This window comes from Ptychodera flava, chromosome 5 (assembly GCF_041260155.1).
Source record: "Ptychodera flava strain L36383 chromosome 5, AS_Pfla_20210202, whole genome shotgun sequence".
Classification (NCBI taxonomy): Eukaryota; Metazoa; Hemichordata; class Enteropneusta; family Ptychoderidae; genus Ptychodera; species Ptychodera flava.
Genome location: NC_091932.1, coordinates 46,866,107 through 46,926,518, shown reverse-complemented (window position 1 = coordinate 46,926,518; position 60,412 = coordinate 46,866,107). Strand labels below are relative to the sequence as shown.

General features: G+C 36.2%; 3 protein-coding genes across 4 annotated transcripts; all 3 read right to left on the bottom strand.

The window, feature by feature from the left end:
• Nucleotides 1-11,603: 11,603 nt before the first annotated feature.
• On the bottom strand, nucleotides 11,604-19,463 carry LOC139133776 (uncharacterized). The gene is made up of 3 exons (XM_070700543.1): nucleotides 19,408-19,463; nucleotides 16,166-16,721; nucleotides 11,604-13,026 (listed from the first exon to the last, which is right to left on the bottom strand). The coding sequence occupies exons 1-3, from the start codon at nucleotides 19,461-19,463 to the stop codon at nucleotides 12,811-12,813; spliced, it is 828 nt and encodes a 275-aa protein (XP_070556644.1). The 3' UTR covers nucleotides 11,604-12,810.
• Nucleotides 19,464-36,558: 17,095 nt separating this feature from the next.
• LOC139133775 (chloride intracellular channel protein 6-like) lies at nucleotides 36,559-37,892 on the bottom strand. The gene is made up of 2 exons (XM_070700542.1): nucleotides 37,866-37,892; nucleotides 36,559-37,032 (listed from the first exon to the last, which is right to left on the bottom strand). The coding sequence occupies exons 1-2, from the start codon at nucleotides 37,890-37,892 to the stop codon at nucleotides 36,559-36,561; spliced, it is 501 nt and encodes a 166-aa protein (XP_070556643.1).
• Nucleotides 37,893-48,521: 10,629 nt separating this feature from the next.
• On the bottom strand, nucleotides 48,522-58,258 carry LOC139134127 (uncharacterized). 2 transcript variants are annotated; one of them, XR_011552734.1, is made up of 6 exons: nucleotides 57,304-58,258; nucleotides 56,139-56,507; nucleotides 52,570-52,702; nucleotides 52,207-52,338; nucleotides 50,009-50,184; nucleotides 48,522-49,311 (listed from the first exon to the last, which is right to left on the bottom strand). XR_011552734.1 is itself a non-coding variant. In XM_070701045.1 (6 exons), exons 1-6 carry the CDS (start codon nucleotides 58,216-58,218, stop codon nucleotides 49,251-49,253), a joined length of 1,797 nt encoding a protein of 598 aa, XP_070557146.1. In that variant the 5' UTR covers nucleotides 58,219-58,258; the 3' UTR covers nucleotides 48,522-49,250. The 2 variants fall into 2 exon arrangements, 1 of the variants encoding a protein (XP_070557146.1); XM_070701045.1 differs by having other exon boundaries at nucleotides 52,196-52,338.
• Nucleotides 58,259-60,412: the final 2,154 nt, after the last annotated feature.

Here is a 60,412-nt window from a genome sequence, read left to right as displayed (position 1 = left end):
CTTGGCAGCATGATTTGACCGGACGAGGTCTGGGCATGGTCCAGGATGTTAGGATATCATGCTTGGCAGCATGATTTGACCGGACGAGGTCTGGGCATGGTCCAGGATGTATGGATTCTCACGTTTAAGAAGAAGATTATTGAATTCGCGTTATCGGAATACCATTTGACTTCCCGTAGGAAACGTGCAGATCTTCATTTAGCTGCAGCAGATTGGTTTCAGAGCTGTGACAGCTCAAACCAGCTTTAATGCAGATCTGCAGAGAGCATTTGGAGCTGTCATTTGTCTGCTGCAGATTCGAGTGTCTCTGGAAGACGAAATGCATACTTGTGCAGCTCTTGGCCGATCGGTCAACAGCCGTTATGCAGCTCAAAATCGTTCGAAGTAAAACTTTGTTGACACTACAATTGTCACAGCTCGAAACAGCTCACTGGCAGCAAAACATGAGCCAGTCAAGGTATATATAGGCACCACCGTAGTTGAGTTTTCGTTTCTCGTAGAGTGAAGTTATAAGGACGGTCAGGTATTTAATGAGTTCAGTCCATTTTCTAATTAAAATTTGCGTGCGTCCGTTTTGCGATCTCGGCTCAGAAAATTGATCGAGTACGCGTGTGTATGTGTACCGGTACATGTAGTCTATCAGCGTAATCCTATGGGCATATGTATGCACACATATAAAAACGCCGGGACAGCCCTGTGCATCAATGAGAAGTTGCCTTATAATTATCAACGTGTCTTCCTCAGAATCATTGTTCATTCGATGTTAAGCTGTGCTCCGTTTTACCTTTGATATTTGTAGATGTTAAGCTGTGCTCCCTTTTACCTTTGATATTTGTAGGTCCGAGCACCGCTACTTTTGCTACTCCCACAGGTCCGAACATCAAATCATAGACCCTTGAGAAAAACGTGTACGTTGCATGTTGTTGTTGGTTAGCTGCATCACGCATGATGACGTCATTTATCATGTGAAAAGTTGTCCGCGATTGGTCAGATTCGCTAAATGACCCAGGTCACGCAGGTCAAAGTGTTAGCGGCAAGACACATCGACCGTTAATCTACACGTATTGAATTAGCTTCAGGGTTACTCTGTCATGTTTCTTTGCTAAACTTTGGATGAAATTTCGCCAAAAAAGGTATCCAAACATTGATAAAATGGTAGCAAATTGAACGAGTATACTTGACGACATATTCAACGTACAATAGGTCTCGCCGTCAGGAGAAATGACGTCAAACCATGGATATATTGCCTGCAATCGCAAACGGCATTACAAACCGCATACCGATCCCAATGATACTATAGGTAAGTTACTTTGACATATCTCCTTCATATGCGTTTTTTATTTGTACAGACTTTTCTGAAGATTACATTCGGTATATCGAGGATATCTAGTTGCTTCAAAGTTCAAGCCAGGCATCAGTAAACTGCCGATTTTCGATTGTACGGTTCAAGAAGACAGGGTGCTGAAATAATATACGCAGTCAATCCAACACAATTGTCATCAATAAAATTGCCGATTTTCGATCACCATGTAATCATGTTTCATCTAGGCTTTTGATCTGCTTCATGAAAATGCTGTTGAAACAATATACCACGCGTAAATTTTCCGTACGCTGATTTTGCATATGAAAGCCTGCCAGTTGAGAGTTACGTGTACGTTCACAAAGTTCATTGCCCTAGCCCGATACGGTTTCTGTGTCACAATCACATTATCTCTGTACGATTGAGAAAAGGAGACAAACTGAAGTTTTTATGCATTGTATGGATGTCCATAACACTCTGAAAATAATTCTAATAGCAAAATCGACACGAACAATCGGACTTTATTGTCACAGAAACGTGTTCAGTGCAGACGGCATGCAATGAAAGTCACAAGCAAACTGTGGTGTCAATGGCCCACACAATGGGTCCTGTTTTTGAATTCAGTGAACAGACAAACTTATTTTTCGGTGCAAATAAACCCTTACAAGTTACAAGTTAAGTTCCCTAAAATTTTGAAATCCCCTCGAAAATTCCAGTGGAAGGGACCAATCCCCCCCACCCTGGTGTGGTATCCTAGATGAAACACTGTGTAATATGGTTCAGTCTTAGACCTACATTATGTGTCATACACAGTGCATACTGAATTATTTTCTGACACAATCTAATATGCCTCATGCTGTAGTGTAACTGGTACAGTGAGTATAAGTAGCAGGTGGGCGTGTCCCAAGTCTCAGGATCCCTTTAATTAATTTTTTCGTCTTTTCAAAGTCAACTCAAAGATTCATCTTAAGTTTTTCAAACATCTAATAAGCTTCTATTGAAAATAACATTGAAGAGAGGACTTTTGATATCATTCATACCGGTACTTGCTCAAAGATATGCAAATACATAATAACATCTTGGATGGTTAGCAACAGTTGTCAGCTAGGTGCAGACAGGTGTCATGAAGAAATGTCAATGGCTGCTTGTCATTCAAATGTTTCTGCATCGATACAATAAAAAATAATTGTAATTTCATTTTCATTTTAACCAGATGGTGGAACCGGAACCTAGCATCTTGGATGTGTTACAGTTTTTAACTGGATATAGGAGTGTTCCATGGAAGATATTTATCAGGTTCAGTCAGTTGACCACCATAAGTTGCCTGATCCTGGTGTCTGCACGGAAGAAGTAATTCTGCCAGTTAGTCACTCTACGTATTCAGAATTCAAGAGATGTTTTGACACTACAGTATCATGCCAGGGCACTGGGTTTGGAAGGTATTGACATACAAAGCGACTTGAAAGGGGCTATGCTAGTCATACTTCCTTAGGTAGAATGTTTGCTTTATGGAACCATTGGTTTCTTAGGGATTACAAAAAATACTAAGAAAATCTGAAAAATATACCAGATTACAGTATGTTAGTCTTCAACACCGTCCGGTCTCCTCAAACCATTCCTCTGTGATTAATGCAAAGTACCTTCTGGGCTGCCAGAATTTAGAATGTTTTCTAACTAATCTAAGATGTACTGCAGCAGCAGTTTGATTCCATATGCCCTGGGCGAAATCAAAGCAAGCCATTTATGGCAACTTTTTGTTTCTTTTGTGGTTGTGTATGTTGGAAACAAACCTGGAAATGTCATAATGTTGTGTGAAAATTCCTGTCCATTGTCGTATTTTAAAGTGAATTTTCACAAAGCCTGAACAGTTCTAAAGCAGTTAACTGTGTAGTTGAGAAGGTGGTGTAAAACTTTTATTTTACAGTAGCATAGAAGACAGTCACTCTTTTTTAGTCCCCATGGACACCGTCCGGGGGGACTTAAAGGTTTGGTCATGTCCGTCCGTCCGTCCGTCCGTTCATGCAGATATCTCAGAGATGCCTGGAGCGATTTCATTCAAACCTGGTACAAGGATTACTTCATGTGTCATACATATGCACGTCGATTTGTTTTGTGGTAAAATCCGATATGGCCGCCATGCGGCCATTTATTACAATTTTTTCATGTACAGAGCCATAACTCATACATGTTTCAACCCATTTTATTCAAAGTTGGTATAAGGACATTGACCTATGTCATACATATGCACGTCCATGTGTTCCACAATATGATCCAATATTGCCACATTGCGGCCATTTTGTTACAATATTTTCATGTCCTAGCCGTAACTCAGGCACGTCTCAACCAATTAACAAGTGGGGACTGTGTCATCAACAATGACTTTTTGATAATATTTTATTTAATAGATCTTTAATAGGTTATTTGTGATTATTGTATACTTAAATATTGTTGCCTCACAAGAGCTCAACTCGCCCTCATGATAAGCATTTATCATCTGTACACAAAACTAGTCCTCTTTCTCAGGAGTGGAATTGCATGACATTGATTGTCAATGACCCGTGGAAGAAAGAGGATTAAGATACTGTATTGTACAGGAAAGGTGACTGTTGATTATTCATTTTTTATTAGCAGGTAGAACATACATGCAAATGCTTGGTAACAATGCAAATGTTAACAAGATGTTCTCTTTCAGTGTGAATTGATGCAGGATAGATACTGAAGCAGATAAGAACACTGGCATTTCATGTGGAAAAATGTCCAATTTATTAATCATAACTTTAATTATAATTTGGTTATTGCATCAGTGGACTGGTCAAATTAAAAACTAATCATGGTATGTTTGTCCTGCTGATTTGTGCAGTGGTATCCACTATGTAAAATATGGAAAAAACACAATAAAGTTGATATCAAACTTGACACACTCAGCACACTTAAATCGAGAATGATTTACAAATTATGTGAGCACATTGTGTTTGAGGTTAGCTATATAGGATCTTATGATAAGTATCATTATTTGTTGTGTTGTATTACTAGTTAGTTATTTACATAAATCATCAGTGATAATGAGTTTTACATGCAATACAGGTAATTAAGTTCAAGAGTTGCAATTGTTGATGGCTGGCTCTATATGAAGTGTCATAATACATGTATGAATCAAGGCAGATGATGGCATAATACATGAGGACCATCTCCCTTCAGTCTGTTTTACCAATCTAATAATTCTGGTATATTCATTTCTGTGAAGGTGTTAAGTTACTGCCTGTTAAAGTTAACCATTGTCAAACTTCTGTTTAGAGCTACTGGTACATATTAATCAGAAATTCATCAAATGTGGATAGCGAGGACATTTAGCCATATTGTTGTTTTTTCATAAGCACTTATTTCTCATGCATGCTTGAATAAGAATATTTTTAGCATTTTAGATATTTGTCAATCATTTAACTAACATGGTGTTTTTTATGTTAAAAGATGGTAGTTCCATCCAAAGTCTGCAGCATGTATCAGCAATTTTTCGTAACAAGTGTAGAACATTTAAAAAGTTAAGATACAGAAAGTCAGTTCTCTATTTCATTGTTGTATTTTGCGTTGAATGTTTACAAATGTGTACAAGCACTGGGCATCCTGTAAAGATGCTTGACAGTAAATAGCCCTGTTCAAATTAGCCCTGTTCAAATTCAAAATTCTCTGAAGAAGACTTAGTTCTAGGGTTCCCTGTAAAGTATATACTGTTTGAAAGGTCCAATATTTGTTAACCGAGCTTGGCTTGTTTCATTGTCACTGTTTACTAAAGAGTCATGTGACAGATAGTTTAAAAATCCTTTCAAAAGTCAGTTCCCAACTTCCTGTGTTAAAATTGTCATTGAAAGATATTATGATGCTTGAAAACTCTGTCAGATTTCTGGTGCAGGCCTTCAATCTTTTGTGAAGGTATGAACTGGCTTTATCTTTAAAATGAAAGATTGTGAAAATCTGACACACATTTTTCAAGAATGCCAGAAGAGCTATTTATGCTGCCAAATATGTTGTCACAGAAATGAGGAAAAATGATTTTTAAAAGGATATTTAAATTTCCTATACACATGACTCTTATGTAAACAATAACAAAAAGCATATACTTTGGTTCTACAATAGATTCACTTTCCAGTGATATAAAGAGAGCAGTAGTTGTGTACTCTTTTTTTTAACAGAGAAGTCTCTCCAAAAGGGGCCATTTCCTATTTAGGATCCTTACAGTGATGGTCTGTGACTTTCATCCCCCAGTATCATCAATCAGCCAGCCATGAGTGTTTAGCAAAACTTGTGGTTTGCCAAGTTTACACATGACCCAAACACACCCACATCAGGATACTGAAAGTGATTGTCGGGAGAAACTTTCATGTCAGGGGATATTCCAGGAATAATTTAGTTGGAAAGCAGATGGAAGAAAAAGGTTTACAGCACAATGTCTTGTAATCAATTTTGTTTTCCCATAACCTTACCAATTTTGCATTGAACAAAAATGGCTGGGACTACATTGGGTCCTCTCTAGTTTTTCTTACAAATTTATTACCCTAATGTATAAACATACAATGGATTGTCTGGCATATGGTTTTCATTGCTTGCATAATTCCTTCTCTTCATGTATACACTTGGCAAAAATCTGGTTCATTTTACTTTTAGCAGATAAAGTGCCTTGGTATCTTGCTAAACGCTCAGTGACAGGTCTGGCCAATTAACATTGTGGATGACAGGGGTGTGTGGTGACAATTGTAGTATGAATTGATTGACTTCATGAATAAAGTGTTATATTTTGATGTTCAATAAAATTAAAGTAGTGTTGACTGATATCTGATGCGTATGAATGTGTCTGATTGTCATTGTTTTTGATGCATTTACACAGGGGAACCCACACAGCCTTGTAGCAATACAGGGATGCTACACAAGGGTGCATGGCTGTTCCAGCCCAGTTAAGCAACACAGTCTGTACTAGGGTGTAAAAATATTCCTGCTACAGCATTGTTAAAACATAACTGTTACACAGCTGCTTACACAGCTATGTGCATAGATGTGGACACCTGTGTTATATAATTTTAAAATATTACAACTCCAGCGTTAAGTTTCGCAAACCAGTACCAGCCTGCTTCCACACTTCTGTACCAGTCCAATACACACCACTGTACCATCCCTTTTTTTCATAGCATGTACCAGCTCTATGAATAATACTGTACCAGCCCAATTTCCGTTAATCCTGTACCAGTGCTATCTATACACATCTCTTCTGGTGCACTTACTGTTAAAAGGTTAAAATTGAAATGAACAATACTTGACATATGAAGATATGTCAGTTTTGTCAATTAAGGTTCGAGTCATTTTGGTATACCTTAATCCTGTCACCCCATTTCTCTATATACAGCCCCAACTTTATCATAAAAAACAATAGGTTTAGACCATAAAATTGTGGCAGAGGGTAATGAATCCTTTCAATGCCTTAATTTGGTCCAACAGCATTGTTTTTTAGCTCATATTTGGTATTTATATAAATACCAAAAAGAGCTTACCTATATGGTGAGTTCGGTGGCGTCTGTATTTATGTGTGTATGTCCCGTCACACGCAAAAGCTTCCCATACCGCCTAAGCTACCATCTCAGTATTTGGTGTACAGATAGATGCAGGGGTTGAGATGTCACGTTGTTCAAATGAACACGTCAGTGTCAAAAATGTGCAAATGAAGTAAGAAAAGGGAAATTCTGCAAATGACATGTTCAGGAGTGGTGGCATGCCAATGACTGAAACAGGATACTCCACTGACCTTGAGTCATTTCCTGTCATTGTTTATGAATTGTTACATATTAACAGACCTGCTCAAACTGAGGGACCATTAGACCTTGGGAGGGGGGTGGTCAAAATGAAATTGTGAACATTTTTTCTTTGACAATTAATTTCTAAAAAAAATTTTCAAAATGAGAAAAGCTTAACCAATTTTTTTTTCTGAGTAAATTTTCAGATTTATAACTTTTTTTTAGTTTGACGCTGTATGAGAATACAATGTACATCCATATCACTAGCGCAAATAAGATTGCGTGCTGTAACTACAACATACATATGGCCTAGTGATTTATATTGCCGATGGATTTCGCGAAATGTTGCAGGTCATCTCTTTTGACAAGCTGAGAAGATGTTTGCAAAAAATGCGGTGAAATATCAATATTTGCGTTTTTTGGACAATTTTTGCCTTTATTTTATCAAAACATCTATTTCTCTGTGGCAGTGTGTCCAACTTTTGTCATTCTTGTTTTTCTGGTTTAAATATTTCTTGTTGTTTTTGTGCTTGTACTGTGCAGAAATCATTGTCATAACATCAACGCAACATTTATTGTTGATCTTTGGTATCCGTACTGGTATGTACCAATTCTGATCAAATGTGAGCGACAACATATAATTTGCGGTATTTTTATGATAAAGGTAGACATGTATCCAGGATGAAAGGGTTTAAATGGATGGCTATTTAGGCTATGAGTGAGCGTAGGTTTGTACATAGCTGTGGCACAGTTGTGATTCAAAGGTATAGTACACTGCTGTTGGAAGAGCTGGTAGAGAGTGTGTACCTGTAGATTAATAAGCTGCTACATTGGTGTGGAAAATACTGTCATATAGGTGTGAAAAACACCATGGCAGAGCTGAAAACGCAACTGTTTTACATAGCAATTTTCTATAGGGCTGGTAAAGTGGTGTGTGAAAAGCTGTGAAAATCAATGACTGAACATGTGTAACATGACCGCGTGCAACTGTGTGAGAGGTCTTATTAATCAACGCTCCTGCTACACACGGTTGTGGAAAGGTGTGCTGGTACATGGATGTAGTGTACAGCCCTGTTACGCGGCTGTTGAACACATTTCCGTTACACAATTGTAAAAAACATCCATGCTACAGATATGTGGCACACAATCGTGTAACAGTATACTGCAAAACACATAGCGTCTTATATGGTCGTAAATTACATGCAGGTATAAAAGTTGTGCTCATCTGGCATGTACTAGGCTGCTGGCGCAACCATGTAGCATAGCTGTGCACATCCTAGTACACGGCTGTGCAGGATCCCTTGTGTACCCCTTGATTTCCTAACTACAGTCTGGCATAGAGAAAAGAATCACCAAAGCATTCAAGCCATTTTGAATATATTTAATTTCTAAATATACTGAAATCAATATTCCCAATATCAAGAGCCATCTCAGTACTGTACAGTAATTGGTACATAAATTAAATAGGAAAATTACGGACACTGATATTTTTGATTTACAATAATACATCAAAGGGACAAAGTAGCTGTAAGTATTCTGTTTCAATGCGTAGTTAAAGCTCCATGAGCTGTCACTTTTGAGTATTTTTCTGGGGTTATTTTGTCCTGTGTATCAACTAGAGTTTCTGGTGTGAACCATTGAAGCATGATGAAATACCCACTTTTCAACTTGTGAGGAGAGCCTAAATGTGTACAGTCAGCATTGTTATTTACGGTAGTTGAAAATTGAATTCTCGTCCGGACTTGAATTCATTGTCAACAATAACAACGGCCATTGCACACATATAGGCTGTGCTGACAAGTAGAAAATTGGATATTTCATTATTCTAGAGGAAGTGGGATGTAAACTGTAGTTGAGACACAGAACCAGAAAACTGAATAAAACGGCCAAAAGTTACAGATCATGTCCCTTTAAGGTCAACAAAAATGGCTTGAATTTTTTTTCACAATGGATTTTACATTTTTCAACTAACACTGATATATCAATAAGCACATCTTTGTCCTATTCAATGATCAGGTTCTCATCATACTATAATTACTGTTATAGGTCACCGATTCCATATGTTAAACCATCCACTTTTAGCAAATATTTTCATGATATCTATTAATGCAACCCTTGCATAATTATGTAGTGCTTTCCTTCACTTTGATGACTACTGTACATGAAGTTTCAAAATGGGTTGTACAAGTTGTCACCACGGTCCCTCCACAATTTGTGGAGGGACCGTGTTTTAGACTTTGCCAAATTTTTTGTCGAATAATGCAGTGACAGTGTGAAGCATTCCGATGTAGGAGAAAACACCTCCCAATTTGTTTCATATCAATTACAGGGCTCGAAATTAGCGGTAGTCCCGCGTCCACAGACTACAAATTTTTCTCTGGGGCTACCAAAATCCATGAAATGGTATCCCACATGGACTACCATTAAATTCAGTCAGTACTTGGCGTGCAATGTCCAATATCTGAACTGACGTACTTGCCTCCTCCATACAGAAAGCCCATGGTCTATTTTAGCACTGCTACAGTATGTCTAGTCTTGACATGCAGAGAAGGTTGTGGTTGTTGTCATCACAACTATCAAAATTTTCAATAAACTCTGAGAATGAAACAAGCTGACAGTAGATCACTGAACTTTTGAGTATCACTGTTGTCCATTAGGCCAAATAGATTGTTTCTGGTCACTGCGTGCATCATTTCAGAACCTGTGCCTCATGGCATTTTTTTTGTTTTCATACTGATCAGTACAGCTATTCTTGATATCCCTGTTTGCATGTCCAAAATGCTAAAAAGAAAGCGAAAGTATTATGCAGCCGGTGTTAAAAGACAATAACTGTTGCATCAATAGTGCCAAACCAGCATTGTTAATAAAAAATACCGTCAAGGACACCATGTGCTCACATTCGGTTTGAGTTGGTCCATTCAAGAAAAATTTAAACCAGGAAAAACAAGAATGACAAACGCAAATAAGGTCTCCAACTTAGGTACTTGAGGTCATCTTTAGGAACATGCATATCAACTTCTATAGCAATGGGAGAAGCAGATCCTAAATACATAAGCAAATGTCAACAACAAAAGGCTTGATAAAAAGAAAAGGTGGTAGTGGGCAAAAATTGCACAAGGGATCTGGTAAAAAAGTAATGCTACATCATCAATATTCTAGACCCTACCCCCTCCTGAATATAAAATGTTCCAACCCTTGGTATTACATAAGACCAAATGACAGGAAGTACATTTACAACCTTGAATATTTTTTAATTAATGCCATGAGTGTTATCATTCTAATGTAAACAGCACTTAAGGTAGTAACAGATAGTGAAATGCCTTCCACTGTGGGCGGTGATTACAACATCTGGAATTATCCTGGATCCAAATTTCTCATCGGTTCTTGTATGTCTTACATAGAAAAGTTGCAAAAATTGGTCCAAAATGAAAAAAATCACCTTTGCTTTGTTTTGTGGATCAAATTTTCCTACAAAATGATACCAAACATGACAAAATTATGTTCACAGCCTTCAAAATTGTCTCACAACATATCCTGGGTTGGTGTAGGTCATTTAAGGTCACAAACTGAGAAAATTACCTGAAATATACAAATTTTTGGGGTTTCCCATCACTTTGAGCAGAAAATTTATCTAGCGACATCTTTCGAGACTTTATACCAAATTACAAAGCTATCAAACAAGGGACTTTATACTAAATTACAAAGCTATCAAACAAGTAATTTTGAGATAAAGTTTTCTTGACCAAAAATGACAATATTGTCTTAAAAATACAAATTTGTATATTTCAGGACAATTTCAACATATCTAACTATTGTCATCTCTGTACGTCTGTGTACCAAATATGAAAGCTGTCTGTCCAGGGGTTTTAAAAAGGAAATACTGTTTAAGATTTTTTGACCAAAAATGACAAAATTGCTCAAAAATAGTAATTTTCCTAATTTTGTCATAATTTCAACAAATTAGAAAAGTAACATCCTTGCAAAGAGACAACCCCAATTTGAGAGCGATTGGGCTGGCAGTTTCAGAGAAGAATAATTTTTACTGAAAATGAGAAAAATCACCAAAAAATTCAGCAAAAGTACAAAATTAAGGATACTATCACAATATTTATAAAACTGTATAAGGTTCACCTAAGGTACTTGCACACAAATTTTCAAAGCAATCAAAAGAGCGGTTCTTGAGTTATTAATGCTTAAGCATTTTCACATTTTGTAAGCTCATTTGCATAATTTTGGCAACGCAGACTTCATTTGAACAAAATCCAATCTATAGCCCAGGATGCATCCACACACGAAATGCCAAGCTGAAACGTGCAGCGGTTTGCGTGTTTTTGATGTTGACGGACATACTGTACGTACATACATACATACACACATACATATAGACGCCATCGACTTCAGCCTATACGATAAACTCACATTGGTATAAACAAATGTGAGCTAAAAAGGAAAAAAAAAAAGCGTGTCGCCGCATCACTTTTGCAGAATGTCAAGTACCGGAAACATCTTTTTTTTGGGGGGGGGGGGGGGGGCTTATACCTATTTCCTTTAGGTTGTAGGTGTGTAAGTATTCACATCAAATGACTAGAAAATTCACTTCATGGGCAGAATCTTGAAAAATTGATTTTCTTGTCTGTTTATTGAAAAACAATATCCCTAAACTAAAATATGCATGGGCTACTAGCCATTTTCACTGGGCTACCAACTTCAGAAAATGGTAGCCCAAGTGGACTACCAGGGGAAAAAGTTAATTTCGAGCCCTGATTTTAAACACATTAAAAACTATATAACAATACAACATGAGCATGTGACGTGTTATAAAAAACCTAAAGAAAAGTTAAACTTATGCAACCCACCGGTAAATAGTTGCCGAAGAACAATCGTTCCGCAGAAGTGTATAATTATACTAGATACGGGCGTGTTCAAACGTACGGCAAAGGTACTATGTGCGTATTATGGGGCTGATGGTATGAAAAAGAATACCACGTTACATGCAATACGAACTTGTTGGATAACTTCCGCTTTGAGATAATTTGTTCTAATATTGTTGATTGTGCCTCATTCATGCATGATTGAAAGGTTCTTGACTTGACATTGACCTGTAAACAGAGTGAGTTTAGAATACCCATCCACCCCATCCCCCTTTGCTTTGATTCAACCAGGTCCAATAACATAGTAGGCCTTAAAGCTTTATGAGCTGTAACTTTGGACCATTTTTCTGATATTTTTTGGTCTGTATATCAACAACATATTCTGATTTGAATCTCTGAATGTTGAAATACTAATTTTTCAACTTGTCAACACTGCGTATATGTGTACGATCAGCATTGTTGGTATTGTTATTGCTATTGAAAATCGAATTCAGGTCCGGACTAGAATTCATTTGTCAACAATAACAATTGCTGTTACACATAAAAAATGTATATAGATCACGTTTACAAGTAGAATACTAGGTATTATATAATGCCACAGTAAGTGGGACATAAAACAGCAGTTGATATATAGAACAAGAAAATTAAAAAAGTAGCCAAAAGTTACAGCTCCTGTCCCTTTAACATAGTAGACAATGGGATCTTCACCATTGAATATATTATCTTTGAGCACTACTTTGTGAAAAATGAAAGGATATTGTCATTCATATACAAAGATTCATGACACTACTATTTACTGACTCATCACCACATTTACATCTAATTTAGAGCATTGTACATCAACTACATGAACTGTCAGTTCTCATCTTTGGTCAATCATATCAGAAATGGTATTTACTGTTTCCAAATATATATCAACACCATAGGAATCACTTTCTCTGCAGGGATTTATAATCTCCTTCAAATCTTCTAACTCAATAGGACTGATGCCAATGTCGATTGTGGGGACTACAACATCATTCTGGTCATCAGAGGGTGTTGGTCCTTCCCAGTCAACACCAAATAACTCTAACTCAGTCTACAGAAAAAAAAATGGGAAAAGACAAAAGGTCAAATATCTGACAATGCCAATAATTATTTCTGTATTAAAAAAAGCATTGTAGCAATCACAGACATTTTACCATTTGAAATTTGCTTACATATTCATACACCGAGTCGGCCAATAGACTGATGCATTGGCAAACATTGCCACTCACGTAAAACTGGGATAATTTATCCATTGACTTTCTTGACCCTTCATAAGACTGGAAATATATCTACCTTCAGGAAAATTTGCAAAATTATTTCTTCAAAATTAACTGAGCAGGACACAAAAATTGACGGCTGTGAACGTCGCCAGCATACGGACGCTTCATCCAGTATGCAGACACATCGCTGATAGTTTATGTTGATACAGAATAAAATGTTTCAGGTCAAATTTATTATTTTTCGAATGAGAGCGCCGCATTTCCAAATAAAGACCCAAGATTTGATTCACTAAATTTCATTTGACGAGAGCCTGAGCGTGAGCAGCACTGTAATGTGCACTCCGTGTCGCGACGATAACTGCAATGAAATGCCACATTACATACATTTAATGTGCAGTCCACGTAGTGGAAAAATACACATTTGATATCAAAGTCATTCGCCACTACATTTTTGACAAAATTAAAACATAGGGCCAATGTCCCTGAAGCTACTATAGATGGTACAGAGGACATACATAGCATAATACCTGATAAAGTGAGAGCAGAGGTCCTTTGGCAATACAGTGTATTCTTATGGCAGGAGAACTGTTTCAGTATGGCTCATACTTACAGAGCCCCCTATAAACACAGACATTCATCAATAGCCAGCATAGAAAACTGCCATCTATGCCTATAAAAATGGCAAAAATTGTTCTAAAATACTTAATTGCAGATTTCATCTTTATTTTGATACACTATAATGTAAGATAACCCTACAAACCTGTGTACCAAATATCAAAGCTATCAGATTTGTAGTTTTTGAGAGACAAATGTTTTGATCAAAAATGGCAAAAATTGCCCAAAAATACAAATTTCAGATTACATTATAATTTTGATATGTCAACGTAAGTTCATCACTACAAACCTGTATACCAAATATCAAAGCTGTCAGACAAGCGGTTTTGATGAAATAACTTTTTGATTAAAAATGACAAAAAACATTCCTTAAAGTAAAAATTTGCATATTTCATCACAAAGTGAACAAATCTCAATTAGGTCATCCCCTGTGGATCTGTATCATATCCAATATCAAAGCTGTCTGACCACCGGTTATGAAGAAGAAGATTTCCTTACCAAAACGCCCTTTGAAGCTAATTTTCATATTGTCAACAATATCAAAAAACAAAAAAAAGTTTCTCATCACCATATTTGCATCTAAACAACAAATATCAAATCTGTAAGTTGTGGTTCTCAAGATATTTGAGTAATCCCCACTTGTAAGTAAAATCATTACAAAATGGTGACAAGGTGGCATATTGGATCGTATCATAAAATAATCAGTGTGCATATATGTGTAACATAAGCCATTGTTGTTGTACCAACTTTGAATGAAATATGATAGAACAAATCAATGTCTTTCCACATGTATAACATTAGGTCAATGTCCTTGTACCAACTTTGAATGAATTAGGTTGAAACAAGTCTGGCTCTGGATATGAAAAAATTGTGACAAAATGGCCTCCTGGCAGCAATTGGTTTGTCTTGTGAATCAAATCAATGTGCCCCTGTATGGCATCGATGTGACAAGTATGTCCTTGTATGAACATTGAAAATAATTGGCATGTCTGAGATATCTATATAGAAAGACGGATGGAGCCAAATCTATAAGGCCTATCAAAATTAATTCATTGGGACCGATCACCCAAATTACAAAATTTAGTAAATGTTATGTAAATTTGCAATAAATTGACATGTCACTGCTAAAGACCTTTCTGTACTTATACATATTTGTATGATCAACATCTATAGGATGTTTAATCAAATTTAGTGTACCCATTCTGGACACAGAGCCCTAATTATAAATTTATTAAATAAGCAAATTAGCAATTACTTCACATGACACAGCTAAATGTCCATCCAGAACAAATATCATCAATTTGGTGAGGTTTTCTTGAAATATGTTTTTCTGAAACAAGTAATTTTGAAAATTAATGCTAATTATGACAGCTAATTGCACAAAAACTAATCAGGTCTTGTAATTTGCCACATGTACCTGTGTACCAAATTTCAAGTCAATCTGATCAGCAGTTCTTGAGATATTAAAGGCACCAGACACACACTGGCATCAGATTAAGATTTGTTTTTAGATCAAGAAATTTCAACATTGATTAACCAGAAAAGTTGAGATTGTATCAAAACAAATATCTATTATTGTGCACATGTATACCCTAGTGTATTATCCTTGTGCACAGTTTGAAATAAATTGGTGAAGGCATGACTCAACAAAGACACATGCAGTGCTCTGTGGAGGCTGCTAACACATGTAACTCTATGGGCAATGCAAAAATAAATTGGTCTCTATGGAGAGTGAAACAAAAAATTCCTCTCACATGGCCAAATTTGATTGCATCACGAAAAAAATTGACATGCATGTTATGTACGGCATATATGTATGTCCTTGTACCAAGTTTGAAAGAAATCACCCTGGAATGTCTGAGATATCTGTGTGGACATCCAGAGCCCAATCCATAAGTCCCCACGGATAAATTCGAAGTTTAGGGCGCCTAAAAATTGTAAACTAGGAGCAAACATGAGTGTCTTTCATTGTTGTGTAGTGGAGAATATTTCAGGAAAGTCTTATGTACCGGTACAATGTATGTACAGCACATGGAAACAAAGAAGCAATAAAAATAATGCAAACACGGTACACACTACATAGCAAAGGGTCTATTTCACCTGTATTGCATGTATGGGATTGTATCCAGAAAATCATAAAATATAACTTAAAGAATACGTCTATAGGCTTATGTAGATAAACAAATAAACAAACAAACAAAAAAACAAAGAGTAGATAAAATAAACTAACAAACAACAAGGACAAAATAAACAAATGACAAGCCTGAGTCCCCTATCATACTCATAGTACCAAAGATGGAGAAACATAGCCATATATTTCTATGTATGGTTTTCTAAGTGTAACTTATACTTTACCTCAGTTCTGGGCTCAAAGACCTCTCTGGTAACAGTAGTGTCTGCATTGGCAATGCCCAATAACCCAGAGACCCACAGCTGGTTTGGACTTAGATTATGTGCTGTTCGGATTGAATGCTCATTCCATCCCTGAGCAAACAGATTCAAGGTATTGTTGATCCTTGGCAGGTAGACGAAATGGAGACAAAACATATGAAGCTCACTGCAAGGATCCAATAGTCTACGGTCCTCCAGGTTGTAAAATAGGTTGTAGTACATATACAGGCAACCAGCAAACACATCACGCCACAAACGCTCAATTCTCTGGTTGTGGGTGCTTCGTCCAGCGATGTGACTTCCCCTGCCCAGTCCCCTTTCTGGGTGTGACAGCATGTGTTCAGCTACATCTCTATTCTCCATACCTTTGTCTGAGTGAACACGGGATGGCAGTCCATATTTCTGAACTGCCTCTTGAAATGACAAAAACACTGTAGCTGCTCGATTATTATCATTGCAGTGGAGGTACATGATCCTTCTGCTGTATCCATCTATACCTCCATGCACTACAAAGCGCCATCTGAAATATAAAGGAACACCATGATATAATGTACTGAAATTTAAATAAAAATTACACTCATATTCCTTTGGTTGCCATGGTAACTGTAATAGTATAATAATATCCAGCATGAACAAATAAAAAGTAGGTTTTGTTTGGGGGATGACTTCCCAGAGTCTTTACAAAATTCAGAACCCTCAACACACTAGATTAATTTAAATATCTAAAAAGTCAAAGTGGCCTTAGATCTTGCAACTAAATATACCTGTGAATGAAAAATAAATGATCCAAAGTGGCAAAGTTGTTGCAAGATTAGAGGAAATTTTTTTGACATACTGCACTGTGGCAAAACATGGCCAAGTCACATGTTGTACGCATACACACATTGGAAAAGCCTGTGCTTGCCTGGCAATGATAGAGGTTGCAGCAAAGCCTGCAAATTTTAATCCCACATCTACATAGGTCTTATTAGGGGCCAAAGCCGACCGGCTGGGCCCCTATTGTAATTTCTCGAGTTCCACTTTTTCCTCTTTTTCTTCTTCTGCTTCTTCTTCTTCTCCTGCAGTTTCTTTGTCGACCTAGATCTCTTAAACGGCTGAACCGAAAACTTCTCAAACTTGCAGGGCTAATAGGTGTGTATTAGTACTCGTGCACCTGACCCTTGAAATATTCATTGGTCATGTGACCTGGTGGCCATATTGGATTTTCAAAAACCTAAAATTGACTTCTCCTGATGATCCAGGGTCTAAGCAAGATCTAAGGTCTTCAAAATGTGCAAATAAAACCGCATGCGGTCACGTGACTTTGGCCGCCATATTGGATTTTCGAAAAATACAGGTTTAATTTTTAAAAATCGTCTTCTCCAGAACTAGAGCACCGATTGAGCTGAAATTTTATTCATGTAATCCTCAGAGTGATCTCTTTCAAGTTTGCAAAAGACATTTGGATCGGTCACGTGGTTTGGCCGCCATATTGGATTTTCGAAAAAATACCAAGTTAATCTGTAAAAATATTCTCCTTCAGAACGAACACACCGATTGAGCGAAATTTTACTCAAGTCATCCCTAGAGTGATCTCTTTCAAGTTTGTAAACGACATTTGGCTGTTCATATGATTTGGCCGCCATATTGGATTTTATGAAAATCACAATTTTATCTTCAAAAATCTTCTTCTCCAGCACTAAAAAACCGATTGAGGCTGAAATTTTACTCATGTCATCCTTAGAGTGATTTTTTCTAAGTTTGCAAAAAGCATTTCGATCGGTCAAGTAGTTTTGCAGCCATATTTGATTTTATTTTGCATTAAAGATATGATTACAAATGAAACCTACAGTAACTACGAGATGATGTTCAAAATCCTTCTTTACGTAAAGGATACAAAAGACTTTTCCAAGCTCAAATTTTGCACATAATATCATCAGTGGAGGAACTTGAAACCATGTTAATCGCTTGGGCCCCGCCAACGCTGCTTGCAGCTTTAATTTACGATTAACATTTCTCACGTCTGCAATAATTGACGCACTATGTTTTGATGGGTATAATTACATACACAAAATATAGTCAGGATAATTTCCAATGTCCCCACACCATAGCCCAAAACATAAAACATGCTAGCTCCATGTATGGATGTCTACAGCTGTGATGTTCATGTATGCAAATTTCCACACTGACATCATGCTAGGTGTAAATTACAGCTGCAATGGAACAAAGCCCCATTAAAGGTGTACAGGCACTTGTAAGTATGCCCGTTTTTGGTCAAAGGGGCGTTCTTGGTATTCAAAATGCCCATGTGAGGGTGATGTATTTAAAAAGCAGCTACCCCCTTCAAATCTGTGATTGGTTAGATTTTCTCTTTCAATGGTAACTGTGGCAAAATTAGAACAGGGTACAGTATACCTTTAAACCTGTGGTGTCTATTAGGGTTTTACAATGTTTTTCTATGTGAGGTGAGTCCCTGCAACTCATGATTCAAAAGTGGGGGCCCTGGGTGAACACATTGGGACCCCTAATGCTTTTGTCAACAAAGATTTGTAAGGACTGATGTGTTTGAAATTACATGTATATATATATACATATATATATATAAAAATATATATATATATATATATATATATATATATATATATATATATATATATTTTTTTTTTTTTGGGGGGGGGGGGGTTTCTGCTTTATGTTTTGGGGTTAGGGGCACAGAATTTTGCACCCTGTACCTGGTCTATGCATCTATTTGCATGAATATCACTGCTATGAACATCAGGACATGGAGCTTCTAGCATGTTTTGGGCTCGATTCATGGCCTGAATGGACACACAGGCTAGCCTAATGCTATAGCGTTTGGTACTTTGAAAATAATCTGTACTGTTGTGTGATTTATCAAATATTTATATTTTTCAAGGGTGAAAACTTGTAAGTCTAAATTGTTGGCAGTTTATATGACTAAGGCATGAGACCTGGTTTTGAAGAGTCAACTGGTCATATTATTATGCAAATTTGTAACATTACCACAAACTGTTGTTATTTATCTTGTGAAATATTTTGATTTGAAGATGAAAATACACCGATTTTCCATTTCAAAGATTAAACATACTGGATAATTATACCTGTATAGTACCATATCAAAGTAAATAATCATTTCATAGTTGGGTAATTTTACCACATACACTTTATGCAGGTATACCCTTTTTTGCTTACATTAGGGAACTCACCTTATTAATTTGTGATTACCATCGATGTGCCACAGAGCCAATGGTGCATTATACATTGTATGGCCTTCGTTCCACAAGACAGATCTCGAATGCTCGAGTGAGCACACCCTCGGCATCCACCCTGTACAGGGAATCATGTATTAACTGTCTTTGTACACGAAACCCCCTTTGCTTTAAAAATTCACCCATTCTTCGAAAGCCACAGTTTGGAAAATCTTTCAACACGTCTCTCACATGGGCATCCAATTCATCATTCGTCAAGGTTGCGTATGTATCTGAACACATATTCCATATTCGGCCATTCTCCGCCGAATAGTTCGCTCACTCACATGAAGTATTGTTGCTATTTGGACGGCTGTGAATCCCATGTTTATTAAGTAACGTACTTGCTCTTCTGGTATATTGTATGACGGTCTCCCTGGTTTCGCTTTTCTTTCTAATTCCACATAATATCCCTCGTCATATACACAGGCTTGCAATTGAGATATTTCATACTCAGCTTGCTGGAGATTGGTCACTACATCATCATTTATGATACATGACCAGTGCCGTTCAGAACAACAACAAGCCGGAGCAGTGTTACCATTCTTCGGTGTAGCCCATCATACTCATGATCGGTACTTTCTAACTCTCTTTCCAATAGCTGTATTTTCTCTGTGATGGTCTGCCTGATGAAGGCTGTGTTACGTGAACGATTCATTTCAATGATTATCATAAGTAGCGAGCAGCCATGACAACTGACAACTAAGCCTCAGCAAGCGGAGATGTAAAATACGAATATGGGGCCAGACAAGGGTCAAAGCTCTGTTGGAACGGACTTCGCGAGAAAGACTGTGTGGATAACAACCGATAGAGGTCGCTGTAATGTCGCTATCCGTATTCTTCTGCACTATTGCATTTCACACGCACGGTATTCAACCGTCAAGACAAGTGTACAAATGAAATTTTGAAAGAAAAATACGGATTTGTAATGTTTAATTGTAAAATAAAGTTTAAACATTACAATGGAAATCAGTTTCGTTGAATAGTGAAATACAAAGAAAGTGATTGTTTGTCATATGGTTGGTGAATATTTCCCATTTTATGTACCGATACAAGCTGCCTGAATTGTTGAATTCTTGTTAATTAATCATAGTGTAAAGACCCACAATACAGTTGTTAACAATCGATATCACAGATATGATTTTTATATTATCTTATATCTCGAATTACTTAACGATGCCAAACTTCAGTGAAAGAAAACATATGATGAACAGAACAAAAAGTTATAAAATAAAAAAGTTACTTCATTTGCTGGCCACGATTATACCCTTCAGATCTCCCCTCCCCCCCCCCCTTCTTGGCCAAAGAATCATAGTATATCTGATGCAGACTAAAATAAAAATGTTTCAGAAAGTAACTTTTGACGGATTTTTTTTCCTTTTACCTAAGTGCGTCATCTGTTTTTCTCAAGTTTCTTTGGCTGATTATTTTTATTGAAATTTGTGGGGATTTTTTTTTTCGAAAATTTTCCACTCCCCAATGGTCCACCCTTGCCGGCTAAAGGCCTCCCACCACAGCCTTGCTGACCGCCATAGGCAAAACCAACCACTGGTTGCAACGCGCAGTTTCTCCACCGAAAACAATCGGTTTTTTTCACCCAAAATCGTGATCGATCTCCTATTTTGAGCACGCTCAACTTGTCTAGATGCACGATGAGCTAAGCTGTGCTTTTGAACTTAGACAAAGCCTATTTTCATCTCTCTATGCGATGGGACCATATCCGTATCAGATGCGCCATATAGTAAATCTCGGTCTTTCACGATAAGCCTCCCACGCACGGTGCACAATAGACAAAACTGCTGATTGCAGCGCGCAGTTTCTTTTCCAAAAACAGCCAATTTTTAATTATAATCGTGATCGATCCTAGTTTTCGAGCACGCTCATTTTGTTTAGATACACAATGTACTAAGCTGCGTTTTTAGACTTGTGCAAAGTTCGCATTTCTCTCTCTGTGCGAGGGGACCATTTCGCGTCCGCCATTTTGAATCTTGTTCGATAGCCAGTAAGGTACCGTTCAATTTTTACGGCCGGGGGGGGGGGCGGCAAAATCCAGGGGGGGTCATCAAAATTTTGGAATCCGCAAAGGGGGGGTCATCGCTTTTTCACTGGTAAGAAAGGGGGGTCACCACATTTTCAAAAACATAATACCAACAAAAAGTTCACTTTATGCCATTGCCATGATCGACCCTCTTTACCGGCGGGCCGCCTTCGGCGGCCCACTACAATAAATATCATTATGTATTACCCATGACCCTCTTAACAGGCAGACGACTTTGGCGGCCCACTCCAATTAGGTTTACTTCATGCAATGGCCATGATCGACCCTCTTTACCGGCGGGCCGCCTGCGGCGGCCCACTCCAATAAATTGACTTTATGTAATACCCCACGGCAATCTTAATGGCCGTGCGCCTTCAGCAGCCCTGTCCAGTAAAGTCTACTTTATGCAATAGCCATGATCGACCCTCTTTACCGTGGTACCGGTGGCCCACTAGAATAAAGTTGACTTTACGTTATGGCCCATGACCCTCTTAACTGGAGGGCTGCCTTTGGCGAACCACTCCAATAAAGTTCACTTTATACAATGTCCATGGACATGAGTTGTCTATTGAAATGAAGTTAAAAATTGCCTTACAGTCGTCCTAATTAACAGACGTTTCAATGGATGTGGCTGAGAAGTTTGTGCACTGGCATCTCTGCTACACGAATAAAGTGCGCGGCGTACCAGAGTTCAAATTCAAACCATGCGGGTAAATTTGACGTATGGGTTTTAGTTATTTTTAAGCCGGGGGGGGTCATCATTTTTTTTCGTCTGACAAAGGGGGGGGTCATCTTTTTTTCACGAAAAATGCAGGGGGGGTCTATATCTTTTTGAACACGGCGACAAGATTTTGCCGGCCCCCCCAGCTGTAAAAACTGAACGCTCCCTAACACCACTTATGGAGTTCGCGCGCACCCGGAGACTGTCATGTGGGAAAATTTTGACAGGTCACGTATGTGCACTTCCGCATTGCGACGAAGGCCCTCTGTATGCTCTCTGTACTTACGTATCGTTTATAATCAAACCGGCGGGTGGCAATATATAGGAAATCATGGAAATCAGGCTATGTGAAATGTATATTTTGTTTAGAAACGAGCATTTAAACGTAGGGTTTGTGCGAGGTCGTCGGCGATTGAAATATGCAGTAAGAGTGTCGAGGAGTTCAATTTTCGAGATTTTACTGCAAAGTGTTCCATAGAAAGTGTCATATATATATATATGTTGTATATATATATATATATATATATATATATATATATATATATATATATATATTACAATACATATTTATATATATATATATTAATAAATATTTATATATATATATATATATATATAATATATATATATATATATATTATATATATATAATAACACAAATTACTTCAAGTACAAAGTAATTATATCTGTTACTTCAGTTTCATGCATCCTATTGCCATTAAGTTTACCTGATATCATTACTTTGTACTTAAAGTAATTTGTGTTATATTATAATTTATAACGATGCATTTGATGCATTTTAGGCAAGTAGAAAAACGACGAAAGACAAGAAGGGTGCACGGAAATGAAAAAGTTACATCCCAAAAGGTTCTTGCTGATACTGTGATAGATTTTTTTCTTCCACATTGCCAGTTTTTTTTTCATAAGTCATCTAAGGCAACATTGAGCACTGACTGTAATTTCTAAAGAGTGTATGTATGTATGTATGTATGTATGTATGTATGTATGTATGTATGTATGTATGTATGTATGTATGTATGTGTATGTGTATATGTGTGTGTTTAAAGTTGTGACCAAAGTTTTCTATGGTAGTCGTCCTAAAATGCTGCTGCATAGTGATGAAAATCGTGTATTGCCAGTGTAGGCCTGATTGTCGATGACCCAACCCATTGCTTGTATATGAGAACCTTTTTAATGTGGCGTTATCTGTCTTTTACAGAGAGCTGGCAAGGCTCTTTCGTCATCAATTTATTCAACTTGTAACTCAATTTGTAAGGGGTGGACCATTTGATATCCTGGGGGGGGTATGGAAGATTTTTAGGGGGCATTTTTTTTCCCCACATCTTCCACTGGATGTATTTTTTTCCCCTTGTGAATCCTGGCAATTTTTTTGCATTCTTCCTTCAAAGAATTTTTTTTAATGAAGCGATATATATATATATATATATATATATATATATATATATATATATATATATATATATATATATATATTTATGAACTGCAGATTTCATAATGATCAGAGTACACTTTGCAAAAGACTTTCAATCTACAGACATCAAGATATTTCTGACATATATCCCTGATATATTAATTAACTGCGCCTGAAAGGCGTGCAGAAAACTATTAAATATCTAGATATCTCTGATATATTATATAATATATATATATATATATATATATAATATATATATATATATATATATATATATATATATATATATATATAGATGTATGAAAGTCATGCAGCTGAAAGGCATGATATATCTGATGTATGAAAGTCATGCAGCTGAAAGGCATGCTGAAAATAATGTTTGATATTTTAAAGAAATGCGCCCGAAGGGCAGGCCAAAAAAATTTAAACATACATATATCACAGATATATGTATGTCTGATATATTAAAGTTTTGCACTAGGACAGGGCTCTGAAAAATATGTCTTATTATCATTAAAGTTATGCGCCTGAAGGGCGCGCCGAAAAATGAAATTGAATGATGAAAATCATGGCTAGCACGATGCATTTGATGCATTTTAGGCAAGTGGAAAAGCCAAGAAAGACAAGAAGGGTGCACGGAAATGAGAAAGTTACATCCCAAAAGGTTCATGCTGATACTGTGATAGATTTTTTTTTCTTCCACATTAGCTTGCCAGTTTTTTTTTCATATGTCATCTAAGGCAGAATTTTTTTTCCCTTGTATCTGCTGGGAATTTTATTTTTTCGAAAATCTTCCAGACCCCCCAGGATGTCAAATGGTCCACCCCTAATGCGTTGACCAAGTTGACCAAGGCAAGTGATGATGTATTCAATTCAAGAAAACCAAAAGCACTATCATTCAATACCGGGTTTGAATGATGTTGTCAAAGAAGCATATACTGCAGCTTGTACAATGTTTCTTCCAGGATGGCATCATTAGGGGGATTCCCCCTTTACCAGAACATTTACAGGGGTGATTTCACCAGTTCATGTGTTCTACTTGTATCTCTAAGGTGTAAACTAGCACCATTTCATGGGGAGGGCCTTCGCTCGCCTGACAAATGCCAACATGTCAACAGAGGGGGAATCTCTCTATCTGGATGAAACACTGAACTGGAATTATGAAAACACACAATATGACACCTTTCATAGATTTTATTATTTTGAATAATGTAACAATACTCAATAAAATTTTCAGTCATACAAAATTGTAAGTTAAAAAGTTAATGTGGAACAAGCTGTGATAAAAAAGTTTTCACCTAATCAAAGCGAAATAAAATGTAAAGAGTTTCCATGCTTTCAATGGCAATTTAAAAGCACACATTCAGAATGCAACATACCACTTCACCATAAATCACTTTTGATGCTCATGTCAGTTTTGGTATTGTATGCAAATAATTAATTTTCAATGACTTTAGGACAAAATTACTATTTCAATGAACTTTATGGGAAGCCTCAACATTTAAATATTGTCAAGGACTTTCCATGAGTGTTATGGACCCTGCAAAGTACCAATGTATTCTATTTGGCAAAATTTTGTGACTGTATTCTTATAAAGTCTTGTAAATATCCTACATTTAAAAAGGCGGGTATTTGCTGGTACTGATCGACTACTGCATGGTAAATTTGTATTCACTTGTAACATGATGCGCTTAAACTTGAATCACATGAATTTTGTTCAGTTCATAAAGAGTTGACCTTCCTCTTGTGCTACTCATACACTCAATCTTACTAATATTGGCGGCCTCACAATAAATCTTAGTTATAATAAATCAAATCGTTAATTCAGAGAAAATGATTTTTTGACCAAAAATGCAAAAAATTACCCCCAAAATACAAATATAAACATTTTACCACAATTTGAACATATCTGACAAAGGCGAAGCCCAGGATCACGCGTACCAAGTTTAAAAGCAATTGGACGAATACTTTATTAGGAGAAGATTGTGACCAAAAACAGGGGAAAATTTATCGTAACGACAATTTTCAAAACTTTAACCACAAGTTGAACAAATGTAACTAGAATCACCATAAAGAACCTGCATACAAAGTTTCAACAAAATCTGGTACGTGGTTACAGAGTTTTAGCAATTTGCTTGAGTTTCCCTTTTTAATCATTTACAGCCTAGACGATAATTACACCTGACATTGTTGGCAACTCCTCAATTACACAGCTTGCCTGTTTCCTGTTCTGCTAACAGTTCAGTGCAACCAATGCTCTTTCCACAAGTTTCATGAAGATCAATCACTTGTTCTCTTTAGAACTGAACTTTGTGTTTCACATTTATGTCACTTCTTGTTTCTAATCGTGTTCCCATTTTGTAAATACATACTGTAGTGTTCTAGACGTAGCTATGTCAATACTTCATAGCTAAATATTTTGAGTCAGAGTGTACTACGTCTGAGCTATTTAAAAATACTGGACCACATAGGTAATACAACATGGTCATGGCTTACCATGCAGGAGTTTTCAGGTTGTATTCATTTTGTGTAAATACAGTGATGTACAAACAGACTAGAACTACCGTTACACAAGGAGAACAATGAAACATAGGGTCAAAGTCCCTGTAGCTACTTTAGGCATGGACAGTATAGAGGACGTACATAGCATAACACCAAATATATACTGAGTGCAGAGGTCCCTTGGCAATACAATGTATTGTTATGACAGAAGAATGTTTCATTACAGATCCATATTTACACAGACATTCATCAGTAGCAAGCATAGAAAACTGTCATTTATACCTACAGTGTCTTTGCCATTCGTCTCTGACACTAGGTGGACACTTATATAGGCAGTTTGACAAAAATGCTATCAGATGAGTAACTTTGTGAAACAAAGTTTTTGACAAAAAATGATAAAACTTGTGTCAAAATACAAAATAGAAGATTTCATCACAATGTCAATATATCACACAAGGGTGACCTATAGGAACCTGTATACCAAATATCAAAGCTATCAGACAAGCAGGTTTTTAGGAACACATTTTTAACAAAAAATGGCAAATATTGCTCCAAAATTACAAAATTGTACATTTCATCATATTTTGAATATCTTACATGTTGATAACCTCTTTGAACCCGTATACTAAATATCAAAGCTGTGACAATTATTTTTTTATGAAAAAGATTTTTGACCCAAAAATGACAAAAATTGCCCTAAAAATACAAAATGCTTTTCAGCTAACTATTTCTTCATGTGGGGGAAGAGATGAAAGTCTGAGGGTGCTACTGATCAGGAGAGTATGGTGGGCACTAGAATGAGTTTGAAGCCGCAGTCATGCACTGTTGCCATGTCAATGACTGACTTGTGAGGTGGAGCATTGTCCAGATGGAACAAGACACCTTTCTCAACTTTCCCTCGTCGTATTTTTGTCAGCCTCCAAAACTCCCTCAACAGGTTAGAATAGTACTCTCCATTGATAGTTTGTCCCTTTTCTAGTTGTCATCTGAAGAGTTGAATTATATTCAAACCAAGCTTCATTGATCTGGCATCGCTCTGTAGTTAGGCTCAAAACTTTGCAAAATCTCTATTACTACCGTATACAAAGCTAATGTCTGCATCTTCAGGCTTATGCCTTCCTTCGTAACACAAGACGACTGCTTCTTTGCAAAGTATCTCGTCTACATAGTCAACTGCCAATCTGAGTACAAAAAAGAAAACCATAGCAAGACAACTTATACCTGTGTAGTGTTTTGCAACAATGAAAATCTGATGTTTTGACGGGGGATGGTGAGAGGTGTTAAAGTGTATGATAAAATGCATTATTACTTTTTCAAATCAATGTCTCTTCAAAATACTCTTACAACACATCAGCTGTACAGGAAATATGTTTGGTGAGTGCATAGTTACATCATCATTATTTCTTATTGCTCACAGAATTTAAAATTGACTGAATGTTAAAATTCCCATTATCTTGATATCTACATGATTGCTGTGAGTATTGTTACAAGAGATTCATGCACTGTTTGTGAAAGTTTTGGTATAAGTGGCAAGGATGATGGTCATTATGAGGTTTTATGTGGTATGAGAGAGACTCCATTCCCACGTGACAGGTGTATGACTCCAACTGGGCCAAATAGCAATACAGATAAAATTCCAATGTCATTGCTCAAACTGGTTCAGAATAGATCACACACTACAATCTTAGATTGATGAAGAACATGAATAAGTCACACCACTGTAGTGGATGGAGATGTGTTGAACGTCTCCATTCAAATGTGACAGGTGTGTGACTCCCAATGCTTCAAATGTAAGTTGATAGAATAAATTCCCATGTCATTGCTCAAACATGTACAGAATGTGTCACCAAGAAATAAAATGAAGGAGAACATTGGTAAGTCACAGCATTATAGTGACTGGAGATGCGTGGAGAGTCTCTCCATTCCCATGTGACAGGTGTGACTCCAAATGCTTCAAATGTAAGTAGATAGGATAAGATTCCCATATCATTCCTCAAACTTATTCAGAATAGCTCACTAAGAAATAAATTAAAAGAGAACATTTATAAGTCAAACGAATACAGTGGCTGGAGATGTGTTGAGAGTCTCCATTCCCACATGACAGGTGTGACTCCAAATGCTTCAAATGTAAATTGACAGAATATAATTCCCATGTCATTGCTCAAACTGGTTGAAAATAGCTAACTTAAAAATAAAATGAGGGAGAACATTTGTACATCACACCAATATAGTAGTTTTAGATGTCTTGCGAGTCTCCATTATTATCCACATGACAGGTGTGTGACTCGACTGCTCCAAAAAGTCATGCTTGATAAATTTCCCATGTCATTGGTCAAACTGGTTCAGAATAGCTCACCAAGAAATAAAATGAAGGAGAACATGGATACGTCACACCATTTACCGGTAATGGTTGGAGATGTGTTGAGAGTCTCTATTCCCACATGACAGGTGTGTGACTCCGACTGCTCCAAATGTCAATGGATAGGTAAATTATCATGTCATATTCAAACTGCTTTTGAATAGCTCATAGAAACATAAAATGAAGGAGAACATTGATGAGTTACAACATTATAGTGTTTGGAGAAGTGTTGAGAGTCTCCATTCCCATGTGACAGGTGTGTGACTCCGACAGCTCCAAATGTCAATAGATAACTAAAATTCCAAAGTGATTATTGAAACTGGTTCAGAATAGCTCACAAAAACATAAATGTAGGAGATCAAGAATAAGTCACAGCATTATAGTGGCTGGAGATATGTTGAGACTCTCCATTCCCACGTGACAGGTGTGTGACTCTGAATGCTCCAAATGTCAATTGATACAACAAAATTCCCATGTCAATACTCAAACGGTTTCAGAATAGGTCACCAAGAAAGAAAATGAGAAAAACATGATATGCATAAGTAATGCATAGTGGTTGGAGATATGATGTGAGTCTCTCCATTCCCATGTGACAGGTGTGTGACTCCGAAAGGTCTAAATTACAATGGTTACAACAAAATTCAAATGTAATGATTAAAAGGGGTTCAGAATAGGTCAGGAAAACTTAAAAGATAGGAGAAGATGTGTAAGACACAAAATATTGTGGTTGGAGCTGTGTTGAGAAACTCTCCATTCCCACGTGACAGGTGAGGGACTCCCAAGGTCTAAATTACAAGTGATACAAGAAAATTAAAATGTAATAATTTAAAGAGGTTCAGAATAGGTCAGGAAAACTTTAAAGATTGGAGAAGAATTGTCAGACACACAATATTGTGGTTGGAGCTGTGTTGAGAAACTCTCCATTCCCACGTGACAGGTGTGGGACTCCTAAAGGTCTATTACAAGTGATACAAGAAAATAAAATGTAATAATTTAAACGGGTTCAGAATAGGTCAGGAAAACTAAAGATTGGAGAAGAATTGTCAGACACACAATATTGTGGTTGGAGCTGTGTTGAGAAACTCCATTCCCACGTGACAGGTGTGAGACTCCCAAAGGTCTAAATAACAAGTGATACAACAAAATTCAAGTGCAATAGTTAAAAAGGGTTCAGAATAGGTCAGGAAAACTTAAAAAATGAGAAAGATGTGTCAGACACAAAATATTGTGGTTGGAGCTGTGTTGAGAAACTCTCCATTCCCACGTGACAGGTGTGTGACTCCCAAAGGTCTAAATTACAAGTAAAACAACAAAATTCACACGCAATAAAAAAAAAGGTTTGAGAATAGGTCAGGAAACATAAAAGATATGAGAAGATGTGTCAGACACAAAATATTGTGGTTGGAGCTGTGTTGAGAAACTCTCCATTCCCACGTGACAGGTGTGCGACTCCTAAAGGTCTAAATTACAAGTGATACAAGAAAATTAAAATGTAATAATTTAAAGGGGTTCAGAATAGGTCAGGAAAACTTTAAAGATGGAGAAGAATTGTCAGACACACAATATTGTGGTTGGAGCTGTGTTGAGAAACTCTCCATTCCCACGTGACAGGTGTGGGACTCCTAAAGGTCTATTACAAGTGATACAAGAAAATTAAAATGTAATAATTTAAAGGGGTTCAGAATAGGTCAGGAAAACTTAAAAGATGGGAGAAGAATTGTCAGACACACAATATTGTGGTTGGAGCTGTGTTGAGAAACTCTCCATTCCCACGTGACAGGTGAGTGACTCCCAAAGGTCTAAATTACAAGTGATACAACAAAATTCAAGTGCAATAATTAAAAAGGGTTCAGAATAGGTCAGGAAACTTAAAAGATAGGAAAGATGTGTCAGACACACAATATTGTGGTTGGAGCTGTGTTGAGAAACTCTCCATTCCCACGTGACAGGTGAGTGACTCCCAAAGGTCTAAATTACAAGTGAAAACAACAAAATTCAACGCAATAAAAAAAAGGGTTGAGAATAGGTCAGGAAACATAAAAGATATGAGAAGATGTGTCAGACACAAAATATTGTGGTTGGAGCTGTGTTGAGAAACTCTCCATTCCCACATGACAGGTGTGTGACTCCCAAAGGTCTAAATTACAAGTGATACAAGAAAATTCAAATGTAATAATTTAAAGGGGTTCAGAATAGGTCAGGAAAACTTAAAGATTGGAGAAGATTTGTCAGACACACAATATTGTGGTTGGAGCTGTGTTGAGAAACTCTCCATTCCCACGTGACAGGTGTGTGACTCCCAAAGGTCTAAATTACAAGTGATACAAGAAAATTAAATGTAATAATTTAAAGGGGTTCAGAATAGGTCAGGAAAACTTAAAAGATTGGAGAAGAATGTGTCAGACACAACAATATTGTGGTTGGAGCTGTGTTGAGAAACTCCCATTCCCACGTGACAGGTGTGAGACTCCAAAGGTCTAAATAACAAGTGATACAACAAAATTCAAGTGCAATAATTAAAAAGGGTTCAGAATAGGTCAGGAAAACTTAAAAGATAGGAAAGATGTGTCAGACACAAAATATTGTGGTTGGAGCTGTGTTGAGAAACTCTCCATTCCCACGTGACAGGTGTGTGACTCCCAAGGTCTAAATTACAAGTAAAACAACAAAATTCACACGCAATAAAAAAAAAGGGTTGAGAATAGGTCAGGAAACATAAAAGATATGAGAAGATGTGTCAGACACAAAATATTGTGGTTGGAGCTGTGTTGAGAAACTCTCCATTCCCACGTGACAGGTGTGGGACTCCCAAAGGTCTAAATTACAAGTGATACAACAAAATTGAAATGTAATAATTTAAAGGGGTTCAGAATAGGTCAGGAAAACTTAAAAGATAGGAGAAGAATTGTCAGACACACAATATTGTGGTTGGAGCTGTGTTGAGAAACTCTCCATTCCCACGTGACAGGTGTGTGACTCCAAAGGTCTAAATTACAAGTGATACAAGAAAATTAAAATGTAATAATTTAAAGGGTTTCAGAATAGGTCAGGAAAACTTAAAAGATGGGAGAAGAATTGTCAGACACACAATATTGTGGTTGGAGCTGTGTTGAGAAACTCTCCATTCCCACGTGACAGGTGTGGACTCCTAAAGGTCTATTACAAGTGATACAAGAAAATTAAATGTAATAATTTAAAGGGGTTCAGAATAGGTCAGGAAAACTTAAAAGATTGGAGAAGAATGTGTCAGACACACAATATTGTGGTTGGAGCTGTGTTGAGAAACTCTCCATTCCCACGTGACAGGTGGTGACTCCCAAAGTCTAAATTACAAGTGAACAACAAAATTCAAGTGCAATAGTTAAAAAGGGTTCAGAATAGGTCAGGAAAACTTAAAAGATAGGAAAGATGTGTCAGACACACAATATTGTGGTTGGAGCTGTGTTGAGAAACTCTCCATTCCCACGTGACAGGTGTGTGACTCCCAAAGGTCTAAATTACAAGTGAAACAACAAAATTCACACGCAATAAAAAAAAGGGTTGAGAATAGGTCAGGAAACATAAAAGATATGAGAAGATGTGTCAGACACAAAATATTGTGGTTGGAGCTGTGTTGAGAAACTCTCCATTCCCACGTGACAGGTGTGGGACTCCTAAAGGTCTAATTACAAGTGATACAAGAAAATTCAAATGTAATAATTAAAAGGGGTTCAGAATAGGTCAGGAAAACTTAAAAGATGGGAGAAGAATTGTCAGACACACAATATTGTGGTTGGAGCTGTGTTGAGAAACTCTCCATTCCCACGTGACAGGTGTGTGACTCCCAAAGGTCTAAATTACAAGTGATACAACAAAATTCAAGTGCAATAATTGAAAAGGGTTCAGAATAGGTCAGGAAAACTTAAAAAATAGGAGATGTATAAGACACATGGTATTGTGGTTGGAGCTGTGTTGAGAGACTCTCCATTCCAACGTGACAGGTGTGTGACTCCCAAAGGTCTAAATTACAAGTTAAACAACAAAATTCACACGCAATAAAAAAAAAGGGTTGAGAATAGGTCAGGAAACATAAAAGATATGAGAAGATGTGTCAGACACAAAATATTGTGGTTGGAGCTGTGTTGAGAAACTCTCCATTCCCACGTGACAGGTGTGTGACTCCCAAAGGTCTAAATTACAAGTGATACAAGAAAATTAAATGTAATAATTTAAAGGGTTCAGAATAGGTCAGGAAAACTTAAAGATTGGAGAAGAATTGTCAGACACACAATATTGTGGTTGGAGCTGTGTTGAGAAACTCTCCATTCCCACGTGACAGGTGTGGGACTCCTAAAGGTCTAAATTACAAGTGATACAAGAAAATTCAAATGTAATAATTTAAAGGGGTTCAGAATAGGTCAGGAAAACTTAAAAGATGGGAGAAAATTGTCAGACACACAATATTGTGGTTGGAGCTGTGTTGAGAAACTCTCCATTCCCACGTGACAGGTGTAGGACTCCTAAAGGTCTATTACAAGTGATACAAGAAAATTCAAATGTAATAATTTAAAGGGGTTCAGAATAGGTCAGGAAAACTTAAAAGATGGGAGAAGAATTGTCAGACACACAATATTGTGGTTGGAGCTGTGTTGAGAAACTCTCCATTCCCACGTGACAGGTGTGTGACTCCCAAAGGTCTAAATTACAAGTGATACAACAAAATTCAAGTGCAATAATTAAAAAGGGTTCAGAATAGGTCAGGAAAACTTAAAAGATAGGAAAGATGTGTCAGACACAAAATATTGTGGTTGGAGCTGTGTTGAGAAACTCTCCATTCCCACGTGACAGGTGTGGGACTCCCAAAGGTCTAAATTACAAGTAATACAACAAAATTCAAATGTAATAAATTAAAGGGGTTCAGAATAGGTGAGGAAAACTTAAAAGATATGAGAAGATGTGTAAGACATAAAATATTGTGGTCGGAGCTGTGTTGAGAAACTCTTCATTCCAATGTGACATGTGTGTCATGACTCTGAATGCTCTAAATGTCAATCAATACAACATAATTCCAATATTAATGCTCAAATTGTTTCAGAATAGGTCAACAAGAAAGAAAATTGAGGGAAACATAGATAAGTTACACAATTATGGTTGTTGGGGATGTGTTGACAGACTCTCAATTCCTACGTGACAGGTGTGTGACTCTGAATGCTCTAAATGCAAATCAATACAACAAGATTCCCATGTCAATGCTCAAAATGATTCAGAATATGTCACCAGGAAAGAAAATGAAGATCAACATTGATAGATAATTCCATGCTAGCGGTTGGAGATGTGTTTAGAGCCTTTTCTTTCCCATGTGACAGGTGTGCAACTCCAAATTTTCTAAATGTCAATGGATATCATACAATGTCAATGTCAATGCTCAAATACATGTACATATGTCACCAAGGAATAACATGAAGGAAAACATTGATAAGCAAAACCATTATTATGAATAGAGATATGTTGCGAGTCTCTTCATTTCCACGTAAAATGAATGAGATATGGATAGTCATAGTGCTGCAACAGTTGTTGCGTCTCATTCCCTTCTGTTACAAGTCTATCACAAATGACAAAAATAATGATACTCACTTTGTGCTCATACACTTTCTCTATTAACAAATGTGGTGGTTTCAATCGGGTTCGAACTCACAACGTACGGTACCCTGTCACCTACAGCGGAGAAGACTGTATAGTTGTATGCAGTATAGATATATGTACGAACAGCAATAGTTATTTGAGGGAAGCGCTTGCGCAAAAGCCTGGCCTTAGTGACCTTGATCTCATATTCCGTGACTAAACATGAGCATTCCACATGACACATTCCATTTCCCAGGTGACAGGCTCCCTGTCGCGCGCACTACCCCTATCAGTAACACTGCCCTGCTCCGCAGAGCTAGCTTTAGAATGGGATGTGAGTTGTAAAATAGGATTTGGAAGTCCATGATGTGTTGTCAAATGAAATTGGGAAGAGCATATTGAGTTGTAAAATAGGATTTGGAAGTCCATGATGTGTTGTCAAATGAAATTGGGAAGAGCATGTTGAGTTGTAAAATAGGATTTGGAAGTCCAGATGTGTTGTCAAATGAAATTGGGAAGAGCATGTTGAGTTGTAAAATAGGATTTGGAAGTCCATGATGTGTTGTCAAATAGCATGTTGATGTTGTAAAATAGCATGTTGAATTGTCAAATGAAATTGGGAAGAGCATGTTTGAGTTGTAAAATAGGATTTGGAAGTCCATGATGTGTTGTCAAATGAAGTTGGGAAGAGCATGTTGAGTTGTAAAATAGGATTTGGAAGTCCATGATGTGTTGTCAAATAAATTGGGAAGAACATGTTGAGTTGTAAAATAGGATTTGGAAGTCCATGATGTGTTGTCAAATAGCATGTTGAGTTGTGAAATAGCATGTTGAATTGTCAAATGAAATTGGGAAGAGCATGTTGAGTTGTTAAAATAGGATTTGGAAGTCCATGATGTGTTGTCAAATAGCATGTTGAGTTGTGAAATAGCATGTTGTGTTGTAAATCAAAGTAGTAATTTTGGCATGGATTGGACACCATACACGGCTATCGACCCATAGCTGTTATGCTTTATGCACTCAGTTGTCATACATAAAGAACTTAGTGTAGCAGACATCATTAGGGTGACCCTTTTATTTTTTTTGTTTCTCATCTCCAGAGGAATACTCAGGCAGAGTGGGCGGTCGCAATAAAAAACAAAACAAAAAAAAAACAAGTAGCAAAAAAAATCTGTATTTGTTTCAGTTCAATGTTCTGTCCATTAAGTCTCTAGAATTTTAAGTACAAAAAGGGGTATATGATTCAGTTGAATGGTCTGTCTGTTCAGTCACTGCAATTTCTTGTCTTTCAGTTCAGCATTCTGTGCTCTCTGTCCTTTCGGTCTGAGTCGCCGCAAATCTCACAATTTGATGACGGTGGTGCTGTTGCTAGGATGATCGCCTCAGAGGCGACGCAAATAAAAACGTTTTTTTTTATTTTCATGTGGGAGCTGAAATTTACGGTCAGTCTGGAGATGAGAAACACAAAAATAAAAAATGTCGCCCTTATAATGTGTAGCTGACATTATACTTTATAGACCTGATAAATGATTTTATTTCAGAATCAGCTGTCATACATAAGGGACGGACCAATAGACCTTTGGAGGGATGGTCATAAAAAACAAAACAATATAAGCAACCAGTTAAGGAAAAAATCTTCAGACTAGTTTGCAAAATAAAATAAGAATGCAAATATGTAAAAAAAGTTTTCTTAGTTTTAAAAAAAAATAGCACATCATGACTCATTTAAAAAAAACGATATTGTAAAAAAATATTCACAATCTGAATGTTGTCATCCCAAAGATCTAGTAGTCCGTCCCTAAGAACTTAGTGTAGTAGACATCATTATAATGTGTAGCTGACATTTTAAGTCCTGATAAATGATTTTATTTTAGATGTGAATCTGAATTTAACTTTTATACATACAGAAAGTGTTAATTAATTGACAAGTCAAATCACTAAGTTTTACTATACATGTATGTTCAGGGTTTGAAACATTTCAAAAACCCAAGTGATCGAGGCTTTGGATTTGTGATCCATGATCTACTTTTTCAAGTTGGTTCTTAGGCGTAATGTATATAATTCCTGTGTGGAACATTCAATCAATAACTTTTTTAAAAGGAAACATCTGTTGTTTGTAAAAAAAAGTGATATGTTTGAAGTAATTTCATGTTGTCCTTGTTGCACAAAAAAGTTTGTATGATGTGTTATAAAATAAGTTGGATAACTGTTACTGCCTACCTATCACTGTTGTAGTATGAGAAAATTTAGTATTATAATTGACACCTTATTAATTCCTCATTGATCTCTTTCTCTTTTTTTTACATTGTACCCGGTAGATCTGCAACTCTTACAACCAATCATAGAAAATCTGAGCTTCCACCAGGCCCTGTCAAACGTCACATTCAAGTTCATACTGAGAAGGTGCCAGCCCTGGCATCAGTCTCAGCCTCAAAACCATCACTTACATCAGCCTAAGACTCAATGTTGTCACTTGCACCAGCCTCAGCCTCAACACCATCACTTGTGTCAGCCTCAGTCTCAAAGCCATCAATTGCATCAGCCTCAGCCTCTACGTTGTCACTAGCAGCAGCCTCAACACAATCACTTGCATCAGCCTCAACGCCATCACTTGCGTCAGCCTCAGCCTCAACACCGTCACTTGCGTCAGGCTTAGTCTCAACACCATCAATTGCATCAGCCTCAGCCTCTACATTGTCACTTGCACCAGCCTCAACACAATCACTTGCGTCACCCTTATCCTCAACACCGTCACTTGCATCACCCTCAGCCTCAATACCGTCACTTGTATCAGCCTCAACACAGTCAATTGCGCCAGCCTCAGCCTCAACGACTATCACTTGCTTCGGCCTTTGCCTCAAAACCTTACTTACTATCTCAACACAGTCACTTGCATCAGCCTCGGCCTCAACACCCTCACCCTCAGCCTCAACACCATTAGCCAATATCAATCAAGGTAATGAGGAAAGGTTAGATTGGTCTGAGGGGCATGTTAACTGCCTAATTGATCTTGTTAAAAAGTACTGGAGTGAATTAAATGGGGCAAAGAAAAAGAAACCTGCTTGGATAAAAATATCTAAAGAATTGAATGAGCTACTGGGTATTAAGACCACTCATGATAAATGCATGGATAAATGGAAAGCCCTAAAACGAAAATATAGAAACCATGTCCAGTATACCAATAAAACTTGTACTGATAAAAGAAAATTTATGTATGAAGAATCAATGTTTGAGATTATGGGTAATGATCCTACAGTGCAACCAATGTATGTAGCTGGTAGTAAACATGTAACTTCAACAGCGTCTTCCATTATTTCTCTGGTTGATGATGATAATGATGATGATAAAAATAGTGATGATAATAACAGCAGTGGTCAAAAAAATAACATACATCGACAAGTACAGCCAAAGAAAAATAAGAGGGGGCAAAACGTACGATTGATGAAGTTAGAGAATTTATGGCTGAAAATAATGCACAAATAATCGGAAGTACTGAGGGAGATGCACAGTGACAATAGAGAACTTTTATCAAAATTGATAGATAAATTGTAACTTTCTTGATGAGTCAAAGATTACAGAGACACTGATTTCACGACATCTTTAAGCTGTGAAGTCCTCAACTTCATAAACTGACTGATTGCACCCTGTACAGTTGTCGTTTATCAACAATTAACTTTGTCTCTGAGACCATATGTCCAACCAAATTGAAATTTATTATGCAGCTACTTTTGATGTAAAGCTTGTTAGTCCCCAAGGATACCATCTGGGGACTTATAGGTTTAGTCATATATGTGCGTCTGTGCATCCGTCCGTCCGTTCACGCAGATATCTCAGAGATGCCTGGAGTGATTTCATTCAAACTTGGTACAAGGATTACTCCTTATGTCATTAATGCTTGCACATCAATTGTTTTGTGATATACCCAATAATGGCCACCATTTGTTCCATTTTTTCATCTCCTGAGCCATAGCTCGGGCACATCTCAACCGATTTTATTCAAAGTTGGTACAAGGACATTGACCTAAGTCATACATATGCACATTGATTTGGAACGATAAGATCGAACATGACTACATGGCATCCATTTTGTTACCATTTTTCATGTCCAAAACCATAACTCAGATATGTATCAAACAATGTTCTTCAAGGTTGGCACAAGGACATGACCTATGTCATAAGTGTGCATGTCTATTGGTTGAATGTCCAGAAGCACTGCATAAAACTTTATGAAATATGGTACCTATGAATATCTGTCAGTGTTATGATAGGATGCAAAATTGTTTGGCAACTTCCTGTTGAGTAATTACTGATTCACTTATCTAGGTCCCTTTAGGTATTCTAAGTTACGTGTATACAAATTGGGGTGAAATTTGCATGTTTGTCTTTTGGGGGTAATTTTTTACAGTTTTTGGTCAAAAAGTCTTCTCTGAATCAGCTTGTCCTATTGCTTTGAAAGTTGGTATCAATGTTCCTCAGCACAACCTCAGTCAAGTTTGCAAAAGTTGTTGTAAAATTTTCATAATAGTAATTTTGGAGCAATTTTCTCATTTTTATCATTTTTTTCTCCTAAACTACTTATATGATAGCTTCGATATTCAGTGTACAGGTTCATAAGTTTAATCTAAATGTAATATATTCAAATTTGATGACATCTGCAATATAGTATGTTTGTATGGAAAGCCATCACTGTCTTAGGGAGCTGTTTCCAACTCAACAATGTGCATTGGCATTATGATTATACCGTTAACATTATGATGATGTTCATTTACTCTATTGTGATGCCGATTTACACAATAGTGATGTCCATTTACATCGTGATGATGTCCATTTACATCGTGATGATGTCCATTTACATTATGATGATGTCCATTTACATTATGATGATGTCCATTTACATTATGATGATGTCCATTTACATCATGATGATGCCCATTTACATCGTGATGATGTCCATTTACATCGTGATGATGTCCATTTACATTATGATGATGCCCATTTACATTATAATGATGTCCATTTACATTATGATGATGTCCATTTACATTATGATGATGCCCATTTACATCGTGATGATGTCCATTTACATCGTGATGATGTCCATTTACATTATGATGATGCCCATTTACATTATAATGATGTCCATTTACATTATGATGATGTCCATTTACATTATGATGATGTCCATTTACATTATGATGATGCCCATTTACATTATGATGATGTCCATTTACATCGTGATGATGTCCATTTACATAATGATGATGCCCATTTACATTATAATGATGTCCATTCACATTATGATGATGTCCATTTACATTATGATGATGTACATTTACATTATGATGATGTCCATTTACATTATGATGATGTCAATTTACACCATGGTGATGTCCATTTATATCATGATGATGTCCATTTACATAATGATGATGCCAATTTACATTATGATGATGTCAATTTACATTATAATGATGGACATTTACATTATGATGATGTCCATTTTCGTTATGATGATGGGCATTTACATTTTGATGAGGTCCATTTACATGATGATGTTGTTTATTTACATGATGATGATGGGCATTTACGTTATGATGATGCTCATTTGCATTATGATGATACCCTTTTACATCATGATTTTAACCATTAACGTTATGATGATGGGCATTTACATTATGATGATGGGCATTTACATTATGATGATACCCGTTTACATTATAATGATGCCCATTTAAATCATGACGACGCCCATTTACATTATGATGATGATCATTAACTTTATGGTGATGGCCATTTGCATACCATGATAATTATTGACATTATGTTTATTCTAAATTTCATAATGTTGGTGGTCATTAACTATATGATTAATGCCATTGATACCATGACGATGCTCATTAACTTCATGACATTGCACATTTACATCACCTTACAAATTTTATATCAAATTACTTACATCATATTTACCCTGATGAGTTGGATATCAAAGAAACAACAGAGGGTAGGAACTCTGCTTCATATCTTGATCTGTTCCTACAAGTGGGTACTAATGGGCTACACACTAAGCTGTATGACAAAAGGGATGATTTCGATTTTGAAATCATAAATTATCCCCACTTGTCAAGTAATATTCCATCTGCACCTGCTTATGGTGTGTACGTGTCTCAACTTCTCAGGTATTGTAGGGCTTGTGATTCCTACACTGATTTTCAACTGAGACACAGCTCATTGGCATCAAAATTACTGAGACAAGGATACACAACAAAAAGACTCGTTAGGACTTTCAAAAAGTTCTACGGTCGATATGACGACATTGTGGCCAAATATGACACCTCGGTCACACAAATGATTAACGACAGCATTCCCGGCTTTGACTTATTACAGTGATTCATATCCTGTATCTTTTCATACAATATTTAGACAATTTTGGGACCAATCCTGACGGGTATAGCATGCTAGCAGGGTACGCTTACCCATTCCGGACACCTGGTACCACCACTAATTATCAGTGGTTCAGGATGGTCCTACTTAAATTTGTAAATCACAATTGTCCCATGGACCTGGTAATATATTACCTTGAATGGAATGATTATTGGACCAGTTTAATGTCATATTACATTGTAGTGATACTACTCTACATCACAATGATACTCATTTACCTGCTGATGGCAATATATTTTTGGATGATTCCCATTTCACAGACAATTGTATCTTTTCACTCTTTATCAAATCCACACTTTTGGCGGGATTTGACCCAGCTGGATGATATCCCATAATACAATGCTGTGATCATATACCCTGAGCATTAAACCATACCTGAAAACATGGCGACAGCAATGTCTGATATTTTACACAGATTACACCTTGGCCATCTTGAGTCAAACTTTGAGCGTGAAAGAATAATACCTGATTTGGTAGGTAACTCAATGTTCTTGAGTTTGAGAGCCTTGCATTGCAGAGTAGAAGTGATATGATGGCACTTCGTGTGGCATGTACTACTTATGGGAAACAGGCTCCAGACAGGCAGTTTGGAGACAATGGTGGAGCCCCCAAGTTTGTCATTCCCCGAAGTATTGTACAGAATTTTCTGCAAGAAGGTTTTACCATTAGAGAAATTGCATCAATGCTTGCAGTCTCTGAAAGCACAGTTTACCGAAGGATGCAAATGTATGGATTATCAAAGCTGGATTTCACAGAAATTTCAGATGACGACTTAGATTCTGAGATGAAGAAGCTAACCAATGAATTCCCATACTGTGGAGAAAAAATGTTACGAGAGTTGTTATATGAAAAGGGAGTACATGTTCAAAGGATGCGTCTACGAGACAGTATTCACCGTGTTGATGGTGATGGTGTAGCTTCCAGGAGGAGAGGTCGCTTACAAAGGCGTGTTTACAATGTACAGGGGCCTAACCATCTATGGCACATTGACACTAACCATAAACTCATTAGATGGCACTTCATAGTTTTTGGTTGTATTGATGGCTTTAGCAGACTACCTGCAGTTTTGACATGTAATGACAATAACCAAGCTAGCACCCTTCTGCAATGCTTCAAGACTGGTGTCCAAAGGTATGGACTTCCAAGTCGGGTAAGGTCTGACAAGGGGATGGAGAACGTGGAAATTGCAGATTACATGATAAGTGCAAGAGGAGAGGGAAGGGGAAGCATGATAACAGGTAGAAGCGTCCACAATCAAAGAATTGAACGATTGTGGAAGGACGTGTATGACGGTGTTCTTGGCCTTTATTCCCAGATATTCTATTTCCTTGAAGAAAATGAACTTCTTGATCCTCTTAATGACAAACACATGGCTGTTCTCCATTACGTGTATATGCAAAAGATTAGGGTAAAGTTGGAGTTGTGGAGGCAGGCATGGGCTCGTCACAGGATGCGTACTACAAGGTCAACTCCACTGCAGTTATGGCTTTCTGGTCAGTGGCAGGCACCTACAGGACTTGACATTATTGATCTTGAACACTATGGTGTGGAGGGTGACATTGACATGAGCAGAGATGATGTTAATGACTCACGGCCAATGATTGATTCAATAGCATTCCAATTAAATCAGACATGTCTTGACGAACTAGCCACTAGAATACCATCAGATTGGGTTTCTGATAATCATGGCATTGAAATATACTGTCAAGCCATTGATATAGTAGAATCATATCAGTAAATGTAACATAGAATGATCTATGGATCTAAGCTATGCAAGGGTTTCCAAATATCTCTAAGTTTACGAAAATCTTGTCTTATCTCTCTTTCAGCTTCAGTTAGGGAAAGGTCACTTTAACCACCTTATATCACACAATTTCAAAAAAAAAGAAGCAAAAAATTTGACATAGGCTGTAATTTTAAGGCTTTAAAAACATTAACCATGGGAGAAGTACGTGTGACAGGTGCTTTTGAATTCATGATCTGGCACCGTCACTGAGCATTGGGAAATGGTCTGTTGATCCTGTTGGCCTTTCAAAAGCATCAGTCACTGGTGCTCTTTCAATGATTATGTATTTTGAAGCCCATGTGCCTCGGTCTAGTTTTTCACCTGTTTCAGAGAAATTGTGTGATTGAGCTTCATGAACCAGTGCAAACCTAAAAGAGACATATAAACATATGCCTCACTGATTTGCCCCTTTAAAAATAGTCTAAGTTTTAAGTCTGTCCCCTAACTTTGTACTTTGGTACTATTGGTTACTATAGACGTCTGGAATTGGTGTCAATATGGCAGGCAGCATTATATGCTATTGTGCAAAAATTAATCAAAATACATACACGTAGCTGCAATCAGGTCATGGTGTGTCATAAATAAAATCATTTCAGATTTGAAGCACCAGACTACAGAAAGAACAACAGTTTACCAGACTAAAGGAATCACTGTGGTTAAGGTCCTCTAATGTTAAACATAAGATATTGGTTGTTTTGACAGCACAATTGAGGATTGCAAGCCGATAATATCAGTCATGAAAAGAGTTCTTGTATTGAGTTTCACGAGACCTTGTCCCAACACTTCACAGGGAAGTGGTCACCGAAACTGTGTATGTGTGACTTTGTCTTACAAACAATGTATTTCATGCACTTTATATAGATGCATCATATCAACATAGCTGCAACGTTTAAATTTTACGATGTACATTATGACAAACATGTTTAAACTTTCATCAACCACCCTATTACCTTGGATATAGTGTTTACATTGGTTGCATGGGTCCCATACGACCTTTGACCGCAGTTCCGATCTCTATACTTATCTGATCATTGTTAGTAGTTAATGTCTTGTTCTTATCAATTGTCCAGAGCTAAAGAATCTCAAAATCATTGTAATGTAATAGTCCAGTCAAAATAGGGTTAGACCCACCACAAATTGCAACAGAATTTTTTTCTTCGGAATGCATTTCAGAGAGGTACCCAGAACAACATATTAAAAGTTTACTCGAATCCACCTTGGGGAAATATGTCTAATTTGCATAAATCAAATATGGCGGCCAACCATCCCAACAAAATAACATAATTTGCTATATATCACATGTTAAAAAAGCTATTTCAGTTATTTCAAAGTCTGACACTAGTAATTTGGCCAAGGGAATTATTTTGGAGGTATGTTTCATATGGGTACTTCATTAATTTGCATAATTCCAATATGGCGGCCAACATTCCTACAATAGACATTTTCGGTCATATACCACGTATTAACAAGCTATTACAGTGATTTTAAAGTTAAAAGTATATTTCTTTGGCATGGACAAACGATTTTCGAGATGCCATGATTTGCATAGGTAATTTGTTAATTTGCATAAATCCAATATGGTGGCCAACATTCCTACAAAGGACATTGTCGGTCATATATGACGCATTAGGCAAGCTATTTCTTTGATTTTAAAGTTTTAATATTTTTCTTGGGTATGAAGAAACACTTTTAGTGGCTCAATTTTTACAAAGGCCCTTTGATAATTTGCATAAATTAAATATGGCTGCCATATTAATGCCCCATGGCTTAATAGCTTCTAACATAAATAACGGTTTTGCTATAGTTTTTAGCACTAGGAAATTATCAAGAAGAAACTGTTAAGTCCTTGGACATTTATTTTTAAAAATTCTTGATTTTTCTGTGTATGACGACTGTTAATTAATGTTAGTCTTCTGAATGAATATATTCTCTTTCTAAATATAATATTGAATTCATCTGTGTGTGGCATTTCGAAATTTGTAAGGGTCTTTAACACTCTACAGTGTCAAATCTGTAATGTTTACTGTTAAAAAAGGGTTGTTCAAAATCTTAAGTTTTTAATTTAGACTGAACCCCCTTCTTATGGATGGGTGCATCTTTGTAGGATCCCTTAGATGATAGGCAAGAAGTCATCACACATACCAGCAAAATACAATAAACACAACAAAGCTAAAAAACAGAAAAAATGATATGACCGAAATAAAAAATGTCGTAATACACACAAACTTAGCAATATTACAAACAATGTCAGATTCAAAAAAACTTTCTGGACACACAAACTCAAAAAATCTGAAAACTGCATGCTTTAGCAACGACTTACAATTAATTAATTAAAAAAGGGTTGTTCAAAATCTTAAGTTTTTAATTTAGACTGAACCCCCTTCTTATGGATGGGTGCATCTTTGTAGGATCCCTTAGATGATAGGCAAGAAGTCATCACACATACCAGCAAAATACAATAAACACAACAAAGCTAAAAAACAGAAAAAATGATATGACCGAAATAAAAAATGTCGTAATACACACAAACTTAGCAATATTACAAACAATGTCAGATTCAAAAAAACTTTCTGGACACACAAACTCAAAAAATCTGAAAACTGCATGCTTTAGCAACGACTTACAATTAATCCAAACACATAATCCAACTATTACCCAATACAAAGAAGTACATCTTGAGTCATTTTTCCAAGTGTCATTTTTCCAGATGTACATGTTTGTATCGTGTAACAGTTGGATTCTGTTGGGCTAATGAGTTGTTTGAATTAATTTTAAGTCTTTGCTAAGCATGCAATTTTCAATTTTTGTGAGTTTGTGTGTTGATCAAGTTTTTAAGAGTCCGACATTGTTTAATTTGTCTGTATTGTGGCATGTGTTATTTGGGTCACATTATTTTATTTTTGTGTTGATATTATCTTCGTTGAGTTTATTGTATTTTTGCTGTTATATGTGATGACTTCTTGCCTATCGTCTAGGGGGATGTACCAAAGATGCACTCGTCCATAAGGAAGGCGTTCAGTCTAAATTAGAAACTAAATATTTTGTCCACGACTTTTTTTAAAACAGTAAACATTGAGATTACATGTTTTAACACTGTAGAGTATGAAGCACCTATAAAAATCACAAATAATGCCGTACACAGATGAATCCAATGTTATATTCAGAAAGAAATATTATTAGATGACTAACAATCATAAACGGTTGTCATATTTAGAATATCACAAAATAATTAAAATTGCATGACTTTCTTACACCTCAATAGTAAACGCACATCAACATATACGTATTTTAATCCGTTCGGAAGTCATATGTAAGTCTACCACATTTGCTTTAACATTCTTATCAAATAACAATATATTCATGGGGTATTTTAACGAATTCAGGTGTCACAGACACCTATTAAAATAAACTTTTATTCTTAAATGGATCGTTATTGTAAGTAAATTTATTGTATATTTTCTACATTTTTAAAAATAAATGTTCAAGGACTTAATGTGGAGCTGCACGTTGCCAACACAGTTTTTTTCGAAGGAATATTTTTCATCTAAGATGACAAGGAAACCCGTACAAACTATTTTGTGAAATGTAATATTTCACTTGAAACAAGAGTAAATCCTCATTCTAAAATGGCATGGGCTGAACTACTGACTCTCAAAAAAGTGCTTAAAATCATGGTTAGGCAAAATAAAAATGCCTCTAATTCAAAATGTAAGAATTTTATTGCAAAACTAAATAGTTGTTTTGCTATATAGCATTTAAAAACACAATGTGAATACTTCAGAAAATATGACCCAGCCAGAACAGAGTTATATTCTTTGGAAATCTTGAAATTCAGATAAAAGGGAAGCAGGAATTCGGGTGATTTGCATACATTTGCAAACATTAACCCTTCTATATCATACAACTTACGACTGATTGCCAAGCTAAACGGTGAACCTAACCAATTTCTAATCTTGGGTTTACAAAATAATAAAAATGGAAGAATATTTGCACAATACAGTGCGTTGGTTGCAGTGCCCTTTGACATTTTTTTCTTGATATTCCTGTTCCTAAAATCTCTACCATAACCTTATTTATATTACAAGCTTTTTGGGCATTAATTTGGCAGCCATATTTAATTTCTGAAAATCATCAAAGTATCCTTTAAAAACATTGAACCACAAAAGGTGTTTCTTCATGCTCAAGAAATATAATTAAACTTCAAAATGGCTGAAATAGATTGTTCAATACATTTTATGACAGAAAATTTCTTTTGTATTGGATTTATGCAAATTAAAGAAGTGCCAATGCAAATCATTGCACCTCAAACATCATTTGACCATGCCAAAGAAATATACTTTTAACTTTAAAATCACAGAAATAGCTTGTTTAACCCTTTGCCTGCTGTAATTTTTTACACCAAAATTTTAATGCAATATTTTACCGATTTCTGTGAACTTTTCTGTACGGTTTTTTCATAATTTTGGACCAAATGGATATCATTTTTCAGCAGCTACATATTTTATCAAAATTTTAGCAAAAAGCAGAAAAATTTACTGTGGTACATTTTATAAAGTTGACAAAAATAGACTTTGGCGCCAAAAGGGTTAATACGTGGTATATGACAGTAAATGTCTTTTGTAGGTATGTTGGCCACCATATTGGACTTATGCAAATTAACAAATTATCTATGCAAATCATAGCATCTCGAAAATCGTTTGTCCATGCCAAAGAAATATACTTTTAACTTTAAAATCACTGTAATAGCTTGTTTAATACGTGGTATATGACCGAAAATGTATTTTGTAGGAATGTTGGCCGCCATATTGTAATTATGCAAATTAACGAGGTGCCTATTTGAAACATTATACCTCTAAAATGATTCCCTGAGCCAAATAACTAGTGTCAGACTTTGAAATAACTGAAATAGCTTGTTTAATATGTGATATATAGCCAATTATGTTATTTTGTTGGATTGTTGGCCGCCATATTTGATTTATGCAAATTAGACATATTTCCCCAAGGTGGATTCGAGTAAACTTTTAATATGTTGTTCTGGGTACCTCATTAAAATGCATTCTGAAGAAAAAATTCTGTTGCAATTTGTGGTGGGTTAGGTGCCAAAAATCTCGTAGATTGACTGGACTATAACCCGCTTTTGAGCCAAAACCCGTATGGTCCATTGTTTGGCCCCTTAATTGATAACATGCGTCCGACTTTTTCAAAGAAAACTTTATTTCAAACATGTATTGGACAAAAAACAACGATTGGTACATACTCTTGCATGTAACAAAGAATGGTGATAAACCACAATTTAAATCGAAGGTAAAGTCAAAGACTTGGAATACAAAATTAAACCTTGTGCATCATTGGTAATATTCAACTTTGGTACATCATTCTAGAAGTACACCTTTACATGTACCTGACATTGCGCAAATTTGTAGACAAACATCTCAACACATATAATGGTATTGTGTTCATCTTTAAATTGTACTGGACATCATTAGCAGATATTTATGAAAATTCATTGCCTGACCTTCAGGTGGAATGACATTGTTTTGGTCAAAGGCCACAATGACAAAAGAAATCTCGCTACCAATAACATTAGGTACATACATGTAGTTACTTGAGTTGAATGCCTACATTTCTGAACACAGGTATTTGTTATTCTCACTGGATGACAAAAATTACTACTATTATACATATTTGATGACTTTGCAAAAACGCAGGCGCCTATATTACTTACTATACTATATATATGGCACTGTCTGCTTAGCTGAATGTGTAGTGAGCTAAAGGGAATCTGGTGTGGACGTTTACAAACAAACAACACATAAAATAAATAGTAGTTGCCAATATGCCATATTCATGCAATTTTACATCCTAGCATTTTTGTTGACATGAACGTGTTTGTTTAAAGCCCCAATAGCTGCGAATTTTATGCATTATTTTCATGATTTTAGTTTCAAACCAAAGTTTGCTGGTGTTAATGTGCTAACTGAAGGACATGTAAAGAAGTATCACTGCTCGCTGATTCGGACCATGCCTACACATTTTAACAGGCTGAACAAATAAATGGGTGCTGCACTCATAACATGGTGCCCTCACGGAAGAGTATAAAAACAGTATTTCCTGCATATACTCATCGTGATCATACAAGAAACAAGCATGATGCCATTTATTTGAATGCACAACACATGATGCCTAACATTTTGTTGGAGTAATCTTTATTTTCTCTGTCATATGATTTGGTTTTGAAAATAGCGGGAAATCTAAAATGATGTTAACACGTTTGAATTTACATGCCGCTTTTGACATGTATGACAGTGTTATACACTTTTTTCAGTCTACAACTTATTCAAAGAAAACTTGGAAAACAGAGGATATTTTGAGATCAGTTTATCACATATTCACAGCTATTGGGGCTTTAATGTAATATTCTACAAGTTTTTCTACGCAAAATTTATGGTCTATTTGACACTGCCAGTGTAGTAATAACACATCTTTCAGTTACGGTTTTTGTCCACACCTCAAAGTAAATTTGGTTCATAAGAGCCGACAGCATAAAGGCACTTCAACTCCTCCTGCAAAAACAACTTTTTAACAAGGAACACAATGGTTTTCCAATGATTCCATAAAGCTGACTTGTAACTTTTTCTAGACCTACTTCAAATTTAACACACAAAACAACTTTCATATGTATTGTCCAAAAAACAACTTTCATATGTATTGTCCAAAAAAGCTACACATTCCCAAAGTAAGCATTAGAAAATGCCATGTCATACACGCAAAGAGTTTATCTTCTGGAGAATGTCATTGTCAGCACATGGATGAGGTAGCTGCATAACATTACCACAGGTATTGGCAGTAGGCAGAAATGAATTTTCCACTTTAGAAAACACAATAGATGGGTGTAGCTCATAACCTAATACAGGTTCTTCATCTGCGCAAGTAACAAACTGCAAAATATGGTTCAATGTCACTGGTTCTCTTCTTCCTCCTACAAAAAAGTATCAGTAAATATTAACATGAATCCAAATGAACAATTTCAGTGTGCCTGTTTTAAAAGTGAGGGAAGCCAGGTAGTGATGTTCTTTAAACAAGTCACTTTCAATCACATAGTACCTACAGATGTTTCTCCATAATTTAAGAGAATTTTTGTATATCAATCTGTACTTGGTATTTTAACAAGCTGCAATTAGCCTTCCGTTCATTCAATGAAAGTCTTTGTCTACCATCTCTGGACAGGTAGGTTTTGGGGTAAAAACAGGATAACACACAAAATATGTACCAAATTTAAATCAATAATTGCCCTTCCTTACCCCTACCTGAGAAAACTATAATTACATTTTGGGTTCCTACAGTTTGCTGGTTTTATATACCTGGTGACTTGATAGGTTGTAAACTTTACAAAGGAGCTTTTATATGAATTGAATTTACTAACAATAATACTTGTACTGAGCCCGATTGGCAACACATACGATAGAATGACATATTCTTGAAAAAAGCAGTTAAACTTAGGATCAAATATATGTAAATTATTGAAAATCTCAAATGTACAAAATGAAAATTACAACGCCATTATATGAGAACAAGGACAGATTGTTATTATTGTTATTTCAGGTCTATTTTGATAAATAAAATCAACCTGATCAGAAGAGAAAAATATAGTATATTCTGTACTATTAACAGCTTACCTGCCACTTCTGACAGATATTTCAAGAAAAGCATAGATTTTATTCTCAAACTGTCGATGATTTGATCCATCAGGTGAAAATTTGGGATCCAACAGAGACACAATTTTTCTTTTAGTCAGTCTTGCAGCAGGGCTGTACCGGAAAAGATGCACAAATGTTGGAATGTGCTTCAAAAGCTGTATATAAAAAGAACATTTAAAAAATTATAGTTAACAGACATATCAACAGCATGGTTATCAAAGGCCTACTGTCTGCATCTTTTCATTATTTTACTTTGAAACTTTACTTAGTGGTGACTATGCTCAAGTTGTGCAAACTGACAAGGCATGAGAATTTGTCATACAAAGGTTGATGAAACCTAACCTCACTATTTATGATATTCATGCATCTGATTAGCTGGCTAGTTGAACGAAGCTCAGAAGTGAACTTAACATGGTCCCATGTTTTTGACTTTGGGGAAAAGCTTAATCTGCCTTTCTGTGAATTGCATATGTTGTAACAGTATAGATTTTGCTGACACAGATGATATGTGAAATGTTGTGGCTTCCCAATTCTAAAATTTAATGGTTCTACTCCGGCTCCGGAATAAAAAGGACACGATGCGTTCTACAGACTCAGTACGCCCAAATAATCATGTGATGCCGGTACAAACAAACCCACATGTATACTAATGCGTATGGAAATACACATACGTCTGTGCGCGTTTGCACACATGGCTTTGTTTGTACTGTGGTCGATTTGAATTCCGGGTTTGGACTATTACATATGCTAATACGCATTTGATTGACATGATTCTGCGAAACAACTTTCTGTGTCTTTCGGTATTTGTATTGTGAAAATTGTGAAAATCTGTGGCAAATGTCATCAAATTTAGTAAGTCTTACTGGCTTTATGTCCTACTTAATTGCAATGGCTAGATTATTACCAGGTAAATATGCAAATTTGCAATTATTTGTCATGATATACATTGCTAAATGTCTTTGTGCATCACTTAGCTCTGTATAATTATCATCTGTACCAGGTTTCATTCAATTTGATGCAGTTTCTCTGGAAATGTATATCTTTGTACAAAATCACTAATTATTCAAAGTAGCACAAATTAGCACTGATTATATGAGCCACAACCACCGAAAACTACAGTAAAACCTGTCTAAACCAAAACCTTCAGGGGACGAGAAATTCTTTGGATTTTGAGAGGTGTTTGGTTTATAGACTGAGGTCCTTTTCACATAGAGTTCTATTGGACTGAGACCAGGAAGGGTTCAGTTTAGACAGGTTTCCAGTTTAGATGGGCTTCAGTTTAGACAAGAGTTCTTATTGGACTGAGACCAGGAAAGGGTTCAGTTTAGACAGGTTTCCAGTTTAGATGGGCTTCAGTTTAGACAAGTTTCACTGTAATTGGTTCTTGCAAGTTCTCATATGCCATTGTGCATCACATTTTATTACAATTAGATCAGTCTTTCTTGAGATATCGTGCCCACAGATGGACAGCCATATGCATACATACATAAGTACATGTAATGACAGACACCGATGCAACATTAGCTCCTGTGTGTGAATACGAGAGCTAACTGATCACTGTTGATCAGCGATGTATTTTGCATTCTTTGTTGCATGACTGGTTGTACGAAATGAAAGTGAATTTTTAAATGAGGTGTACAGTTTTTTTAATTTTCATTGGTAATCTACATACACCGTAAAATTAAATTGTTACACATTTGGTCTTTATGACATTTACACATTACGGCTTGATTGAATCGAGTAGTTAAAGAATATCAGAGAGTATTGGAAGCAGTTTTGAAGCCAAGAAAATCAAAATGAGTCAGGTAACAACATATTATACAGTGGGCATGTAAAGTTCATGTAACTTCATCAATAAGTTGCCACACAATTTTCAAGCTTCTGATATGCATTTTTGCTAACATATGATTGTATACCTCATACAATGAAAATATGCATTTTATTATTTTTACTTAATTACTTGCACAACTCGCAACTTAACCTCCACTCCATAGAAAGCAACTGACCCTTCAAAAGATTAGTCAACTATAGACCAATAGATGCATCCCTATCAAATAAATCCCAAATGAATTGTTATCACTAACCAAGCAACCAAGCCACACATCAGTCCAACACTTACTAAATTTCCTTAGGGGTCAAATGTTTACGCTGACATACTGAACTTACCGTGTACACACCTAAAACTTCCAAACCATTCTGAAGTTCCTTTACACAAGCATTCAGTTCATCAGAACTTCCATGGATAAGCTCGGTCAGAATCTCTTCACTCATGAATACTGGTAATTTACCATTCTGCATGATGCTTAGTGCTAGCCGCGGGAAAATTAAACAAACAACAGAAACAGCAAAATTAAAGAAAATTAATATTATCTGCACACTTTTGATGACCCAAGCATGTAACCAATGTGTATAAGCCAATTAACTGAAAGACTTTTAAAAATGTGTTTACCAATTAAATTGACACTAGCATTTATAACAGATAGATGTTATACACCACCAATGGATTTTCTGATAGGAATTGAACCAGAATACTTACTTACCCATGATAACACCTACTAAATAATAATCTTCAGACAGATGCATCTTTAAGCCAGCATCAAAGTATTTCTCTTTAATTTTTAGCAGAGCAAGTCTGAAAAATTCCTTTCTAGGGCCACCGTAATCAGCTGCTTTCTATAAAAAGAAAGGTAAAGTAGAATGTAACCACTTATATTGAGTTTTATCTTCATTCTATATGGTAACAAACTAACAATTTGACATCTTACCCTCTTGTAAATTGAAGACATTAACTGAATTGAGACAAATAGGATGAAGATGGAATGTGTACTGAATAAGTACCTGTGTGTGAGACTGGTGGTGGCCATATTGGATCATATTACAAAATAATTTGATGTGCATATATGTAAATTGTAGTGCCTTGTTCTTGTGCAAAGTTTGAAAGAAATCTGTTTTTGCAGAGTGTGGCTCTTGACATGGATAATGGAAATAGAGTGGCCTTCTGGTGATATTGAATTGCATCACAAAACAATTCCACATTCATATTATTCATGTTTGCTATCCTTGTAGCAAGTTTAAAAAAAGTGTATCATTGACAAAGATATAGTCCCCCTTTGACATTGGGAACTTTGTGACTGAAAGTGACTAAAAACTGAAGTTAATATGATAGGCATGAAAAAAGCAATGCGGGTACCAAAGCCCAATCTGTGACTGATGCCCACACTGGATTTGATTGTAAACAAGTACCGGGTAGACATTAGTGTTAGTATAAATGACATAGGGTTTTGTCCTTTTACCAAGTTGGACAAAATTTGGTATGTCATACCCTGGCTCTAGAAATGTCAAAATTCAACTAATCTGCAAGAAACTTGTCCAGGCATGTCTGAGTAATGGCTCTTAACATGAAGTCAGACCGCCAGATGTGAACCAAAATACCCTGATGTTGAGGTACAGAAGAGACTTCCTATAATAGCTATGCATACTGCTCATTAATTTGAGTCAGTATTTATTGAAATATTACTAGAATTATGAAAATTCACAAAAAATGTAAATAAGCAATTAATTGACACAAATACTGACAAATGTCTTTTTGTGCTATTAGAGTTCTGAGTGACCAGCTTGTGTACAAAGTTTCATCAAATTTGGAGCTGTGTCTTAGGAAAGAGTTTTTTTTAGAAATCAAATTACGCAAATAAACACTAATTAGGAGTGCCTAACCCAAAACAATGGAGGTGCATAGGTATGCCATTGTGTTTTAACCTTTTATCAAGTTTAAAAGGAATTGGCTCATGCATGTAAGAGATATTTGCTGGGACAGACAGACACACAGATGGATGCATGGAGCCCAAACCATAAGTCCCCTGTACTTCGTCCGAGTGACTCAAAAGCTCTTGCATGCTGAGACAACTCTGCGAAATATTTCCAACCCCAAAGTACCTCAAATTTCCTCGGATATTCATTTCAATCTGCAGATTGAACAATATTGTCACTATCTATGCCAAAGCAACATTTGCTTGTGGCAGAATAGGTAAGAACTTGAACACTTTTTCATTCATTGTAAATTTCCCTTCATTTTCAAAATCTTGCCATGTTACGTGAAAAACGGAGAATTTTTTGTCAAAGTGTAGTGGATCCCTTTCCCGCCCTTTCAGTTGGTTGCATCATGTTGTATTTGTAAAGATTCAAATGTGTACATGTACCATTTACTCTGTCTATCATGTAATTGCATGGAGGCGGCCATAATTGGGGGCGGCACCTGTTTATTATTTGTCTTACTGAAATCTCCCCAAACAGCCCCACTCAGTGGATAATTATACTTGAGTAAACAACTCTGAGGAAGAACATTTCTATGAACTAATTTTAATCTAAATATAAAATCATCAAAATAATACCAAAAGTTGCTGCTCATGTGCCTTTAAAGAGCAGATGGACAAATAGAGCCAAATTTACAGTCCTATGGAACTAGGGGGGGGGGGGGCAAATAAGACAGTCAGCCAATCAAAGGAAGGGATATTGTGTAATAGTTGATGGTACGTACTTCACTGTTGTTTGACCAGAGTTGCTACCACAACAACTACATTACTGACTTTTTGAAGGTCTGACACTTTGACCAGTCTGTTTTGTTATGCAAAGTTTATATTAACAAAGACTACATGAAACATAACAACAACTACATGAAACAATGTTCATGATTCCACAAGTATGGTCTTCTCTATGGCTACATGATTTCTGTTGCAGATACAAGTATACGATTGTAGGGAAGTAAATTATTTTGGCCATTGAGTGGAAAATGATGCATTATTGTACATGCTAGTGTTAATCATTGATAGTGAGGACTAGTAAGCTTCTTCACTCAGAGGGCTACTGGCTTAATCTTGTTTTTATTTGCTTCAGAAGTAGTGGTAATTGCCAGTTGTTTTTTGCAACACAATGATTTTTTGTGTTTCAGGGGTGAGGAAAGGGGATTCCCTGACAATTTTGAGTCGCAATAAAAAGCAAGCGATTGACACCCCGGACTAACCAGATATGAACTGAAAATGCTCACGTGTTTCGTTATATATTGCAGTTCTGTGTGAATTTGAACCTTTGCCACATGTTTGCAACTTCATTGAAAGTATTATGATCAAGATAATGAACAATATTCACCACATTAATTCTAAAAGGCCATGAAGTATACAAATATGTAATTAGCTGAAATAAAAATATTAAATTTCTTTAACTGCTGTAATTGTATCACCACTTTATATAGCAAGTGTAATTACCTTTGGACAAATTCTTAAAGCCATATATACCAAACTGTGAAAGCTCATTAGATATGCAAATTATAAATTAGCTGACATTAAAATGTGAAATGACTTTCAATATTGTTTTAACCTGGTATAATCATCAATGTACATAGCATGTTTTGCCAACATTGCTCAAGTAAATCCCAGTACATATCCGTAATTAGAAAAGATCATTGAAATGCAAATTAGGAATTGGCTGAAGAAAAATTAATGACTTTAAATAATGATGTATCATAGTATCGTTAATGTATATAGCATGTTGCGTCAACTTTTGTCCAGTCAATTCAAATATATAGCCTTAATTAAGAAACTTCATTAAATATGCAAATAAGGAATTTGCTGAAGTGAAAATGCTTAATGATTTTCAATGTTGCATCATAGAATCTTCAATATATGTAGCAAGTTTCATGAACTTTGGTCCAGTCAATTCAGATATATATCCCTAATTAGCAAAGTTCATTAAATATGCAAATTAGCAACTATCTTTCATGTCACCCCTTAATGATTCCCAATGATAATATATCTTCGTGTGATCAACATTTGTAGCAAGTCTCATCAAATTGTGTGCAGTCGTTCTCAATGTAAAGCCGTTTTTTTCTAAAAATTATTAATTATGCAAATGACAAAAAGCAAGCCACATCCACTAAAAACTAACCAGTTCTTGCCATTTGCAAACTGAATCTATGTACCAAATTTGATTCTGATCTGATAAGCCGTAATTGAGATATCAAGCACACAGACAGACAGACAGACAGACAGACAGACATCGCTGCGAGATATGCTCACGTGTGTGAACATATGAGCAAAAAATATAAACAGTCCTTTACCTCATCATAGAATCCAACTTCAAGAGTTATGCGAAAATCTTTGATTTCCCTAATCTCATCAAAGGACGTCTCCAAAAGATGGCTCCTATCAACTAGTATATAGTTAGTTTCACCTTCCTCACAAGTCTCCAGTGATGTCATATCTAACTTACGACCTTTCTGCAATTTGCTTTGGTAATACCGCAATACTTCAACTGGGTCAGAAATGTTGTTTTGCTGACAGTATTCAACAGTATGTTGTGCAATTGAATTGACTGAAGTCTCCTCTGCTTCTTTATCATGACCAGACTCATTCTGTCCATAATGTACATTCTGTACTTCTAAACTATCATTTCTTGTGACTTCTTCTTCTTGCATTTCTGAGGTGACCTGCACATAAAATAAGAGAAAATCATTGTCTTGAAAATACAAAAAAAGGCTAAGAGTACCTTATGGTCTGTACTAAATGTCTTACTCTTTAAAGTAAAATAGGTGTTTTGCTAATGTAACATTTAATTTTCATCACACTTTACAGTTAAATGAACAATTGCTGAACCTTTTGATTTTTCAGGATTACTATTTGTTATCAACCACAACTTTGCAGTCTGACCCCCCTCAAACGTACGTCAAGAGATACAGTGTCTTGCTTGACAAAACTGCTGATTTCATCAATTTAGGCCTAAATTTACACAAAATTGAAAAACTTGTCTTGATTAATTGAAAACATTAATGCTAAATATAAGTGTATGATTGATACTGTATTCATTGTGAATAATTTACTTTTCCTATCAAAAAAAACTGTAAAAATACCTGGCATTGCTTTGAAATTTATTGTTAAATATGTACACAAATTCCACAATATTTGAGTCCAAATCTCAAGGCTTTACATACCAAACTGCACATGTTAGACTTGTTATGATAAGGTCATGCGATTGTCTCACAAGACTGTGAGTCACTGCAAAACGACTGAGGGAAAACGTATTTTTGAGTAACATGTATTTGGTGCTACACAAATTTCCAGACGTCATTGTTCCAACTGTTGCCAGGCAACAATTCTGAAAAATTTCACCAATTAGTTTTCATGTATTACTTCGTACTTAATTTATACCGGGGTACATCCCGTGAACATCTTAACTTTCTTTCTACAGATGATGCTGAAGTGGAAAATTATAAATAAAAAACAAACCTGTCTTATGTGTGTGTCTTCAACAATCGAGTCAGAAGTTGTTTGCAGTAACCCTGGTTCATGTTCACCCTCTGGGGTTGCTACTGCTAATGGAGGTGGTGGCAATTCACTGTCGGAGTCATCAGAACTTACAATGTTCACGCACATCAACATGTGCTCACGAAGTTCCAGTATCGGGAATATCTGCTTACATCCATTACATGTTTCCGTGAGATTTGTGGTTTGGGTGGAGGTTACTGAATTCGTGCTCAGGCTTTTCTGTATTGGCCTCAGGTAAATTTTGGCCTGGGGCCCAATACGGGTCTTCAGTTCTTCGATTGACCAATTAGATTTGATCACACTTAAGTTCCGTCCATTACCAGTGCACTGCAGTATCTCGAAGCCACCAGAGTCTTGTAACTTTGGAAAGGTACCCTGTATCTTGGCTATTACTTCGTTTTCATCGTCGTCTGTACAAAACTGAACTTTTCTAACGCCTAGCCCAGCGCTTTGAAGTAAATGTCTTTCGGCAGGTCTCGGTACCACTTCCGCACATCGGTCCGCCAAACAAACACAGGTGATCGTGTAACTACGGCGACTTTTCTTCGACGTTTCACGTCTTGTAGTCGTCGGACCGCCATATCTCCTTCTCCGATTGCGGTTTTCTCTGTCACAGTGAAACAGGAGCTGCCTCTCGACTGAAACACTGGAGGCACTCGTACGCCTTACCCCTGAAGGGCCCGCCGAAACATTAACTCCGCGCGCCTCGTGTTCTCTACAAAGATCACGGAGATTTATTCTGTCTCCAATTGTGATGACGCCTAGCCTAATCAAATCTTCATCTTCTAAAGCTTCGACTGCTCTTGGAGTGATCCTCTGTTGTTGGAATCTTGGCGTAAGTGTTTGCAGAGATAACTCTCTCAAGATACTATCCATTCTTACTGAATACCGTGTTGAGTATTATTCTCGATCTCCGACAAAAGTTTCTGCTAGTTAAACGAATGCGCATGTCTAAGATGTCGCATGGGGTTCTGGGAAACTTGACCATCATAAAAAAGTAAATGGCCCACATAACGAAGTAAATGGCCCCCATAACGATGTGATAGAGCATCACCACAAATTGTACGGACATCATCATAAAGTTATGAGCACTATTATAATGTAAATATGTATCATCATGACACAAATATGTATCATCATGACACAAATATGGATCATCATGATATAAATGGACATCGTCAACATGTAAATGCCCATAATCATGATGTCAATGGGTATCATGAAGATGTAAATGGACAGCATCAAACGTAAATGGACAACATCATGATGTAAATAAACATCATCATGATGTGAATGGACATCATTATAATGTAAAAGGGTGTCATCATTATGTAAATGCCCATCACAATAATGTAAATGGACATCATCATGATGTAAATGGACATCATCATAATGTAAATGGACATCGTCATCATGTAAATGGACATCATTATAATGTAAAGGGGTGTCATCATAATGTAAATGCCCATCATCATTACGTAAATGCCCATCATCATTACGTAAATGCCCATCATTATAATGTAAATGGACATCACAATAATGTAAATGGACATCATCAAGATGTAAATGGACATCATGATAATGTAAATGGACATCATCACGATGTAAATGGACATCATCATAATGTAAATGGACATCATCATAATGTAAATGGACATCATCATAATGTAAATGGACATCATCATAATGTAAATGGACATCATCATGATGTAAATGGACATCATCATGATGTAAATGGACATCATCATAATGTAAATGGGCATCATCATAATGTAAATGGGCATCATCATAATGTAAATGGACATCATCATAATGTAAATGGACATCATCATAATGTAAATGGACATCATCATGATGTAAATGGACATCATCATAATGTAAATGGACATCATCACGATGTAAATGGACATCATCACGATGTGAATGGACATCACTATTGTGTAAATCGGCATCACAATAGAGTAAATGAACATCATAATAATGTAACGGTATAATCATAATGCCAATGCACATTGTTGAGTTGGAAACAGCTCCCTAAGACAGTGATGGCTTTCCATAGTTTTGGGCAATTTTTGTCATTTTTTGTCAAAAAAATGTTTCTCAAAACTACTCATCTGATAGCTTTGATATTTGGTATACACATTCGAAGGGCTTATCTTAGTATGATATATTAAAAGTAAGATGAAATCTGAAATTTTGTTTTTTTGAGGCAATTTTTGTCAGTTTTGGTCAAAAATGTGTTTCTCAAAAGTGCTTGTCTGATAGCTTTGATCTGTGGTAGACATGGTATATAGCTTTATAAATGAGTCGAGATATGTTTTATATTCTCTGTTCAGTTGGTATTAATTAAATATTATATTTATTATAATTTATATTTAATTCTTTTACAACATTTACACAGTAAGGAATTGAGCTATTTTAATAAAATATACTGACTTAGAAAGTATCTTAGCTATTTTAAGACCAATTAAATTATTATATAAAACTACTGACTTTTGCTTTTTTCATTAATGTGTTATAGTCAATTCAAAAGTTATAGTTGTTGTCTTTTTACATGAAATACTGAAATGTAATTTAATATTTTCAGTATGATAAGATGCGGCAAACAAAGACTCATTGTATAAATAAATTATAAAAATGAGTTATATTTAATATATATTATATATATATATTATATATATATATATATATATATATATATATATACAGAAAAACATTTTTTGCGATTTCTGCTTGAAACAAAAACATTCCACATGTGTTGTATGGCAGTTGATTTAACTATGAACTTTGTGTATTGAAAGTTAAAATGTAAAGTTAAACTTATTATACATTTTAATATTTATAGTTTAATTATGCAGTAAAACTTCACTCATGAATCACTAAATGAACATTTTGATGTTTTTTTTCAATTTAGTTAGGATAAACACTTTCAGTGTACATTTGTTCATTCCTCACTGATTGAGTTGTTGCATCAGTTCTTGACGGCGTTGGACTCCAGCTTGATCATTATCTTCATATTCTTCGAGAAGTTCTTCGTCGTTCATTGTGCAGATGTTGTGCATTATGCAAG

What these genes read in the sequence shown, in the direction of transcription:
- LOC139133776 (XM_070700543.1), bottom strand. Translation starts at nt 19,463, where the DNA reads ATGTATAATGCACCATTGGCTCTGTGGCACATCGATGGTAATCACAAA. An exon ending in GGTAATCACAAATTAATAAG is followed by an intron (nt 16,722 to 19,407) that starts GTGAGTTCCCTA and finishes TTTATATTTCAG; the next exon opens with ATGGCGCTTTGTAGTGCATG. An exon ending in TCTTTGAGCCCAGAACTGAG is followed by an intron (nt 13,027 to 16,165) that starts GTAAAGTATAAG and finishes TTTTTTCTGTAG; the next exon opens with ACTGAGTTAGAGTTATTTGG.
- LOC139133775 (XM_070700542.1), bottom strand. Translation starts at nt 37,892, where the DNA reads ATGACTAAACCTATAAGTCCCCAGATG. An exon ending in AACCTATAAGTCCCCAGATG is followed by an intron (nt 37,033 to 37,865) that starts GTATCCTTGGGG and finishes AATGGTGTTGAG; the next exon opens with GCTGAGGGTGAGGGTGTTGA.
- LOC139134127 (XM_070701045.1), bottom strand. Translation starts at nt 58,218, where the DNA reads ATGGATAGTATCTTGAGAGAGTTATCTCTGCAAACACTTACGCCAAGA. An exon ending in TTTAGTAGGTGTTATCATGG is followed by an intron (nt 52,339 to 52,569) that starts GTAAGTAAGTAT and finishes TCCCGCGGCTAG; the next exon opens with CACTAAGCATCATGCAGAAT. An exon ending in AAGTTTTAGGTGTGTACACG is followed by an intron (nt 50,185 to 52,195) that starts GTAAGTTCAGTA and finishes TTTTATATACAG; the next exon opens with CTTTTGAAGCACATTCCAAC.